At 45.0% G+C, this 72,089-nt stretch overlaps 2 protein-coding genes across 2 annotated transcripts; both read right to left on the bottom strand.

Annotated features, from left to right (window-relative positions):
* Positions 1 to 34,236: 34,236 nt before the first annotated feature.
* Positions 34,237 to 38,821, bottom strand: LOC120543185 (serine protease inhibitor Kazal-type 12-like). Its single transcript, XM_039776117.1, has 4 exons — positions 38,736 to 38,821; positions 35,255 to 35,283; positions 35,069 to 35,175; positions 34,237 to 34,394 (listed from the first exon to the last, which is right to left on the bottom strand). The coding sequence occupies exons 1-4, from the start codon at positions 38,785 to 38,787 to the stop codon at positions 34,349 to 34,351; spliced, it is 234 nt and encodes a 77-aa protein (XP_039632051.1). The 5' UTR covers positions 38,788 to 38,821; the 3' UTR covers positions 34,237 to 34,348.
* Positions 38,822 to 56,616: 17,795 nt separating this feature from the next.
* On the bottom strand, positions 56,617 to 70,406 carry LOC120543188 (serine protease inhibitor Kazal-type 1-like). The gene is made up of 4 exons (XM_039776120.1): positions 70,300 to 70,406; positions 63,561 to 63,589; positions 63,369 to 63,481; positions 56,617 to 56,762 (listed from the first exon to the last, which is right to left on the bottom strand). The coding sequence occupies exons 1-4, from the start codon at positions 70,349 to 70,351 to the stop codon at positions 56,717 to 56,719; spliced, it is 240 nt and encodes a 79-aa protein (XP_039632054.1). The 5' UTR covers positions 70,352 to 70,406; the 3' UTR covers positions 56,617 to 56,716.
* Positions 70,407 to 72,089: the final 1,683 nt, after the last annotated feature.

The following is a 72,089-nucleotide window of genomic DNA, read 5'->3' as shown; positions in this document are numbered from 1 at the left end:
TAGAGAAGTCCAGAAACATAATTCTTACAGCACCACTGCCTCTGTCCAGGTGGGAGAGGGATCGGTGTAGCATGTAGATGATGGCATCCTCCGCTCTCACCTTCTAATGGTATGCGAACAGCAGAGGGTCGAGGGTGTGGCGGACCTTTGGCCTCAGGTGGTGAAGCAGCAGCCGCTCCATGGTCTTCATCACATGTGACATCAGAGCAACAGGCTGGAAGTCATTCAGTTCACTAGGACGTGATACCTTTGGGACAGGGGTGATACAAGATGTTTTCCAAAGCGTCTGGACTCTCCTCTGTTCCAGGGTCAGGTTGAAGATGCGCTGTAGAGGACTCCCCAGCTCCAGCGCACAGGCCTTCAGCAGTCGTGGTGATACTCCATGTGGACCCGCTGCTTTGCTGGCACGAAGTCTTCTCAGCTCTCTGCTCACCTGTGCTGCTGTAATTGTGGGTGGAGATGTCTCTCCTATGCTGGTATCAGCAGAAAGATGGTTGGAGGATGCAGTACTCCGAGATAAGAGTGGGTTAGGGTGTTCAAACCTTTTAAAGAAGTTGTTCATTTGGTTTGCTCTCTCCAAGTCTCTCTCGATGGTGGCACCCCTCTTCTAGCTGCAGCCGTGATGATCTTCATCCCATCCCACACCTCCTCCATGCTGTTATTCTTCAACTTCTGCTCCAGCTTTCTCCTGTACTGCTCTTTCGCCGCCCTGAGCTGGACTCGGAGTTCCTTCTGCACGCGCTTGAGCTCATGCTGATCATCGCCTTTAAAAGCCCTTTTCTTCTGGTTCAAAAGGCCTTTGATGTCACTTGTAATCCATGGCTTGTTGTTAGCATAGCAGCGTACTGTTCTTACTGGGACTACAATCTCCATCCAGAAGTTGATGTAGTCAGTAGTGCAGTCAACAACCTCCTCAATGTTCTCACTATGTGACCCCTGCAGGATATCCCAGTCCGTAGTCCCCGTCTCTCAGAGTCTGCTCTGCCTCATGGGACCACTTCCTGAACGATCGTGTGGTTGTAGGTAGCGCCCTCACTCTTGGTTTATAGTGAGGCTGAAGCAGAACCAGGTTATGATCAGCGGAGTGGCGCTGTATGCGTCTTTAACGTTTGCATACAGTAGGTCGATAGTCCTGTTTCTCCAGGTGTTACAGTCCACAAACTGGGAGAAGGCAGGTAATGTTTTGTCACCGTCACTTGGTTAAAGTCTCCAGTGATTAGCACAAGTGCCTCGGGGTGCTGCGTTTGTATCAGGGGGCTGTGTTTGTAAGTAAAGCACTTGAGCACTTTTTCCAGCATTCTCTGGCCTCATCAGTGAATTGTCTTCATATGTCAGCTCATCTTGGTCATAATTATTGACGGTGTGGGTTCAGTAGACTCCCATGTGGGAAGAGGGAGTCTGTAGGGGACGGGCATTGTCACAGTCAAGAAAACGAGATCCACTGACACCATTTCATACCGGATGGACGATTTCACCTTGTGGTAGGAGTATAAAGACGTGGGCACCAATACGACACAGCGATACTCTAACATGGAGCAGGCAGGTGGTCCAGCAGGACCAGGAAGACCCCGTGGTCACTGGCAGGGAGCAAACACCACATCTGAGAGGAGGGCTTGGGCCTCACCGGGGGGGGGAGGGGGAGGTGGTGGAATGTGGTCGAGACCCCCTTACCTGGGAGGGATGTCTGTCCTGCTTGTCAAGACTGTGGCAGAAAGTCAGACCAAGACAGACCAAGAGAGCGGCAGCAACAGCAAATGGCATCCCATGAGATCAGAGTGATGGTTTGTCACAAAATTTGACAAAAAGCCATAGAAAGGTTTGGGGGAGCCACCTATCTATTATTTCCTGGCTGCAAATGGAGTAAAAAATAGCAATGGAAGTGTACAGATCCGAGTCCAGGACAGAACTGACGTCATCTCTGGGGCTGTAACTGGAAGTGTTGTCATCTCTTGGCCCAAATGCAAAAGTGATGTCACCAGGGCCAGGCGGAATTTTCCGTAACTGGTCTGCAAAGGAGTGAGAGAGTTAATGCACTTCGCCACCCCCTGGTCTGGCATGGAATTACTCTCATTCAGGCCCTTTAACTGCCTCCCATGTGCACGCGTGTGACAGGTTGTTAGCCAGTGTCATAAATCATGGCATGACAATGACCGAGGCACCTAGAGTGGTTCAACCAAATCTTAGAAGATCAGCTGTGGCCTCAATCATCAGAACCTTCCGGAATGAGAACTGGCCCCAGCATGGTCTACAGTGAACTTTCCTGTACCATGGGTGGGCTACTCTTAGGCAGTAATTAGTCATGTGACAACTGTAGCATAGCACAGAGTAGGCGATGTGACAGACCGCTGTATGCAAATGTGACCTACAGTATGAAGTCCTGTTTCTCCTGCATGTTGTTTGATGTTTCCTACAGAACTGAGACTAAACCAGATAGTGGAGGCCAAGACAGACCCCTAACTGATTCACAACAGCGGGCTGCGCTCAGCTTGGTCCAGGTCAGAAATGACATTCACCTTACTGACGGAAACCATCAAAACTTCATTGCTGTGGAAGAGGCAAGGAGGAGAGGTCGGAATCTTGTCAGCCAGCAGGCAACCATCGATGTACTCGAACAGTGTGGGGCCAACATCACCATGTGTGCAGGAATAGCAGCAGATGGTGTGGAGGGACGCAGAATTTGTATTGGCTCATACAATGCAGTGCGAGCTTGGTGAGATAACTCTGGTCTGGAGAGCAACAAAGTGGGACCATCTTATTATACCAGCTCATCAGTGTCTTCTCTGTCAGTTTGGCTCACTACCACAAACACCTGCCAAGTCGAGACACAACCTGATGGCCAACTGTCCTTAATGGACCACCTTACCATGGCCTGTTGGTTTTGCAGATCCACTCTGTACAGCATCCACAAGATCAGACCATACTGTATGTGACAGAGTATGCAGCACAAGTCCTGGTCCAGGCTTTCATCTTGTCACTTCTGGACTACTGTGACCTCTCTGCTGGCAGAAGTGCCATCATGTGTCACCAAGTCACTGCAGATGATTGAGTTGTTGACGATGAAATTTAATGTCAAAAAAATATAAAGTATTACACATAGAAAGTAAAAATGTGAGGTTTGAATGCACAATAGGAAGTCAGAAAATTGAGAATCCACCTTATGAGAAGGATTTAGGAGTCCTGGTGGACTTGACACGATCAGCTGGCAGACAGTTGGCAGAAGGCATTAAGAAGGCTAACGGAATGGCAGGTCATATAGCGCCCTGCTGTGTGACACATAGGAAACAAAGCTACGAAGTTTTGTTTTCTTTGGTCTGTTTTCAAGATGTCTGCCACGTGCTTCCTGTTTCTGCCCGTCACCTGCATTTGCCTATTAGGCGAGTGATGGGCTTGCACAGTTCACGTCATCCTTGTAGTAGCTGGGTTAGTGACAAATAAAGATGACTGGTTAAGAAGCAGCAGGCTAAGACTTACTGGGCTTAAGGCTTAGAATTAACAGCAAAAGGCTTCCTCTGGTCTGATATAATGAAAAGGAGATGAGTAAGTGATATCCCAGAAGTTACGTTCCAGACCCATCAGCGATAGGTGAAAAGCCACGATATAGAAAGAGCATATAAATAAATATTTTTTTTTATAGTTTAAGCCTTAAAATACCCCTCCCACACGCCTTAAACACATGTAAACTTATTAAAACACACTTTGTAAACACATATGATATGCAGATGTCGGGCTAAGGATATGAGTAACATAATAATAATAATATAATAATAATAACTAGCCGACACCGGCGGTGTAAGAATAGGAACGGAAAACGGTGAGAAAGGAATTCAGAAATCAAGAAGAAAGAAATACTTCTTGAAAGACGCAGCTGTGAATCGGTGTTTTACTGGAGATGACAGATAACGAGTCGAAAGATCTAACCAGAGAAAAAGCCGTGTACAACTGACTGTGGCTGAAGACTGGTTGTTGTAGATTAACACAAATCTTTGCAAACGATTGTCCCTGGGACTTGTTGATAGTCATGGAGAAGGCGAGTCTGAGTGGGAATTGTGTGTGTTTAAATTTTAAAGGGAGATTGCTGTCGGAAGGAAGGAGAGAGATTCTGGGATTGAAGATTGTTTCAGAATTTTGGACTGCGATCAGTTTGCACTCAGTTATCTCTTATATATATTTCTCTTCAGACCCGGTTCCCAACACACACAGCCCACACCGAATTTCTCGATTCCTATTCGTCCTCTTCCAAACCCTTCCCCGCGCTGCCTGCGGCCTCCCATAAACCCCCACGCCGCTTTTCTCGATTTCAATTCCTCCTTTGGACTACCGCGTTCCCGCTCCTCTCTCATGACCCCATTGGTGTCACGTCACCGCCAAAGTGAAAGGTCACACAGTCAGGCTAGATATATTGCGGTGATGTGACGTGACCTGGTTTGAAGAGGAAGCAGGACGAACCAGAAGAGAAATATATATAAGAGATAATTGAGTGCAAACTGATCGCTGTCCAAAATTCTGAAACAATCTTCATTCCCAGAATCTCTCTCCTTCCTTCCGATACCAATCTCCCTTTTAAATTTATTTTATTTTATTCATTCAAGCCATAATTTCGTGCGACGAGCGTCCACATAACACTTTCTTTTGCTTCTTAGAAGATGCAAGATGCTTGGGAGCCATCGTAGGGATTAAAACAAAATAGTTCACAAAAAGTTTGCTCACAACAATCGGACCACAAGCGAGGGTACGCGATACGCAGAGAACTGAGACGCATTGGGGACCTACGCTCGCTGTTCTTGCGAGATTACGCCACGTTAGCAGCAGCCAATTAGAGCCCAAGAGAATGAAAATCCCACTCTGATTGGTTGAGTCTCCTCTTTCAGCCAATAACGGGCCTTGTAAGAAATCATCTGTGTACTGTAACGTGAAACTCTTTGTCTACCGTAGTGACTGCTGAAAACCGTATGCTTTGTTATGAATTGGCTGCAAAGTTAACTACAGGTAGGATGTACTTATTGAATCTTTTCGTGATATTATGGGGCGCGATAGCTGAACCGCGATGCAGCGGGGGATCACTGTACGTTGTGAATATCAAATGGTGCTGTGGTGAATTTGTCCCGCTGATAACACCGACTTTGTCACCCTGTGAACAGTAGCCGATCAGGTCCTTCAGGTTTGTCTCCAGATGAGCACCGGCAGCGAACCCAATCTGATCTCAAAATCAGTCCAGTAATGGCGCCATAAACCTAGAAGTGCGGCTGTGCTTTCTTGTGGGTCAGGAGCCTTGGCAGGTACACTCCTAACAATCAAGGTGCCACTTCAGGGCGATGCCATAGGGGAACCCTTTTTAATTACCAAGAGACCCATCCACATGAAGTTTCCAGAAAGTTCCTTATTAATTTGGATCCGTAAGAGACTTCATACAGTAAATAACCATGAACAGATGATAACAGGTTGGTGAAATGGCATTGGCCCATGGTTACTAAAGGCTCTCGCGGCATACAATGGCACCGGCTAAGTTCCATCCATCCATCCATTTTCCAACCCGCTGAATCTGAATACAGGGTCACGGGGGTCTGCTGGAGCCAATCCCAGCCAACACAGGGCAGGAACCAATCCAGAGCAGGGTGCCAACCCACCACAGGACACACACAAACACACCCACACACCAAGCACACACTATAGGGCCAATTTAGAATCGCCAATCCACCTAACCTGCATGTCTTTGGATTGTGGGAGGAAACCCACGCAGACACGGGGAGAACATGCAAACTCCACGCAGGGAGGACCCGGGAGGCGAACCCGGGTCTCGTAACTGCGAGGCAGCAGCGCTACCACTGCGCCACAGTGCCGCCCCCGGCTAAGTTCAGGTTTTCATAATCTGTTCATATCCTGCTAGGTATCTTACCACACATTAAAGATTTCAGTTTTTTTCCACACATTAAGAACTGTTTCAAAGCAAAAAGAACCAACTTCAAATGAGAGGAACCCTTCCCAGAATGCAATTGTGCTTTGTCAAGCAACGGTTCTGCAAGGAACCCCACAACCCAGTAAAGAACCATGAAATGCCATTAAAGAACAAGCATTTTTTGAGTGTATAATGGGAACGACCCATTACGTTTGTATGTCGCCTTTGTCCAAGTCGATTCACAATATTAGGAGGTGCTACGCTGGAGTGGACACTGCATTTATATTGTATTGTGGACAGGTTAAGGGGCCGTCCAGTCAGTCATAACCTGGACATGGAGCTCCAGCTTTCTGCTGTTGAAGTGAACGTTTTATTTAAAGGACTGGCTGGTGTGTGTCGCAGCAGTCAGCTAACCAGAAATGCAGGAAGAATTGGTGTTCACATAAGAAAGGCACTATATAAAGTCACAAAGTGTCATATTCAGTCTTGAAAAGAGAAACTCTTCATGAGATGAGGAAGTTGTAACAGATAGCCATATTGAAATATGGTAAGAGCTGCTGTTCATGATGGAAGGCGCTATATAAAATCATCATCAGCCTTCACCTTTGATTCTCTTTGCCATCCAGGGAGCCGCCATGCCTGTTAGACCACCTAGTGGACAACATGAGGTTCACAATAGAAAGACACCGTGCAGAAAAGTCACTTATGAAAAACTCCAGTGGCAGGTACAGCGTACAGCAGTGTCACTAGAAAGAGCCGTCACACCTGCCAGGCCTTACAGTGTGGAAATCAGGAAAGAACTGTGGTATGCAGTCCTGATTTGGAGGTCACTTTGGATATTATATGAGGTAAACACAATAAAAATGAGTCTGGGATCAGATTTCATGCCAGAAGTAAATGTTTATTTCAGCAGTGGGGCAAAAAGGGGGCTTGTGAAATGCAAAGGAGAGAGAAGATCAGCAGACCTCCAGGTGTCCCGCTATGGATTCAGCATTCTCCATATTTTACAACTTTGTTCCCAGCATTAACAAATCTGTAAAGGAAAGACGTGTGAAGAATTAAAACAGTTGAGCTGAGATGTCCACTCTGTGACGCTTCCTTCATTTCACTCACAGGAGACTTTAAGAGCCGCGCTCAGCACCACCTGCACACCTGAGGCAGGTATGGGACGGCAACACCTGTGGTGGTCCTGGATCAGGTGACCACTGCCCACTCAGCACAACAGCATAGTTAAGAAAAGGAACACACTGTATACAGGGAGTCAATATGTATAATATTATGGGATATCTGAACTGTTTCTATCTCATTATGTTAAAGACTGGCTGACGCTGCACACTCATGATGAACGAGGACAGAAGTGACTAATAATTATTAAAAAGTTCACATGACCCCAAACACACCTGGCATGCTGGACCACCATGCCAATTACATGACCTGCCTGTGATTTGAGTGTAAAATAAGGATGGTGAAGAGAAACCGCTTCACAACAGCCCACCAAGTGAACAACATTTTCCAGGGCTTGGTCGGCGTATTGATATCCAAGTCTACCATAGAGAAGACTGCATGAAAGGAAATCCAGAGGGTGACCTGCAAGGTGCCAGCCACTCATAAGCCTCAAGAATAGAAAGGCGAGATTGCACTTTGCTAAAGAACATCTAAAAAAGCCAACACAGTTCTGGAAAAACATTCTGTGGACAGATGAAACCAAGATGAACCTCTACCAGAATGATAAAGGCAAGAACAAAGTATGGAGAAGGCGTGGAACAGCTCATCATCCAAAGCATAGCACATCATCTGTAAAACACGGTGGAGGCAGGCAGTGTGATGGCTGCCAGTGGCACAGGGACACTCGTGTTTATTGATGAGGTGACACAGGACAGAAGCAGCTGAATGAATTCTGAGGTGTTCAGAGACTTACTGTCTGCTCAAATCAGCTAAATGACGTCAGACTGATTGGGTGGCGGGCGTTTCATGATACAGATGGACAATGAGCCAAAACATACAGCCAAAGCAACCCAGGAGTTTATTAAAGTAAAGAAGTGGAGAATTCTTGAACGGCCAAGTCAGTCACCTGATCGTAACTCAACTGAGCGTGCATTTCACTTGTTGAAGACTAAACTTGGGACAGAAAGGCCGACAAACAAACAGCAACTGAAAGTAAAGGCCTGGCAGAGCATTAAAAAGGAGGAAACCCAGCATCTGGTGATGCCCATGAGTTCAAGACTTCAGGCTGGCATTGCAGGCAAAGGGTTTTCAATCAAGTATTAGAAATGAACATTTTATTTCCAGTTATTTAATTTGTCCAATTACTTTTGAGACCCTGAAATGAAGGGATTGTGTTCAAAAAATACTTTAGTTGCCTAACATTTTTATGCAATCGTTTTGTTCAACCCACTGAATTAAAGCTGAAAGTCTGCACTTCAACGCCATCTGAGTTGTTTCATTTCAAATTCATTGAGGTAAAGTACAGAACCAAAATCAGAAAAAGGTTGTCTCTGTCCAAATATTTATGGACCTAACTGTATATATAAGATACCATCAGCAAAGGAGAGCAAATTAGGATTACGCTTCTGTCCATTTCCGAACATTCAGAATTAAACTCTCAACTAAGGCTGAGGGTAGGAGGTTATTGTGTGTATCGGGGTCCTCACATTGTAACTCAAGGCACTCACTACAGTTGATTTCTTAAACATTCAAGTTAACTTTCTAAACTCAGGCGGGTTGAAAACACTTGCCACTTACTGTTTTTCCATACAGAATGCGCACGCGTTGCCGTAGACCATGCCATTGCTGCCACACACAAGGCCGGTGGGTTTTGTGATTTCAGCACAGGCGTTGTCACAGTTAGGCTATGGAGATAGAGAGCAGAAGGTTAGGTGGATGAGAGCAGCCGGGCGCTGAAGGAAGAGAACCTGAGGAGACCCTTACCTGGACTACGTCGGCTTGGCATGTCAAGACTGTGAAAGAAAAGATGGTAAAACACGTCATTGAATACTCCCTGAAACATCGGAAAAAAACTTCAAATCTTCATTCATTCTCATAAATAAGCATTTAGGAGGACTTATTATGAATCTATCATCATATCACATATTAAATTATACAAGAAACACCTGTCATCATATACAGCATGTGGTGCTCGGTGCTGACGGCTACACTGATGGACTATGGAACCACAAACTCCTCGGTGGGCTCCTCTCCAGCAACCCTTGTGTGATCCCGAGGGGCTGACATTCCCACCTGGACATCTCGTTGAAGGCACACAGAAGCATTTGTACAACTGGACAAGATTTCCACATACGTGCATATGTTACTATGTTATAGCGCCTTTCATGTCTGTCTATCTGATAGACAGGAGGACTACATTTACTCTTTAAACACTTGTTTAGAAAGAAATATGAAATAAAAATGAATTTGTGTAGGGTGGGGGGTGTTGAAAGTACGGATGTCTCGCAAGGTGTGAGGAGGGGGAGTTTTGTCTTAAAAATAGTAGAATTTCATGAAAATACATTTTGGTGATGTACATCTTATTACACAAAACGTGATCTTTTATTGCTATTTGGAGTTAATAAAGATATTTTGAAAAAAAAATAAAAAGTGCCTTTCACATTTATGTGTCAAAACAACTTAGCAATATTTTTATATTCTTGGTTAATTTATGTTTAACTGATTTAGTGATTTAATCTATAATTGTAAGGTTTGGGTTTTTACATGGGTGGCACGGTGGCGCAGTGTCTGCGTGGGTTTCCTCCCACAGTCCAAAGACATGCAGGTTACGTGCATTGGTGATCCTAAATTGCCCCTAGTGTGTGCTTGGTGTGTGTGTGCCCTGCGGTGGGCTGGCGCCCTGCCCTGGGGTTTGTTTCCTGCCTTGCGCCCTGTGTTGGCTGGGATTGGCTCCAGCAGACCTCCATGACCCTGTAGTTAGGATATAGCAGGTTGGATAATGGATGGATGGATGGAGTTTTTACATCTTTTCACTTTTTTTTAATTATACTTTATTTCTCCCCCACTTGTGGCAATCAACTTTTGTCACCCACCCAATTACACTTGCTGAACAAGCAGACCCTCGCCTAAAGTTACTCAATTGTTTACCTCTTTTGTAAGTTGCTTTGGATAAAAGTGTCTGCTGAGCTATCCATCCATCTATTATCCAACCCGCTATATCCTAACTGCAGGGTCACAGGGGGTCTGCTGGAGCCAATCCCAGCCAACACAGGGCACAAGGCAGGAAACAAACCCCAGGCAGGGTGCCAGTCCACCGCAGCTGCTAAGCTATCTCTGTATCATATAGTGCCTTTCAATTGCTATCTATACTATAAAGCTTTTCATGTCTATCTATATACAGGTGAAATTCTGTTAGAACGAATATCTTTACAACAAAATTTTCATTACAACGAAGTATTTTTATGGTCTCGCCAGTGTCCTCATATGACGCTAGTCTATAGAAATCTCGTTACATTCAGCAGATACTTTCATTACAATCAAGTGCCCTTGAAATGCCTGAACGAATCCTCCACAGAGCAGTTAGTTCTGTGGCTGTAGCTCCGTTATGGCACCCAATGATCCCCAAACAGAAACATTGTCATTTATTTTTCTTTCTTCGAACTTTCCTCGTACTGTTATTTTTATTTATTTTTTTTTTTGCTGTTTTTGTTTTCGGTGGTTTTTGCTTATCGCTCGTCAACATCCATTGGAATTGAACTCATTGTCACCCTCCTATAGAAACGGCAGACACGAATAAACGATAACAGTTCATATTAGAAAAAAAAAAACTTTACATTTTTGAAGCTCTTGATTGCGGTAAAAAGCAAAAGAGACGTTGCCAGTGAATTCAGGATTTCGCCATCGACACTATCGAGTTTCTTGAAAGACCGAGAAAAAAAAAAAAGAAGAAAAATCTCGGGTTGCAAACGTATGTGAACAGCTGCATTTGAAGACGTTGAAAAAGCAGTTTTTATGTGGAGAAGTGATGCATTCCTATTAATGATAGATAGATAGATAGATAGATAGATAGATACTTGAAAGGCACTATATGAAACATAGATAGATAGATAGATAGTTAGATAGATAGATAGATAGATAGATAGATAGATAGATAGATAGATAGATAGATAGATAGATAGATAGATAGATAGATAGATAGATAGATAGATAGATAGATAGATAGATAGATAGATAGATACTTTATTAATCCCAAGGGGAAATTCACATAAATAAATGCGGCACTTGTTCAAGAAAATGTGAGGTTTCTAAACTCTCTTGGGATCTCCGTCAATGGGACGACACCCCGATGAGCATCCCGAAGTGCGATCAACGCATCTGTGGAAGACTGTTTATATGTTGCCGGGGTAACAGTAGGCTCACAGCTCTGATGCGTCTCTCCGCCAAAGCAAACTCAATGGGTAATGCAGGGAACAGAATTACTTGGCCACTAACCTGGTGCCACGACCCTGCCCAGCGGCCGTGTCTGTGTATAGGAGAGTGGCAGATCACGCTACAATAAATAACTGATTCAAGCTGAATAAAGATGGTTTTGCTGAAGTACTGAGACTCAGCTTCGAGTTTTGGGGTGTCAGACAGGGACTTATAGTGCGCCCACGATCTGTTAGGATTCATGTCTGTGGCACCTCACTGAACCGCTGTGAGCCTGTGGTTGCCCTGCCCAGGCAATGAACAAACAGTCTTACAGAGACACGGCAATCGCACTTTGGGACACTCTTCAACGTGACGTTCCTGCTGAGTGTGGTGGGGGGATTGATTGGGGGGGAATCCCAAAAGAGTTCAGAAACCTCACAATATGAAGAAGAAAAGGATGATTCGGCTCCTGATTGATAACTGTGCTGCCCACAACATTTAGATAATATTCGTGTTGAATTCATCCCACCCAGTTGCACAGCAGTGCTTTAGCCATTGGATTTGGCCATCACTGGCACCCTGAAAGTGTATTATAGCAAGGAAAAGCTGAGAAAATTTCTTATCAGCATAACTTGCAGACTGGAGATGATTAAAATAATGCAAAAGAAGCTATTGAAATGATTGCCAGCGCCTGGACGCAAGCAACATAGTAACAAATACAGAATCTCATTACAATGAAATTTTTATTACAACAAAATATTTTTTAGGTCCCTGGATGTTCGTTGTAACGGAATTTTACCTGTACTCTATTATAGAGAGCCTTTTAATACCTTATGATATAAAAACCAGGTGGCACAGTCGCCATTAGGAGATCAGAGTTTCCATCCCGTGCCCTCCCTGCGTGCCATTTGCGTGTTTTCCCTGGCGTTACAAAGCTTTACCTGACCTCTCCTCCTAATACAAGACGGTGGCTTTGTCTGACCACTCGTATTTTCCAAAACTGGCTAACATTTTACAGATTCTGCCAGGGGGTGTAAACTTATGAGTTTAGCGTATATAACACGTGCGTGTGAGTGGAAAAAAACAGCTTATTTATAACAAAACTCATAAAAAGAGCATACAATTAAATTTGAACTTGAAATATTTAGCATGTGCATGTGAGAGAAAAAACGGATTATCAGCAACAAAACTCAAACAAGTACAAACTGGAGTTGAAGTTGAAATTTTATTGAATTCCTTCCCCTTAAACCTTCTTAAAGCCAATTTTTCCTAATCACTTTTATTTTCTTTTGTCGCAAACCTGGCGACTGTGGGAAAGACGCAAACTGACTAAGCAGGAATCTCACCTGAGAGGCAAATGAAGGCGACGCACAGCAGCAGGAGGCGCATGGCAGACATCTCGACTCGTCTCGTGGCGCGAGTGTGTGTGTCAGACTCAGACTGGCTGTCCAATTTATAAGGCGGCACATCTGCGTAACAAATAAAAAAAAAAAACAGCCTTGCAGGCATTGATCCTCCCGATTACTTAAAACTATTTTAAATTTTGAACAACCTTAGAAATACACACGTCAGTTAGTTAGATATAAAAGGTGCTATAAAATAAATGGATGGATAGATAGAAGGTGTGTTGTGTGCTCCCTGATGTGACTCTTCATTCCTCCATCCCAGTTTTTCAGTGGACTCCCATCAGTTGTGCCCCCTACTAAGCGTATAAGGGCTAATCATTCAGCCCCCTGTATAAGTGACTTGGCCGATGGCCACAAGTTGAAACGCAGTCTCACCCCTTCGGCCCTTCAAGAACTCGCAGCTGATGCTCATGCAATCCAGGACTGTAACTTTACAGAATCGTCGGACCCTCGATACGCTCTTGGCAGTCCGGCGAGGAACCTGCAAGATGACAGGACAGACATGCTGCTCTGTCACACTAAATCCTTCTCATGCCATACAATATCTGACCTGTGGCCTATAAAATACCCAAAGCAGCTCATCCTGGTTGAACCGCAAATTGGACATCAGGAATGGATACTGACTGCTTTACTGATCTTCTCTCTTTTTGCCCGGCTTTGCTAAAAGCAGTTTTTGATGTCTTAATAACGGTTATTATTCTCATCTTATAGTGTTATTGTATTTTTAAATATACAGTACTTTGCTAGATTTTCTTTCACCTGTCACTAAAATCATGGAAAATATATTGCTGAAAATAAAATGAAAGGAACATGCTTGAATCCGAGTACAGCATCAAGTCAGTGACACTTCTGGGCGGTTGATCTGCTCAGTGAAGTAGCGGAGGGGCTTGTTCTTCAGTTTCAGCTGCTTTGGTGCACTACAGGGGCAGCAATGAGACGACCCCCAAAACAGGAATGAATGGGTTAACAGGTGGAGGGAGGCCACTGACATTTTTCCCTCCTCATCTGTTTTGTCACTCGTTTAGCATTTGGCTACACTCAGTGTCACTACTGGTAGCATGAGACCATACATGGACCCTACAGAGCTGGCACAGGTAGCCCAACTTTTCCAGGATGGCAGACACATCAATACATGCCTCCCATTACCAGAAGGTTTGCTGCATCTCCCAGCACAGTCTCAAGGGCATGGAGGAGATTCCAGGAGACAGACAGGCAGTTACTCCAGGAGAGCTGGACAGGGCCCCTCGTAGAAGGTCCTTAACCCACCAGCAGGACCCACCGTCATCTGCTCCTTTGGGCAACGAGGAACAGGATGAGCACTGCCAGATCCTACAAAATGACTTCCAGCAGACAGGCAGACCACTGGTGTGAATGTCTCTGACCAAACAATCAGAAACAGACTTCATGAGGGTGGCCTGAGGGCCCGACATCCTCTAGTGGGCACCGTGGAGCTCGATTGGCATTTGCCATAGAATACCAGAATTGGCAGGTCCACCACTGGCGCCCTGTGTTTTTCACAGATGAGAGCAGGTTCACCCTGAACACATGTGACAGATGTGAAAGGGTCTGGAGAAACCGTGGAGAACGTTATGCTGCCTGTGACATCGTTCAGCATGACCTGTTTGGTGGTGGGTCAGTGATGGTCAGTCTGGGGAGGCATTTCCATGGAGGAGCGCACAGACCTCTACAGGCTAGACATCGATACTTTGACTGCCTGCCATTAGGAATCAGGATGAAATTCTTGTCCCCATCGTCAGACTCTGTGCTTGTTCCTCCTGCTGTACAACAATGCCCGGCCTCATATGGCGAGAGGATGAAGGAACTGATCCCATTGACTGGCCTCCCCCCCACGCTCACTCGCCTGACCTCAATCCAATAGAACACCTCTGGGTGGGACATTATGGTTCAGTTCATCCAACGCCTCAGACTGTCCAGGAGTTCAGTGATGCTCTGGTCTAGATCTAGGAGGAGGTACCAGAGGACACCAACAGTTGTCTTATCAGGATGTCGTCAGGCATGCATACAAGCCAGTGGGGGGTGTGGAGGGTGGTGGACATACAAATTACTCAGTACGATTTGGAGTTGCTGCGGTGGGCTGGTGCCCTGTCTGGAGTTTGTTTCTTGCCTTGCGCCCCATGTTGGCTGGGATTGGCTCTAGCAGACCCCTGTGACCCTGTAGTTAGGATATAGCGGGTTGGATGATGGATGGATGGATTTGGAGTTGCTGCAATGATATTTCGGCCAAATGGACTCACCTGCCTGCCTGCCACTGCATCATTTTGTTCCTTTTGATTTTCGGGGTGTCCCTCTGTCGATTGATCATTTTATTTCCATCCTTTCATTCCTCACACATCACCATATCAGTCCATAGCAGTAGGGAGAGCCAGCAGGATGTGTTTCCCCATTGAGATCTGATGTGTTTTGAGTGTTGCATTTCATTTTTTTGAGCAGTTTACTTCTGCCTCCCCTTCTAATTTCAGTTATGTCGCCTTATCCTCAGACAGCCTTGCCCTGGTGTTGACTTACCCGAATGTTTTCCGTAGCATAAAGTTTTCTTCTAATTGTTGTTGTTGAGAACATTGTTTGCATTGCATTGTTCAAACAGGCCCCAATAACTCCTCTCCTCAACGCATCTCAAGTCGCTCATCACAGGCGAGTGTCTCTCCTCTCCGTCCTCACCTGCTGTCTCTAACTAAATCTGCTTGGCTCTAATCAGTCAGGCTTCATGGAGTGCCATTCCACAGACACAACTCCGCTTACTGTTGTTGGCACGTTAATGCAGGCCGGAGTTGCCAACATGCCATCTGTGCGCTCATCCTGCTAGATCTCTTCACTACCTTTGACTGAGTAAACCACCAGGTCCACCTTGCCATGACTAGGACTGCCCTCCGCTTGCTTGAGTCCTACCTCTTGGGGAGATGCTGTTTTACATCCTTTGAGGCATTCATTTTAAATATTAAAACAGATTCCAACACAATTGCAGTGCTAGACTACAGACCACCAGGGCCATACTCATTGTTCATGACTGAATTTAGCGACCTTTTATCTGATTTGGCTATAAATTATGATCAAGTAGTACTAAAGGGGGATTTTAATGTACACATTGATGTGGAAACTGACGCTTTTAGCAAATGTTTTACTTATTTGTTAAATTCAGTAGGATTTTGTCAGATTGTCAAAGGTCCAACTCATAATCATAACCACACATTAGATTATATTATAACTTACATAGTTGAAATTTGAAAATTTAAATAGTATTCCATTAAATGAAGTTATTTCTGATCATTACTTGATTACATTTCATTTAGTCCTGCCCTTGCCAACACACTCACAGATTAAATGAGGCCACCACCTGAGGCCACAGGTCCGCCATGCCCTCGACCCTCTGCAGTTCACATACCAGGAGAAGGTGGGAGCGGAGGATGCCATCATCTATATGCTTCACCGATCCCTCTCCCACCTGGACAGAGGCAGTGGTGCTGTAAGAATTATGTTTCTGGACTTCTCTAGTGCCTTCAACACCATCCAACCTCTGCTCCTTAGGGACAAGCTGACTGAGATGGGAGTAGATTCATACCTGGCGCCATGGATCGTGGACTATCTTACAGACAGACCTCAGTATGTGTGTCTCAGGAACTGCAGGTCCGACATTGTGGTCAGCAACACAGGAGCACCGCAGTGGACGGTACTTTCTCCGGTCCTGTTCGGGCCAACATACATCAGACTTCCAATACGACTCGGAGTCCTGCCACGTGCAAAAGTTCACTGACGACACTGCTATGGTGGGCTGCATCATGAATGGGCAGGAGGAGGAGTACAGGAAGATAATCAAAGACTTTGTTAAATGGTGCGACTCAAACCACCTACAACTGAACACCAGCAAGACCAAGGAGCTGGTGGTGGATTTTAGGAGGATCAGGCCCCTCATGGACCCCGTGATCATCAGAGGTGACTGTGCAGAGGGTGCAGAGCTAGAAATACCTGGGAGTGCAGCTGGATGATGGATTAGACTGCCAATACTGATGCTCTGTGTAAGAGAGGACAGAGCCGACTATACTTCCTTAGAAGGCTGGCGTCCATCAACGTCTGCAATAAGATGCTGCAGATGTCCTACCAGATGGTTGTGGCGAGAGCCCTCTTCTACGCGGTGGTGTGCTGGGGATGGGCACTAAAAAAACTCCTGTCAATCATGGAGAATCCACTGCATCCACTAAACAGTGTTATCTCCTGGCAGAGGAGTAGCTTCAGTGACAGACTGCTGTCACCATCCTGCTCCACTGACAAATTGAGGAGGACTTTCCTCCCCCATACTATGCGACTCCACCAGGGGGAGTAAATGCTAACATTATTCAAAGCTATTGTCGGTTTTTACATGCATTTTTTTTACTCTTTAATTTAATATTGTTTTTTTTATCAGTATGCTGCTGCTGGATTATGTGAATTTCCCCTCAGGATTAATAAAGTATCTATCTATCTATCTATCTATCTATCTATCTATCTATCTATCTATCTATCTATCTATCTATCTATCTATCTATCTATCTATCTCTCTATCTATCTATCTATCTATCTATCTATCTATCTATCTATCTATCTATCTATCTATCTATCTATCTAAATCAAAGACGTGCTAGAAGTTTTTTGTTGTCTTCTTAGAGGGTCAAGGCTGGGGACCTGTCAAGAGGCAGGGACTGTTAAAGCCCTGTGCCAGACGGCTGGGGACCCAACCCAGCCAGGATGCCTGGACAGTCCACGAGAGGGATGATATCTCCCTTGGGCCACGAGAGGGCATCCACCCGGGTCTGCTTGGCGGCCACTGGAATGGAGCTGGGAAGCTCATCCCTATGAGAGGACGTGGCAATCGCCAGGGGGCGCCCGGACGGTTATGGAACCCTCGATGGCTGCACTTTCGCCACACCAGGAAGTATTGGAGCACCCGGAGCCCATCCGGGTCATTATAAAAGGGGCCGCCTCCCTCCAGTAGAGGAGCCGGATTTGGGAGGAAGGAGACGGAGCTTGTGAGGAAGGGAGTGGAGATCAAAGAAAAAGAAAGAAAGAAAGAAAGAAAGAAAGAAAGAAAGAAAGAAAGAAAGAAAGAAAGAATCGTGTTGGTGACAAGACATTGTGGTGCTGTGAAAGTAATAAAGGAGTGTGCTTGTTGACATTCTGGTGTCTGTCTGTCTGTGTCCGGGGGCTGGCTTTCCACAGCCAATTGTGGCACTTGTGTGATTTTGGGCTCTACAAAAATAAATTGTATTGTATTGTGTGTCTTGGCATAGAGAGCTGTCAAACATGCATCAGGTAAACATAGTGGTACCCCAAGGACTGGTGCTGGGTCCTCTCCTTTTGTTAATAATCACCTCCTCACGTTTCCCATATGTATTTTTTTTTTTGGTCTTGCAGATTTACTCAGCATAACTCCTAGTCCAGACTTTCATCTTGTCATGTCCAGACTACTGTGACCTCTCTGCTGTCAGGAGTACCGGCATGTGTCACCAAGTCACTTATTCACTAATTGAAAATGCAGCAGCGTGTCACATGTTCAATCAGCTGAGGTCACTCCTCCCGTCACATCACTACACTGGCTTCACGTAGAGGTACGTATTAAGTTCATATTCTTGGTGCTTGCTTACAGAGTAGTCAATGGCTCAGCACCTACGTGTATGAAGACACTTGTGAGGTCCCCTTGTCCTTCTCAGCCTTTGTGGACTACTGTTAATCTGCATCTGGTGATGCCACCTCTGTTTGGCATCAAATTTCAGTCCAGACTCTTTTCTTCTGTAGCAGACTGGCTGGTGGAACAACCTGCCCACCTCCATCCAAACTGTTGAAGAAGCATTTGAAGACTTTTGTTTGGTAAGTTTCTGCCTTGGGAGTTGATTTGTTAGGCTTTCTCTGCTAGGTTATAACTAGTTATAACTCCCGATGATTCATTTTGTACTCTTGTCCTGTCACATTTGTTCCCAAACAGACTGATGCCTATTCAATTATGTTGACTTCTTTTGTAAGTTGCTTTGAATAAAAGTGCCTGCCAAGCAAATGAATATAAATGTGAACGTCGCTTACAGCATTAGCAAGCATTTTATGAAGTGTAATCGACATCTGCAAGTCACTCGCTGCCTTCACTTAACTTCAGCACTCCACACACGTTAATCCTGAGAACGGCTCTGTGTCTCTCTTTGACAATATCTTTCTAAATTCTTACATTCTGGTTACTTGTGAGTGAAGTGGATGATGGTTTCATATAGCGCCTTTCAAGGTCGAGTGGAACCCTTATTTGCTGTTCCAATACAACTGACTGACTGAAGCTTTTTGATATTTTCTACCAGGCTGGCACTGGCAGGTGACTCCCTGATGTCCATAGTGAAGACCACCACAAGGTAGTTTACAAATGCAGTATGGACATGTGGCACTTGGCAGGACTCACAAAGGGTGACACAAGGAGTCAGTGAGGTGGACATGTGACTAGTAAATCTGTGATTTTTATATAGCGCCTATCATAGTGATAATAATGTCACACTTTAGACATCTCACTCTCTAACCCACTTTTTCCTGAAGTGGGTCATCAGGGGTCTGATAGAGTCTATTCCAGCTAGCATAGGGCACAAGGCAGGGAACAATCCCTGGACAGGGCGCCAGTCCATCACACACACCTCACCCATACATTAGCACTAATTTAGAATCACCAATTCACCTAACTTGTGTGTCTTTGGACTGTAGGAGAAAACTGGAGGACCTAGAAGGATGGGGAGAACATTGAAACTCCATGCAGAAAGGAACCTGGACTCAAACCTGGGTCTCCTTACTGCATAGTAGCAGTGCTATAACACTGTGGCACCGTGCCACCCACTGTAGACATGAGTGACTTTGGTCACTCATTCAAAGTCACAGAGTGAGTCAGCGGTGGGATTTGCATTTGAAACCCATAAACCGCACCCTGATAGCTCAAATTTTAGACTTGTTACATTTACATTTAGTTATTCAAATTGAAAGTCAGTTCTACAGTACTCTTTGCATAATGCTACAACGTGAGCCCTGGCAGGTAAAGTGACACATTCACCATGCTGTGAAAAAGTATTTGCCCCTTTTCTAGTATCTACTTGAGCTTTAGCCCTTCTCAGCTGAGAAAGAGATGTGAACTTGAAAGACATCATAGGGTGAACAAACTGCATCTGAAAGGTGCCACACATCTGTGAAGGTAAGAGATTTGGAAATGTGTTAAGTAGGATATGTTAAATACTAGCAGAATACCCGCGCTTCGCAGCGGAGAAGTAGTGTGTAAAAGAAGTTATGAAAAAGAAAAGGAAAAATTTTAAAAATAATGTAACATTATTGTTAATGTAATTGTTTTGTCATTGATATGAGTGTTGCTGGCATATATATATATATATATATATATATTGTCAGGGATGCCAGGGGCCATGACCCGGCCGGGACGCCATGAGGGACCGGATGTGGGTCTGTGCCCACCCTGGATCACGTGGGGGTCGCCTTCCCGGTTGTTTTAGGGGGGTACAGGGCATGGAAGCTCCACCCTGTAGGGGCCCGTGGTCACCGCCAGGAGGCGCCCCAATGCCTTGGGGACCTGTTACCCCAGCACTTCCGCCACACCAGGAAGTGCCAGGGGGAAGAATTAGGACGGCGCCCAGAGAGCTGCCGGGAGGACAGCCGGCACTTCCGCCATGCTGGGGCGTGGCCAGAAGAGGAATGGCGGGAACACCTGGGGCTAATCCGGGGACTCTATAAATCGGAGCTGGAGTTGGGAGGTGGAAGGACGAAGCTCAGGAGAGCTGTGGAGGCGGCGAGAAGAAAAGGCATTGTGGCCAGGACTGTGTGTGATTGGGGTTATTGTGCACGTGACTGGGGTCTGAGTGAGCAATGGACTGGGGTCTTTGTGACAAAGTATAGTGTAAATAAACGTGTGGTGGTGTTTTAACAACATGTCCGCCTGTATGTGTCCGGGCCGGGTTCACAATATATATATATATATATATATATATATACATACATGTGTACATATATACACAAACACATATACTATGGGGTGCGAAACAGGCAAATACATTGATTTTCTGAATATATAAAGTCGGCGTCAGAATATATAAAGTCAAAACTTGAATACATAAAGTCAGCGTCGGTATATATAAAGTCAAAACTTTTTTCTGAATATATAAAGTCAAAAGTTGAATATATAAAGTCATCGCTGGAATATATAATAATAATGGAAACTGAGCTAAAAACACCAGGGATGAGTAGAACATAGAGAGGCATATATCTAATAGGAAGGACAGACAGAACAGAACAGAAGAGGAGCTGGAGACGCTGTTGATGTCAAACACAAGCACAAAGCACAAGTCCTCTTCAGCTGAACCATGAGCCCCATCTTAGTGAGGGCATCTGGCTTCATCTGAGAAGAATTAAGGAAAGAAGCGTTATTTTACGAGTGTGTTACAGACGGCCCAATGCAGACAGTAACTTCAATGCACAATTTTAGTGATTTTTAAAAAGAAAGGAGGATATTATAGTCATGGGGGGCTTTAACTACCTGAATATTAACCTTGTGTGTTATGGTGGTATTTCCCACTGTACTTATCCTTTACCTATCTTCTTTAAGGGTAAGTGTAATTTTCAAGTTTGTTACCGGGTTGGTCTGCTGTCGCACTTTAAGATTAACACGCACATATATAGCGTATATACTCACTCTCCAATAGCCTCCCAGTAAAAGGGGGTCTCTCATAGACAGAAAGTTCTTGATGGCGGTGCAGACTGAAGAAGAGAGGCCTGACAGACACAAACACAGGGAGAAGAATCAGAAAAGGGAAGAATTAAAGGATTAATAGCAGAAGAGCACTGCGGACCACCGGCTAACCCGTTCCCCCCAAACACACAGCAGCCTGACCCTTCACTACACCGGAGTCTGATGATTTGTAAGACTCGACTAAAGAAAGAGCATTACCAGAAGTTTACAGGGAGAGAGTTTGGAGACTTTAAGTGAGAGGCTGACATTACTGTGTTTAACATTGGAGTTCACTTTGAAAAGGCGCTATATAAACTGTGAGCCATTGTGACGTGTCCTGTGTGTTCCTCAGTGAGTACGTTTATCAGCAGTGACACATTGTTGAAATATGGAAATTAAAGAGCTGTAACTGGAGACTATCTCAGGTTGGAAGTCACCTTTGAAAGGTGCTATATAAAGTTAAAACAATGTCTGCACTGTCACCGTCACTGTGGGGTCCTGAGTGACTCAATTCACCTGCCAGAGTTCACAGGACACAAATGAACTGTTTTACCTACATAGTGGCTTAGGATGAGTGTCACTTCAGAAAGGTCACCTCATGTCATTTCCAGGCCTGGAGAGCATCCTAGTAGCACTAAGGCAGGACACCAGTCCATCACTGGACCCACTCACACTTATACTGGGGGAAGTTGTGAATTGCCAATCAACCTAACCTAACCCATGCAGACACAATGAACTTAGGATCTGAGCCCTATGTTCAGGATCCATGAAGCAGCAGCGGTAATCACTGAGCCGCCATACCATCAAACTGTAAAAAGGCGCTATATAAAACAATAAGCTTCAATCCAAGTCACCGAGTCCCTCTGTGATCCTTTGTGAGTCACTTCATCTCCAAGGAAACATTGCTGCTCTATGAAAATCCCACTGAAAATGGAATTCACTATGAAAAGGCGCTATATAAGTCATCAGCTTGACCTTCCACTCCCATCACCCATGGACTGTCTGTGTAGATCTGAATGAGCCATTAAACTGTGGGGCCTGCAATTAAGAATTCAAACTGTTGTGTTTTATCTGCATTAAGATGGAGTGAACTTCCGAAAGGCGCTATATTAATCATAGGTGTGTTTATGAACATCTTGTCATGGCCTGCTTTGTGTGAACTTATGCAGGTCCCTTCCCTGCTGTGGCCCATAATGTATTTAAAGTGCTGCGTTTTAACTTCAGTTGTGCCTTTAGATGGACTTCATCATGCAAGGGCGCTATATAAAAATCACAGAATGGTCTTCTTCAGTTCCCCAGCATCGATTCCCTATACATTGAATTTAGCACTCCAAACGTGAACATCTGAATGTTCAGGCAGGTTTCAAAGCACTTGGCCACTTACCGTTTCACAAAACAGAATCCACATATGTTGCTGTAGGTCTGGCCATTGCTGAAACACACAGGTTGGAAGGTCATCCATCCATCCATCCATTGTCCAACCCGAAGGTCAGTGAGTATCTAACCGACTTCATTTTCTCACATTCAGGCTGCAGAAATGGAGAGCAGAAGGTCAGGAGGACATTGGCACCGAGTGCTGAAGGAGACAACCTGAGGAGACCCTTACCTGAAGTACGTCTGCCCTGCTTGTCAAGACTGTGGAAGAAAGCAAATGAAACCCATCATTGAATACTCCATGAAACATCTAAAAAATACCTTAAATCTTAATTTAGTTTCATAAATAAGAATTTAGGAGGACTTCTTAGTAAGAATCTATCATCATATGAGACATCACGTCACACAAAAAACATCCATCGGTGCCATCGTCACATACAGCATGTGCTGCTCTGATGGGCTATGAAGGCACAAACTCCTCAGTGGGCTCCTCTCCAGCAACCCTTCTGTGATCAAGAGGGGCTGACATTCCCTTCTGGAGATCACAGTGAGCAGGTGGACAAGGCGGCCAACAAAATGAAAAGGCAAGGAAGGGCAACAACATCAGTGGCACGGTGGGGCAGTGCCCATCACTGCTGCCTCAAAGATGCCATGTCCAGAGCTTGAACCCTACTCTGGGTTGTCGTCAGAGTGGGTTTGTCATCAGGGTTTCCTCTCACATCTCAAAGATGAGTTTATATTGTTAGTGGACATCTCTAAAATGGACCTGTGTGTGTGAAAATGTAGTCTGCAATGGAGTACCATGGAGTCCACACCTTGTCCCCAATCTGCAGTGACCCTGACCTGAGTAAGTCATTTGGAAAATGGACATGTAGATTGACCCTCCTGATTGATTCTATCTATCTATCTATCTATCTATCTATCTATCTATCTATCTATCTATCTATCTATCTATCTATCTATCTATCTATCTATCTATCTATCTATCTATCTATCTATCTATTATAGTGCCTTTGATCCATATATATAGAGAGAAAAACAGATTATCAGAAACAAAACTCACACAAGTACAAATTGGAGTTGAAGTTGAAGAAAATCATCGTAAACCTTCTTAAAGCCAATTGGTCCTAATAACTTTTATCAGTTTGTGACAAACCTGGCAACTTTAGGAAAGACGCACACTGACTAAGCAGGAATCTCACCTGATAGGCAAATGAAGGCGACACACAGCAGCAGAAGGTGCATGGCAGACATCTCGACTCGTCTCGTTGGCGTGTGTGTGTGTCAGACTCGGACTGGCTACCCAACACACTGGTGCCCTCAATTTATAAGGAGCACATCTGGGTAACAAATGTAAAAAAAAGCCTTGCAGGTATTGATCCTCCCAATTACTTAATATTCAAAACTATATTAAATTAAGAAAGGCCTTGGAGATACACACGTCACATAGATAGTTGGATTGATAGAGAGATAGCTGGTGTGCCATGTGCTATGTGGCCTGTGTGCCCTCTGATGTGACTCTTCATTCTCAGTTTCTCAGGTGTCTCCCCTTACCTGTGCCCCCCTAATCTTTCAGCCCCCTGTATTAATGACTTGGCTGATGTTCTACAACTTGTCGCCATTCTCCCCCCTTTGACCCCTCATGAACTCCCAGCTGAGGGTCTTGTCTCCAGGACTGTCACTTTCCTGCATCGTCTGACCCTCAATACGCTCTTGAGAGTCCACTGGTGACCCTGCCAGGTGACAGACAGACATGTTGCTCCGTCACACTAAATCCTTCTCATGTCTGGTGGTTTCTCACTTGGCCTGTAGAAGACCCCCTGTAGCTGATCCTGGTTTAGCCCCAGACTGGACATCAGGAATGGATGCTGACTGCTTTGCTGAACTTCTCTCTGTCTGCCCAGCTTTTTTCTGATCAGTATTTGATGTCTTAATAACTCTTATTATCATCATTGTATTATGTTGTTGTATTTTTAAATGTACTTTGGTGGCTTTTATGTCACCTATCACTCATGTCAGGGTCAACACTTCTGCTTGTCCTTCTGATTCAAGTTATGTTGCCTTATCATCGTCAGCCGTATGCTGGTGTTGACTTACTTGAATCTTTTCCTTAACGTAAAGTTTTCTTCTAATTGTTGTTTTTGAGAACAAACAGGGTGTTTGTTGTTCAAATGTGTTGTTCAAACAGACCCCAATAACTCCTGTCCTCAAGATGGCCCCTCTCAGCTCCTCTCAAGTCGCTCATCACAGGCCTGTGTCTCTTCTCTCCTGTTTCTAACCAAGTATGCTTGACTTCAGTTGGCATTCATGGACAGCCATTCCAATTGAGACGGCTCTGCTTACTATTGTTGACGTGTTACTGTGGGCTGGAGCTACCAACATGTTATCTGTGCTCATCCTGCTTGATCTCAACCACCTGATCCTCCTGGCCACCCTCTCTGAGCTGGCATCATTGGTGATTTGACTCCTGCCTCCTGAGCAGATTCTGTGGTGTGTCCTGCCAAGGATGACTGCTGGGTCGTCTCCTCCCGTCACAAATCACCTCCTCACAAGGCCCTGTCATCCAGTTCTGTGGTTTTTTTCCTATCAGTGCTGTGTCTGTCATTCCCACCAGAGGACCACACGGTGTCAGCTGGAATTTCTTCATGTCTCTGTGATGTTGCAACATGATGGATTGTCTTGTTATACCAGTTCACCAGTCTATTCTCTGTCAGCTTGGCTCACAACCACAAAGGCCTGCTAAGTGGGTACACAACCTTGGAGTCGTGATTGATGATCAGCTGTCCTTCACTGACCACCTTACTATGGTCTGTCCATCTTGCAGATTTTCTCTGTTCAACATCCACAAGATCAGACCATATGTGACAGACTATGCAGCACAAGTCCTGGTCCAGGCTTTGGCCTTGTCACGTCTGGACTGCTGTGACCTCTCAGATGGCAGAAGTGACAGCAGACGATTCAAAAATGCAGCAGCATATCTGGTGTTCAACCAGAAGAGCCATTAAGGTATGTCATGGAAATACAGGTAAAATTCTGTTACAACGAATATCTTTACAACAAAATTTTCATTGCAACGAAGTATTTTTATGGTCCCGACAGTTTCCTCATATGACGCGAGTCTATAGAAATCTCGTTACATTCAGCAGATACTCTCATTACAATGAAGTGCCCTTGAAATGCCTGAACGAATCCTCCACAGAGCATTTAGTTCTGTGGCCGCAGCTCCGTTAGTCCATAGAAATCTCTTTACTACGAAGTACATTAAGCAGATAGGGCGGCACAGTGGCGCAGTGGTAGCACTGCTGCCTCACAGATAGGAGACCAGGGTTCGCTTCCCGCGTCCTCCCTGCGTGGAGTCTGCATGTTCTCCTCGTCTCTGTTTGGGTTTCCTCCCACAGTCCAAAGACATGCAGGTGAGGTGCATTGGCAATTCTAAATTGTGCTTGGCGTGTGTACCCTGCGGTGGGCTGGTGTCCTGCCCGGGGTTTATTTCCTGCCTTGTGCCCTGTTTTGGCCTGGATTGGCTCCAACAGACCCCTGTGACCCTGTAGTTAGGATATAGCGGGTTGGATAATGGATGGATGGACAATCAGCAGATACTTTCATTACAACAAAGTGCCCAAAAGACTTTGAAATGCCTGAGTGAATACTCCGCAGAGCAGTTAGTTCAGTGGCCGCAGCTCAGTTGTGCACAACGATCCCCCAAACAGTAATTGTCATTTGTTTTTCTTTCCTTGTAATGTGAGGTTTGTAAACTCTGCTCGGACCTCCCACAACAAGACAGCATGCCGAAGAGCATCCCGAAGTGCGATCTCCGCGTCTGTACCGGGCAGGCTCAAAGCTATGCTGCGTCTCTCCGCCAAAATAAACAGAAAAGATCTCGATGGGTGATGCCAGGTTAGGTTAGGAGCACGTACATTGTAAATGCAGGGCACAGGATTACTTGGTCACTGACCTGGCCATGATGCTGGCTGACTGCTGTGTCTGTGTATAGCAGAGTGGCAGATCACGCTACACAAAATCAGTGCGCCGTTCATGTTTCAAGCTGAGTAAAGCTGGTTTTGCTAAAGCACTGAGACTAAGCCTTGTGTTTTGCGGTGCAAGACAGGGACTTATAGCGTGACCCCGATCTTTTATGATTTGCTTCTGTGGCGCCTATGAGCCTGCTATTGCCCTGCCCCAGCAACGGACAAACAATCTTCCACAGACACTGCAATCGCGCTTCGGGACGCACTTCAGCGTGTCGTTCCCGTTGGGTGGGGAGTGGGGGGGGGGCGTCTCAAAAGAGATTAGAAACGTCACAATATGAAGAAGAAGAAAAGGATGATTCGGCTCCTAATTGATAACTGTGCTGCACACAACATTTAGGTAATGTTTGCATTGAATTCCTCTTACCCAATTGCATGGCAGTGCTTCAGCCATTGAATTTGGGCATCATTGGCACACTGAAAGTGTATTATTGCAAGGAAATGCTGAGAAAAATTCTCGTCAGCATAACTTGTAGGCAGGAGGAGATTAAAATGAACGTAAAAGAAGCAGTTGAAATGATTGCAAACGCCTGGACACAAGTTAAAGAAAGCACTATAGTAACAAATGCAGAATCTCGTTACAACTAAATATTTTTTAGGTCCCTGGGAGTTCGTTGCAAAGGAATTTTACCTGTATATTATTATTATTATTATTATTATTATTATTATTATTATTATCAGGCATTGTTTAGGCACCTGTGTCATAAGGAAAGCACCAGAGAAAGGGACCTCGATTGTTTTGTTTTTTTTTAAAGTTAATAAAGAGCACAGATGCCGTGGATGTAAGAGCTGTGATAAATAAAGATCCCCTGCATATTTAAAAAGAATGTCTCGCCATCATTTAATTTTGCACAATTTGTGAAAACAAGACAATCTGGAAAACAAATTAAAAACACCTTGCATGCATTGGCTCTCCCGATTACTGAAAATTCAAAACTATTTTACCAGTTTTTTTACTCGTTTCAGAACTTTGATGTTATTGTTCCAAACCCACGAGCCAAAACTCAGACCCGACGATCAAAATGCTTATTTTTCAAAACTCTAACACCTTTTCCAGTTGCTTGGACCACAATACACCTGAACCAAAGATCATTTGCTTATTGACCTGAGATGACGAGTTCAGTGTGACTCAGTGTCACATCAAGGGTTACCTTTTTTCAAAGTGCAGGTCGCACACGGCGTCTGAGACGCCTCGTCTGGTCATTTCATTGCAACTCTCAATTGACTCACTTGCTCTCAATGCTAAGTAACTGCTGCGTTCCTCTTAAAGGGAAACAGGAACAATATCCCATGTTCACATCGTGGAAGTGTAAATATGGTGTAGCGGGTCCGCGGCTTCAAAGAAAAAAAAAGGCCAGTTTCAAATCCATAAAGGTGTGTCACTCTCCGGGGACCGTGGGGAGTTAATGAGGTAGTTGGAGCGAGTCGCACCTGTATGTTTGGGTGCGATTGTTCTCAATTGCTTCATTGGCTTCCTGCGGCGTGTGATTAAGGTCCACAAAGACGGGAGTGTATATATACAGGGCGGCACAAGGAAACGGGGGGAAGGAGGAAATCAAAGATGGGAGAATCAAAGACGAGAATAAAAAAAAGGATCGAAAGTGAAGGAGGTTAAAGGACATGAAAGGCAGGCTTAGCAAGTATGATATGGCCATCTGGAAGGAGCTGGGACCCCGTGAAGGAGTGTTAGCTGTAGCACTATAGGGGCTTGTTCGCCCCATTGAACATTCGGGTAGAGTGTGGCCAACAAAGCAGGTTCCCTTCCTAGGCTTCCGAGGTGCAACCACTTGAGCACAAAGAAAGAAGGGAGGAGAGCCGACCTCGGACAGTCTGGCTGTGATGCCTGGAGGTAGCCAAGACGGAGGTCGGCCGAAAGGAGCTCGTGGCTGCTGAGTCTCCACAAGCTACAAAAGCAATGAGCCGGGGAGCATGAGAATGAGAAGGAGATGGGCTGAGATCAGAAGGAGTTAGTCTGTACTTTAACGGATTTATTTTTTTATCCCCAATTTTCATTGGATTTTATGGATTTATGTACTTCTTGTAGAACACTACAAAATTGATACTTTTGTTGGTTTTACTTGGTTTTGACTTTTCTTTTAATAGATAGATAGATAGATACTTTATTAATCCCAAGGGGAAATTCGCATACTCCAGCAGCAGCATACTGATAAAGAACAATATTACATTAAATAGTGATAACAATGAAGGTATAACAGACAATATCTTTGTATAATGTTAACGTTTACCCCCCCGAGTCACATAGTGTGGGGTCTCCTCAGTCTGTCAGTGGAGCAGGACGGTGACAGCAGTCTGTCGCTGAAGCTGCTCCTCTGTCTGGAGATGATCCTGTTCAGTGGATGCAGTGGATTCTCCATGATTGACAGGAGTCTGCTCAGCGCCCGTCGCTATGCCACGGATGTCAAACTGTCCAGCTCCATGCCTACAATAGAGCCTGCCTTCCTCACCAGTTTACCCAGGTGTGAGGCGTCCTTCTTCTTTATGCCACCTCCCCAGCACATCACCGCGTAGAAGAGGTCGCTCGCCACAACCGTCTGATAGAACATCTGCAGCATCTTATTGCAGATGTTGAAGGACACCAGCCTTCTAAGGAAGTATAGTCGGCTCTGTCCTCTCTTGCACAGAGCATCAGTATTGGCAGTCCAGTCCAATTTATCATCCAGCTGCACTCCCAGGTATTTATAGGTCTGCACCCTCTGCACAGTCACCTCTGATGATCACGGGGTCCATGAGGGGCCTGGGCCTCCTAAAATCCACCACCAGCTCCTTGGTTTTGCTGGTGTTCAGGTGTAAGTGGTTTGAGTCGCACCATTTAACAAAGTCCTTGACTAGGTTCCTATACTTCTCCTCCTGCCCCCTCCTGATGCATCCCACAATAGCAGTGTTGTCAGTGAAGTTTTGCACGTGGCAGGATCTGAGTTGTATTGGAAGTCTGATGTATGTTGGCTGAACAGGACCGGAGAAAGTACAGTCCCCTGCGGCGCTCCTGTGCTGCTGACCACAATGTCAGACCTGCAGTTCCCAAGACGCACATACTGAGGTCTGTCTGTAAGATAGTCCACGATCCATGCCACCAGGTGTGAATCTACTCCCATCTCAGTCAGCTTGTCCCTAAGGAGCAGAGGTTGGATGGTGTTGAAGTGCTAGAGAAGTCTAGAAACATAATTCTTACAGCACCACTGCCTCTGTCCAGGTGGGAGATGGATCTGTGTAGCATGTAGATGATGGCATCCTCCGCTCCCAACTTCTCCTTGTATGCAAACTGCAGAGGGTTGAGGGCGTGGTGGACCTGTGGCCTCAGGTGGTGAAGCAGCAGCCGCTCCATGGTCATCATCACATATGACATCAGAGCAACAGGCCAGAAGTCATTCAGTTCACTAGGACGTGATACCTTTGGGACTGGGGTGATACAAGATGTTTTCCAAAGCCTCTGGACTCTCCCTTGTTCCAGGCTCAGGTTGAAGATGCGCTGTAGAGGACTCCCCAGCTCCAGCGCACAGGCCTTCAGTAGTTGTGTTGATACTCCATCTGGACCTGCTGCTTTGCTGGCACGAAGTCTCCTCAGCTCTCTGCTCACCTGTGCTGCTGTAATTGTGGGTGGAGATGTCTCACCTATGCTGGCATCAGCTGAAGGATGGTTGGAGGATGCAGTACTCCGAGGTGAGCATGGGTTAGGTTGTTCAAACCTGTTAAAGAAGTTGTTCATCAGGTTTGCTCTCTCCACGTCTCTCTCGATGGTGGCACCCCTCTTCTAGCTGCAGCCAGTGATGATCTTCATCCCATCCCACACTTCCTTCATGCTGTTATTCTTCAACTTCTGCTCCAGCTTTCTCCTGTACTGCTCTTTCGCCGCCCTGAGCTGGACTCAGAGTTCCTTCTGCACACGCTTGAGCTCATGCTGATCACCACCTTTAAAAGCCCTTTTCTTCTGGTTCAAAAGGCCTTTGATGTCACTTGTAATCCATGGCTTGTTGTTAGCATAGCAGCGTACTGTTCTTACTGGAACTACAATCTCCATCCAGAAGTTGATGTAATCAGTAGTGCAGTCAACAGCCTCTTCAATATTCTCACTATGTGACCCCTGCAGGATATCCCAGTACGTAGTTCCAGTCTCTCAGAGCCTGCTCTGCCTCAGAGGACCACTTCCTGAATGATCGTGTAGTTGTAGGTAGCGCCCTCACTCTTGGTTTATAGTGAGGCTGAAGCAGAACCAGGTTATGATCAGCGGGGTGGCGCTGTATGCGTCTTTAACGTTTGCATACAGTAGGTCGATAGTCCTGTTTCTCCGGGTGTTACAGTCCACATACTGGGAGAAGGCAGGTAATGTTTTGTTCAGCGTCTCATGGTTAAAGTCTCCAGTGATTAGCACAAGTGCCTCGTGGTGCTGCGTTTGTAAGTAAAGCACTTGAGCACTTTTTCCAGCATCCTCTGGCCTCATCAGTGAATTGCCCTTATATGTCAGCTCATCTTGGTCATAATTATTGACGGTGTGGGTTCAGTAGACACCCATGTGGGAAGAGGGAGTCTGTAGGGGACCGGCATTGTCACAGTCAAGAAAACGAGATCCACTGACACCATTTCATACCAGATGGACGATTTCACCTTGTGGTAGGAGTATAAAGACGTGGGCTCCACCACAACACAGCGATACTCTAACATGGAGCAGGCAGGTGGTCCAGCAGGACCAGGAAGACCCCGTGGTCACAGGCAATAGCAGGGAGCAAACACTACAAAAATAAATATTTTTTTTTATAGTTTAAGCCTTAAAATACCCCTCCCACACGCCTTAAACACATGTAAACTTATTAAAACACACTTTGTAAACACGTATGATATGCAGATGTCGGGCTAAAGATGTGAGTAACATAAGAATAATAATATAATAATAATAACTAGCCGACACCGGCGGTGTAAGAATAGGAACAGAAAACGGTGAGAAAGGAATTCAGAAATCAAGAAGAAAGAAATACTTCTTGAAAGACGCAGCTGTGAATCGGTGTTTTACTGGAGACGACAGATAACAAGTCGAAAGATCTAACCAGAGAAAAAGCCGCGTACAACTGACTGTGGCTGAAGACTGGTTGCTGTAGATTAACACAAATCTTTGCAAACGATTGTCCCTGGGACTTGTTGATAGTCATGGAGAAGGCGAGTCTGAGTGGGAATTGTGTGTGTTTAAATTTAAAAGGGAGATTGGTGTCGCAAGGAAGGAGAGAGATTCTGGGATTGAAGATTGTTTCAGAATTTTGGACTGCGATCAGTTTGCACTCAGTTATCTCTTATATATATTTCTCTTCAGACCTGACCCTCCCCACACAGCCCACACTGCATTTCTCGATTCCTATTCGTCCTCTTCCAAACCCTTCCCCGCGCTGCCTGCGGCCTCCCATACACCCCCACGCTGCTTTTCTCGATTTCAATTCCTCCTTTGGACTACCGCGTTCCCCGCTCCTCTCTCATGACCCCATTGGTGTCACGTCACCGCCAAATTGAAAGGTTACGCAGTCAGGCTAGATATAGGGCGGTGATGTGACGTGATGTGACCGGGCTTGAAGAGGAAGCAGGACGAACCAGAAGAGAAATATATATAAGAGATAATGTAGCGTCCTGTTGATTCATTCAAGCCGTAATTTCGAGCGACGAGCGTCCACCTAACGCTTTCTTTTGCTTCTTAGAAGATGCAGGATGCTTGGGAGCCATCGTAGGGCTTAAAACAAAATAGTTCACAAAAAGTTTGCTCACAACAATCGGACCACAAGCGAGGTACGCGATACACAGAGAACTGAGATGCATCGGGGACCTACGCTCGCTGTTCTTGCGAGATTACACCACGTTAGCAGCAGCCAATTAGAGCCCAAAAGAATGAAAATCCCACTCTGATTGGTTGAGTCTCTCAATCATCTGTGTACTGTAATGCGAAACTCTTTGTCTACCGTAGTGACTGCTGAAAACCGTATGCTTTGTTATGAATTGGCTGCAAAGTTAACTACAGGTAGGATGTACTTATTGAATCTTTTCGTGATATTATGGGGCGCGATAGCTGAACCGCGATGCAGCGGGGGATCACTGTATGTTGTGAATACCAAATGGTGCAGCGTTGAATTTGTCCCGCTGATAACACCGACTTTGTCACCCTGTGAACAGTCGCCGGTCCGGTCCTTCAGGTTTGTCTCCAGATGAGCACCGGCAGCGAACCCAATCTGATCTCAAAATCAGTCCAGTAATGGCGCCATAAACCTAGAAGTGCGGCTGTGCTTTCTTGTGGGTCAGGAGCCTTGGCAGGTACACTCCTAACAATCAAGGTGCCACTTCAGGGCGATGCCATAGGGGAACCCTTTTTAATTACCAAGAGACCCATCCACATGAAGTTTCCAGAAAGTTCCTTATTAATTTGGATCCATAAGAGACTCCATACAGTAAATAACCATGAACAGATGATAACAGGTTGGTGAAATGGCATTGGCCCATGGTTACTAAAGGCTCTCGCGGCATACAATGGCACAGGCTAAGTTCAGGTTTTCATAATCTGTTCATATCTTGCTAGGTATCTTACCACACATTAGAGATTTCGGATTTTTTCCACACATTAAGGACTTTTTCAAAGCAAAAAGAACCAACTTCAAATGAGAAGAACCCTTCCCAGAATGCAATTGTGCTTTGTCAAGCAACGGTTCTGCAAGGAACCCCACAACCCAGTAAAGAACCATGAAATGCCATTAAAGAACAAGCACAACAATGTATAATGGGAACGACCCATTACATTTGTATGTCGCCTTTGTCCAAGTCGATTCACAATATTAGGAGGTGCTACACTGGAGTGGACACTGCATTTATATTGTATTGTGGACAGGTTAAGGGGCCGTCCAGTCAGTCATAGCCTGGACATGGAGCTCCAGCTTTCTGCTGTTGAAGTGAACGTTTTATTTAAAGGACTGGCTGGTGTGTGTCGCAGCAGTCAGCTAACCAGAAATGCAGGAAGAATTGGTGTTCACAAAAGAAAGGCACTATATAAAGTCACAAAGTGTCATATTCAGTCTTGAAAAGAGAAACTCTTCATGAGATGAGGAAGTTGTAACAGATAGCCATATTGAAATATGGTAAGAACTGCTGTTCATGATGGAAGGCGCTATATAAAATCATCATCAGCCTTCACCTTTGATTCTCTTTGCCATCCAGGGAGCTGCCATGCCTGTTAGACCACCTAGTGGACAACATGAAGTTCACAATAGAAAGACACCGTGCAGAAAAGTCACTTATGAAAAACTCCAGTGGCAGGTACAGCGTACAGCAGTGTCACTAGAAAGAGCCGTCACACCTGCCAGGCCTTACAGTGTGGAAATCAGGAAAGAACTGTGGTATGCAGCCCTGATTTGGAGGTCACTTTGGATATTATATGAGGTAAACACAATAAAAATGAGTCTGGGATCAGATTTCATGCCAGAAGTAAATGTTTATTTCAGCAGTGGGGCAAAAAGGGGGCTTGTGAAATGCAAAGGAGAGAGAAGATCAGCAGACCTCCAGGTGTCCCGCTCTGGATTCAGCAGTCTTCATATTTTACAACGTTGTTCCCAGAATTATAAAAACTGTAATGGAAAGACGTGTGAAGAATTAAAACAGTGAGCCGAGATGTCCACTCTGTGACGCTTCCTTCATTTCACTCACAGGAGACTTTAAGAGCCGCACTCAGCACCACCTGCACACCTGAGGCAGGTATGGGATGGCAACACCTGTGGTGGTCCTGGATCAGGTGACCACTGCCCACTCAGCACAACAGCATAGTTAAGAAAAGGAACACATTGCATACAGGCAGTCCATATGTATAATATTATGGGATATCTGAACTGCTTCAATCTCATCATGTTAAATAATGAGCCCCTGAAATGAAGGGATTGTGTTAACAAATGCTTTAGTTGCCTCACATTTTTATGGAATCTTTTTGTTCACCCCACTGAATTAAAGCTGAACTGCATCTGAGTTGTTTCATTTAAAATTCATTGTGGTGATGTACAGAGCAAAATGAGAAAAATGTGGCCTTGTCCAAATATTTATGGACCTAACTGTATATATAGGATACCATCAGCAAAGGAGAGCAAATTAGGATTACGCTTCTGTCCATTTCCGAACATTCAGAATTAAACTCTTAACTAAGGCTGAGGGTAGGAGGTTTTATAACTCAAGGCACTCACTACAGTTGATTTCTTAAACATTCAAGTTAACTTTCTAAAACTCAGGCGGGTTGAAAACACTTGCCACTTACTGTTTGTCTATACAGAATGCGCACTGGCTCTCGTAGGTCCGGCCATTGCTGCCACACACATGGCCGATGGGTTTTGAGCCTTTAACACAGGCGTTGCGACAGTTAGGCTATGGAGATAGAGAGCAGAAGGTTAGGTGGATGATCACAGCCGGGCGCTGAAGGAAGAGAACCTGAGGAGATCCTTACCTGGACTACGTCGGCTTGGCATGTCAAGACTGTGAAAGAAAAGATGGTAAAACACGTCATTGAATACTCCCTGAAACATCGGAAAAAAACTTCAAATCTTCATTCATTCTCATAAATAAGCATTTAAGCATTATGAATCTATCATCATATCACATATTAAATTATACAAGAAACACCTGTCATCATATACAGCATGTGGTGCTCGGTGCTGACGGCTACACTGATGGACTATGGAACCACAAACTCCTCGGTGGGCTCCTCTCCAGCAACCCTTGTGTGATCCCGAGGGGCTGACATTCCCACCTGGAAATCTCGTTGAAGGCACACAGAAGCATTTGTACAACTGGACAAGATTTCCACATACGTGCATATGTTACTATGTTATAGCGCCTTTCATGTCTGTCTATCTGATAGACAGGAGGACTACATTTACTCTTTAAACACTTGTTTAGAAAGAAATATGAAATAAAAATGAATTTGTGTAGGGTGGGGGGTGTTGAAAGTACGGATGTCTCGCAAGGAGTGAGGAGGGGGAGTTTTGTCTTAAAAATTGTATGAAAATACATTTTGGTGATGTACATCTTATTACACAAAACGTGATCTTTTATTGCTATTTGGAGTTAGTAAAGATATTTTGAAAAAAAAAAAGTGCCTTTCACATTTATGTGTCAAAAACAACTTTGCAATATTTTTATATTCTTGGTTAATTTATGTTTAATTGATTTATTGATTTAATCTATAATTGTAAGGTTAGGGTTTTTACGTGGATGGCACGGTGGCGCAGTGTCTGGGTGAGTTTCCTCCCACAGTCCAAAGACATGCAGGTTAGGTGCATTGGTGATCCTAAATTGCCCCTAGTGCGTGCTTGGTGTGTGTGTGCCCTGCGGTGGGCTGGCGCCCTGCCCGGGGTTTGTTTCCTGCCTTGCGCCCTGTGTTGGCTGGGATTGGCTCCAGCAGACCCCCATGACCCTGTAGTTAGGATATAGCGGGTCGGATAATGGATGGATGGATGGAGTTTTTACATCTTTTCACTTTTTTTTTTAATTATACTTTATTAATCCCCCACTTGTGTCACCCTCCCAATTACACTTGCTGAACAAGCAGACCCTCGCCTAAAGTTACTCAATTGTTTACCTCTTTTGTAAGTTGCTTTGGATAAAAGTGTCTGCTGAGCTATCCATCCATCTATTATCCAACCCGCTATATCCTAACTGCAGGGTCACAGGGGGTCTGCTGGAGTCAATCCCAGCCAACACAGGTCGCCAGGCAGGAAACAAACCCCAGGCAGGGTGCCAGCCCACCGCAGCTGCTAAGCTATCTCTGTATCATATAGTGCCTTTCAATTGCTATCTATACTATAAAGCTTTTCATGTCTATCTATATACAGGTCAAATTCTGTTAGAACGAATATCTTTACAACGAAATTTTCATTACAACGAAGTATTTTAATGGTCCCGCCAGTGTCCTCATATGACGCGAGTCTATAGAAATCTCGTTACATTCAGCAGATACTTTCATTACAATGAAGTGCCCTTGAAATGCCTGAACGAATCCTCCACAGAGCAGTTAGTTCTGTGGCCGCAGCTCATTGTGGCTCCCAACGATCCCCCAACAGAAACATTGTCATTTATTTTTCTTTCTTCGAACTTTCCTCGTACTGTTATTTTTATTTTTATTTTTTTTTTGCTGTGTTTGTTTTCGGTGGTTTTTGCTTATCGCTCGTCAACATCCATTGGAATTGAACTCATTGTCACCCTCCTATAGAAACGGCAGACACGAATAAACGATAACAGTTCATATTAGAAAAAAAACAAACTTTACATTTTTGCAGCTCTCGATTGCGGTAAAAAGCAAAAAGAGACGTTGCCAGTGAATTCAGGATTTCGCCACCGACACTATCGAGTTTCTTGAAAGACCGAGCTAAAAAAAGAAGAAAAATCTCGGGTTGCAAACTTATGCGAACAGCTGCATTTGAAGATGTCGAAAAAGCAATTTTTATGTGGAGAAGTGATGCATTCCTATTAATGCGGCACTCATTCAAGAAAATGTGAGGTTTCTAAACTCTCTTGGGACCTCCGTCAATGGGACGACATGCCGAAGAGCGTCCCGAAGTGCGATCAACGCGTCTGTGGAAGACTGTTTATATGTTGCCGTGGTAACAGTAGGCTCACAGCTCTAATGCGTCTCTCCGCCAAAGCAAACTCAATGGGTAATGCAGGGAACAGAATTACTTGGCCACTAACCTGGTGCCACGACCTTGCCCGGCTGCCGTGTCTGTGTATAGGAGAGTGGCAGATCACGCTACAATAAATAACTGTGCCGTTCCTGATTCAAGCTGAATAAAGAAGGTTTTGCTGAAGTACTGAGACTCAGCTTCATGTTTTCAGGTGTAAGACAGGGACTTATAGTGCGCCCACGATCTGTTAGGATTCATGTCTGTGGCACCTCACTGCACCGCTGTGAGCCTGCGGTGGCCCTGCCCCAGCAACGGACAAACAGTCTTACAGAGACGCGGCAATCGCACTTTGGGACACTCTTCAGCGTGACGTTCCTGTTTATCCCAAAAGAGTTCAGAAACCTCACAATATGAAGAAGAAAAGGATGATTCGGCTCCTGATTGATAACTGTGCTGCCCACAACATTTAGATAATATTTGTGTTGAATTCCTCCCACCCAGTTGCACAGCAGTGCTTCAGCCATTGGATTTGGGCATCACTGGCACCCTGAAAGTGTATTATAGCAAAGAAAAGCTGAGAAAAATTCTTGTCAGCATAACTTGCAGACAGGAGAAGATTAAAATAACGCAAAAGAAGCTATTGAAATGATTGCCAACGCCTGGACGCAAGTTAAAGAAAGCAACATAGTAACAAATACAGAATCTCATCACAATGAAATTTTCATTACAACAAAATATTTTTTAGGTCCCTGGACGTTCGTTGTAACAGAATTTTATCTGTACTCTATTATAGAGAGCCTTTTTACACCTTATGATATAAAAACCAGGTGGCACAGTCGCCATTAGGAGATCAGAGTTTCCATCCCGTGCCCTCCCTGCGTGCCATTTGCATGTTTTCCCTGGCGTTACAAACCTTTATAAGATGGGGGCTTTGTCTGACCACTCGTATTTTCCAAAAACGGCTAACATTTTACAGATTCTGCCAGAGTGTGTAAACTTATGAGTTTAGCATATATAACACGTGCGTGTGAGTGGAAATAAAAACAGCTTATTTATAACAAAACTCATAAAAAGAACATACAATTAAATTTGAACTTGAAATATTTAGCATGTGCATGTGAGAGAAAAAACGGATTATCAGCAACAAAACTCAAACAAGTACAAACTGGAGTTGAAGTTGAAATTTTATTGAATTCCTTCCCCTTAAACCTTCTTAAAGCCAATTTTTCCTAATCACTTTTATTTTCTTTGTCGCAAACCTGGCGACTGTGGGAAAGACGCAAACTGACTAAGCAGGAATCTCACCTGAGAGGCAAATGAAGGCGACGCACAGCAGCAGGAGGCGCATGGCAGACATCTCGACTCGTCTCGTTGGCGTGTGTGTGTGTCAGACTGGCTGTCCAATTTATAAGGCGGCACATCTGCTTAACAAATAAAACAAATAAAAATAGCCTTGCAGGCATTGATCCTCCCAATTACTTAAAACTATTTTAAATTTTGAACGACCTTAGAAATACACACGTCAGTTAAATATAAAAGGTGCTATAAAATAAATGGATGGATAGATAGAAGGTGTGTTGTGTGCTCCCTGATGTGGCTCTTCATTTCTGTCGCTAAAATCATGGAAAATATACAGCTGAAAAAAAAATGAAAGGAACACGCTTGAATCCAAGTACAGTATCAAGTCAGTGACACTTGTGGGTTGTTGATCTGCTCAGTGAAGTAGCGGAGGGGCTTGTTCAGTTTCAGCTGCTTTGGTGCACTAGAGGGGGGCAACGATCCCCAAAACAGGAATGAATGGGTTAACAGGTGGAGGGAGGCCACTGACATTTTTCCCTCCTCATCTGTTTTGTCACTCGTTTTGCATTTGGCTACACTCAGTGTCACTACTGGTAGCATGAGGCCAAACATGGACCCTACAGAGCTGGCACAGGTAGTCCAACTTCTCCAGGATGGCAGACACATCAATACATGCCTCCCATTACCAGAAGGTTTGCTGCGTCTCCCAGCACAGTCTTAAGGGCATGGAGGAGATTCCAGGAGACAGACAGGAAGTTACTCCAGGAGAGCTGGACAGGGCCCCTCGTAGAAGATCCTTAACCCACCAGCAGGACCCACCGTCATCTGCTCCTTTGGGCAACGAGGAACAGGATGAGCACTGCCAGAGCCTACAAAATGACTTCCAGCACGCAGGCAGACCACTGCTGTGAATGTCTCTGACCAAACAATCACAAACAGACTTCATGAGGGTGGCCTGAGGGCCCGACATCCTCTAGTGGGCACTGTGGAGCTCGATTGGCAATTGCCATAGAATACCAGAATTGGCAGGTCCACCACTGGCGCCCTGTGTTTTTCACAGATGAGAGCAGGTTCACACTGAACACATGTGACAGACGTGACATCGTTCAGCATGACCTGTTTGGTGGTGGGTCAGTGATGGTCAGTCTGGGGAGGCATATCCATGGAGGAGCACACAGACCTCTACAGGCTAGACAACGGCACTTCGACTGCCATTAGGTATCGGGATGAAATCCTTGTCCCCATTGTCAGACCCTATACTGATTCCTCCTGCTGTACAACAATGCCCGGCCTCATGTGGCAAGAGGATGAAGGAATTGATCCCATTGACTGGTCTCCCCCCCACGCTCACTCGCCTGACCTCAATCCAATAAAACACCTTTGGGTGGGACATTATGGTTCGGTTCATCCAACGCCTCAGACTGTCCAGGAGTTCAGTGATGCTCTGGTCCAGATCTAGGAGGAGATACCAGAGGACACCATCAGTTGTCTCATTTCGATGTCGTCAGGCATGCATACAAGCAGGGGGTGGGGAGGGTGGCGTAAATACAAATTACTGAGTACGATTTGGAGTTGCTGCGGTGGGCTGGTGCCCTGCCTGGAGTTTGTTTCTTGCCTTGCGCCCCGTGTTGGCTGAGATTGGCTCCAGCAGACCCCCGTGACCCTGTAGTTAGGATATAGTGTGTTGGATGATGGATGGATGGCTGGATGGATGGATGGATAGATGGATGGATTTGGAGTTGCTGCAATGGTATTTCGGCCAAATGGACTCTGCCTGCCTGCCACTGCATCATTTTGTTCCCTTTGATTTTCGGGGTGTCCCTCTGTCGATTGATCATTTCATTTCCATCCTTTCATTCCTCACACATCACCATATCAGTCCATAGCAGTAGGGAGAGCCAGCAGGATGTGTTTCCCCATTGAGATCTGATGTGTTTTCAAAATGTTCCTTTCATTTTTTTGAGCAATTTCTAATTTCAGTTATGTCGCCTTATCCTCGGACAGCCTTGCCCTGGTGTTGACTTACCCGAATCATTTCCGTAGCATAAAGTTTTCTTCTAATTGTTGTTGTTGAGAACATTGTTTGCATTGCATTGTTCAAACAGGCCCCAATAACTCCTCTCCTCAACGCATCTCAAGTCGCTCATCACAGGCGAGTGTCTCTCCTCTCCGTCCTCACCTGCTGTCTCTAACTAAATCTGTTTGGCTCTAATCAGTCAGGCTTCATGGAGTGCCATTCCACAGACACAACTCCGCTTGCTGTTGTTGGCACATTAATGCAGGCCGGAGTTGCCAACATGCCATCTGTGCGCTCATCCTGCTAGATCTCTTCACTACCTTTGACTGAGTAAACCACCTGGTCCACCTTGCCATGACTGGGACTGCCCTCCGCTTGCTTGAGTCCTACCTCTTGACTCTTCTTAGAGAGTCAAGGCTGGGGAGCTGTCAAGAGGCAGGGACTGTTAAAGCCCTGTGCCAGACGGCTGGGGACTCAACCCAGCCAGGATGTCTGGACAGTCCACGAGAGGGACGATACCTCCCCTGGGCCACGAGAGGGCATCCACCCGGGTCTGCTTGGGGGCCACTGGAACAGAGCTGGGAAGCTCATCCCTATGGGAGGACATGGCCATCTCCAGGGGGCGCCCGGACGGTTATGGAACCCTCAATGTCAGCACTTCCGCCACACCAGGAAGTATCGGAGCACCCGGAGCCCATCCGGGTCATTATAAAAGGGCCCGCCTCCCTCCAGTAGAGGAGCCGGAGTTGGGAGGAAGGAGATGGAGCTTGTGAGGAGGGGAGTGGAGATCAAAGAGAAACAGACAACAGTGTTGGTGACAAGGCATTGTGGTGCTGTGAAAGTAATAAAGGAGTGTGCTTTTGGAAATTCTGGTGTCTGTCTGTCTGTGTCCAGGGGCTGGCTTTCTGGTGTGATTTTGGGCTCTACAAAAATAAATTGTATTGTATTGTGTGTCCTGGCATAGAGAGCTGTCAAGCATGCATCAGTTAAACATAGCGGTACCCCAAGGACTGGTGCTGGGTCCTCTCCTTTTGTTAATAATCACCTCCTCACGTTTCCCATATGCATTTTTTTTTTGGTCTTGCAGATTCACTCAGCACAACTCCTAGTCCAGGCTTTCATCTTGTCATGTCCAGACTACTGTGACCTCTCTGCTGTCAGGAGTACCGGCATGTGTCACCAAGTCACTTATTCACTAATTGAAAATGCAGCAGCGTGTCCCATGTTCAATCAGCTGAGGTCACTCCTCTCGTCACATCACTACACTGGCTTCACGTAGAGGTACGTATTAAGTTCATATTCTTGGTGCTTGCTTACAGAGTAGTCAATGGCTCAGCACCTACGTGTATGAAGGCACTTGTGAGGTCCCCTTGTCCTTCTCAGCCTTTGTGGACTGCTGTTAATCTGCATCTGGTGATGCCACCTCTGTTTGGCATCAAATTTCAGTCCAGACTCTTTTCTTCTGTAGCAGACTGGCTGGTGGAACAAACTGCCCACCTCCATCCAAACAGTTGAAGAAGCATTTGAAGACTTTTGTTTGGTGAGTTTCTGCCTCAGGAGTTGATTTGTTAGGCTTTCTCTGCTAGGAGTTATAACTCCCGATGATTCATTTTGTACTCTTGTCCTGTCACATTTGTTCCCAAACAGACTGATTCCTATTCAATTATGTTGACATCTTTTGTAAGTTGCTTTGAATAAAAGTGCCTGCCAAGCAAATGAATATAAATGTGAACGTCGCTTACAGCATTAGCAAGCATTTTATGAAGTGTAATCGACATCTGCAAGTCACTCGCTGCCTTCACTTAACTTCAGCACTCCACACACGTTAATCCTGAGAACGGCTCTGTGTCTCTCTTTGACAATATCTTTCTAAATTCTTACATTCTGGTTACTTGTGAGTGAAGTAGATGATGGTTTCATATAGCGCCTTTCAAGGTTGAGTGGAACCCTTATTTGCTGTTCCAATACAACTGACTGACTGAAGCTTTTTGATATTTTCTACCAGGCTGGCACTGGCAGGTGACTCCCTGATGTCCATAGTGAAGACCACCACAAGGTAGTTTACAAATGCAGTATGGACATGTGGCACTTGGCAGGACTCACAAAGGGTGACACAAGGAGTCAGTGAGGTGGACATGTGACTAGTAAATCTGTGATTTTTATATAGCGCCTATCATAGTGATAATAATGTCACACTTTAGACATCTCACTCTCTAACCCACTTTTTCCTGAAGTCGGTCATCGGGGGTCTGATAGAGTCTATTCCAGCTAGCATAGGGCACAAGGCAGGGAACAATCCCTGGACAGGGCACCAGTCCATCACACACACCTCACCCATACATTAGCACTAATTTAGAATCACCAATTCACCTAACTTGTGTGTCTTTGGACTGTAGGAGAAAACTGGAGGACCTAGAAGGATGGGGAGAACATTGAAACTCCATGCAGAAAGGAACCTGGACTCAAACCTGGGTCTCCTTACTGCATAGTAGCAGTGCTATAACACTGTGGCACCGTGCCACCCACTGTAGACATGAGTGACTTTGGTCACTCATTCAAAGTCACAGAGTGAGTCAGCGGTGGGATTTGCATTTGAAACCCATAAACCGCACCCTGATAGCTCAAATTTTAGACTTGTTACATTTACATTTAGTTATTCAAATTGAAAGTCAGTTCTACAGTACTCTTTGCATAATGCTACAACGTGAGCCCTGGCAGGTAAAGTGACACATTCACCATGCTGTGAAAAAGTATTTGCCCCTTTTCTAGTATCTACTTGAGCTTTAGCCCTTCTCAGCTGAGAAAGAGATGTGAACTTGAAAGTCATCATAGGGTGAACAAACCGCATCTGAAAGGTGCCACACATCTGTGAAGGTAAGAGATTTGGAAATGTGTTAAGTGGGATATGTTAAATATTCTTATACCAATGTGGTAGCACTGCAATCACTACTACTGACAAGGGAGCTCGCTATCTCACACCTTTTTTGGAGCAACATCTCATCCAAGGTTGACAAATTTGGAGATCTGAAGTGAAGATAAAAGTAAATTGGAAGAGATTTAAACATTGATCCACCTCCATATTTCTTGGAAAGTTCAATCACTTTTTAAGTTGAAAGAACTGTGACATCTAATAGTGAATTACGGTGACTTCAGGTATGTGGCATTTTTATTACTGCGGCAAACTGACTTAAACCTCCTATAGCAGATGACATTAACAAAATGAAGGACTGGTGACATTTGATATGACCAGACGGAGTGCAAAAAAGCAGGAGGGGATTTGGAGATTTGTGTGAATGAGAACAGAATGAGCAGCTTTAGAAACCCAAAGTAAATTTTTTATAATGGGACCAGTGCAATGCAAGTGTTATTGGATGTCTAGAGCAGGGGCTGGCAACTTACCAAGCGTGGCACGCCGAGCGATTTTCTATGGCACTCTGATTGAATGGAAATATAGTAAAAAATATATATATGTGTGTCTTTTAATTACAATGCATGCATTTGCGCCCTCGCCTACGTTTTGTGCACGCGACTCACGTGTAAAGGGAACGCATGTGTTCAGTGCCAACTGTGGTACGTTAAAAGAAACTTTGTTATTATTAAGTAATATATTACACTAAAATGACTCATTAAAGACAAAAACTTGATGTTCGCTCTTTTTAAGACTCTTGGACGAATGAATATAGATTTGGATCGTGCTGTGTGTGCGTTATGCTGTGAAAGTGTCGTTATGCCCAGAGGGGACTGGGTGGTCCCGTGGCCTGGAACCCCTGCAGATTTTATATTTTTTGTTCTCCAGCCGTCTGGAGTTCTTTTTCTGTTTATTCTGTCCACCCTGGCCATCGGACCTTACTCCTTTTCTATGTTAACTAATGTCTTATTTTAATTTCTTATTTTGTCTTTTATTCTTCTTTTCTTCGTTATGTAAAGCACTTTGAGCTACTTTTTGTATGAAAATGTGCTATAGAAATAAATGTTGTTGTTGTTGTATGTCAAGTGTACAAAGACCTTATCAAACTAAACATCAGTCCACGTTTAAAAACTCTGAGAAACGTGAAGCTATAAAAAGGACCGTTTCTGGCTTTAAGGAACAAACTACTTATTTTAGTCAAATAATTGGAACCAAAAATAAAGCCACCGAATGTAGTTATAAAAAATATTGACAAATTCTTTTCTACGGAAATATTGAATGAGCAATAATATAAGATCTGGTTATAATGGGCTTCAAAAGTAAATACTTTTGAAGCCCATTATAACTGGATTAATTTTGATACTATATATAATAAAACTGGTAGGATTATGTCAGCACGAGGAATAACATTGTAAAACAGTTTCTGGACAACACCACTGATAGGTTGCCGACTCCTGTTCTAGAGGATGGTTTGGAGGAGTCTGTAGTCTTCTATGAGGGTTTCATCTACAGGAGATGCCACCTGATCTCACACTTCGAAATCAGGGTTGCTGAACTTGAGGAGGAGTTGGATGGCCTGCGTTGTAGTAGAGAATTGGCGGACCTGGCCAGGGTGTCCTTTAGAGAGAGAGAGAGAGAGAGAGAGAGAGAGAGAGAGAGGGGGGAGAGAGAGAGAGAGAGAGAGGAGAGAGAGAGAGAGAGAGAGAGAGAGAGAGAGAGAGAGAGGGAGAGGAGAGAGAGAGAGAGAGAGAGCGAGAGGAGAGGAGGGGGGAGAGAGAGAGGAGAGAGAGAGAGAGAGAGAGAGAGAGAGAGAGAGAGGGGGGGGGGAGAGAGAGAGGAGAGAGAGAGAGAGAGATAGAGAGTGCCCCAATGGTAGCATGGGAAGACATTCCAAACTAGACAGGTAGAGATTGGTGGGTCACTAGGCACAAGGTAAAGGGTGCGCACTGTATGGTGGCATCAGCCCCAGGGTTGGAAGTGTCAAACATTTTTCAGGTCCTCATGGAGCTGGACGGCATCTGTGAAGAATCTGAGGTGGTGGGTAGGTATGAGGAGCCCTCATGGGCCACCTCAAAACCAGTTCCCAAAAAGAGAGAAGTAGTGATAGTTGGGGACTCAGCCATTAGGGTGATTGAAGTGCAGGTTTGCTCCAGAGATGGAGTGTCTCGCATGGTATGTTACCTTCCAGGTACATAGGTGAGTGATATCCGTGGAAGGGTGGATAGGCTCTTGGCCATTATTGGAACAATGACATACATAATGGTAGTCTATCAGTTCTGCGATCCAAATTTAAAGAGTTAGGTGCCAGGCTGAGGAGCAGAACTGACAAGGTAGTCTTTCCTGAAGCTCTGTTTGTTCCTCACGCCATTCCAGGTAAGAAAGAGGATTTCAGAAGGCTTAACTTGTGGCTCAAATCTTGGTGTAGGGTAGAAGGGTAAGGTTCATGAGGACTATGAAAACTAGAGAATGGGGTGTGTGGAACTGTACATGAAGGAACAAACAGGGGTGTAAAAATAAAAATGCATGCTGATGTAAATCCTTACCCAACATTTAAATGTTAAAGTTAAAACGGGTTAACCCATTAAAAATAGCTCGCCTTTATGCTAGATGTAACAAAAATAAAACAAGTGAGTTGGAATTGTATGTAGCAGAGCATAATTATGATATTATAGCAATAATGGAAACTGAGCTAAAAAAGCCAGGGATGAGTAGAACATAGAGAGGCACATATCTAATAGGAAGGACAGACAGAACAGAACAGAAGAGGAGCTGGAGACGCTGTTGATGTCAAACAGAATTGAAGCACAAGTCCTCTTCAGCTGAACCATGAGCCCCATCTTAGTGAGGGCATCTGGCTTCACCTGAGAAGAATTAAGGAAAGAAGCGTTATTTTACGAGTGTGTTACAGACGGCCCAATGCAGACAGTAACTTCAATGCACATTTTTAGTGATTTTTAAAAAGAAAGGAGGATATTATAGTCATGGGGGGCTTTAACTACCTGAATATTAACCTTGTGTGTTGTTGTGGTATTTCCCACTGTACTTATCCTTTACCTATCTTCTTTAAGGGTAAGTGTAATTTTCAAGTTTGTTACCGGGTTGGTCTGCTGTTGCAGTTTAAGATTAACACGCACATATATAGCGTATATACTCGCGGATAAGTCAGGGCTTGATTTTATTGTATAATTTCCAGTATTTTATAATGTCGGTCTTATAAGTCGAATGCAGAAAACTGATGCTATTGGTCCAAGAGATAATGATATGTTAACACCCACCTGAGAGAGTAACCACGGAGCACACGGCCTTTTGTTTCTCTCTCTATTGTGCCTACGTGACCACACGGTAATACCCAAACGATTTTGAAGCGACATTAGCACTGTTCAGTGTTTTTTGTATCTCACACCCTCATACACCTTTATCATAAGAGCATCCCTTATCTACGATGGAGCGTTCGATCAGAAGAAAATATAAAGTTGGTTTTAAATTAAAAGACATTGAGGTGGAAAAGAAATTGGTAACAGCTGCTGCAACAAAATTTGATGTGTCTGAGAAACTGGAACGAGATTGGAGGAGGCAAGAAGAAAAAAAATAATAATAATGATAATTAAGTGTTGTATTTTTGAATAGGCATATAAGTCAGCTGGTTTGTTTCCTGCCTTGCACCCTGTGTTGGCTGTGATTGGCTCCAGTAGACCCCCGTGACCCTGTAGTTAGGATATAGCAGGTTGGATAATGGATGGATGGATGAAGCTTGTTATATAATATACTGATAAGCAGGTATAAAACACACTACATATAACATAGGTGGATATGGAAGGTGATATATAATATATAAAGTATGCATATGTAAAAGTTGTTAAATAATATTCAAATAAACATGAAAGGCTTGGGTCAGCTCTCTCTGGATCGGTTCGCAGCTGAGTGTGAAGCGGCTGGGATGGGAATCAGATAGATAGATAGATAGATAGATAGATAGATAGATAGATAGATAGATAGATAGATAGATAGATAATATGGGCACTATATAATAATAGATAGATAGATAGATAGATAGATAGATAGATAGATAGATAGATAGATATGAAAGGCACTATATAATAATAGATAGATAGATAGATATGAAAGGCACTATATAATAATAGATAGATAGATAGATAGATAGATATGAAAGGCATTGTATAATAATAATAAAAGATAGATAGATTTGAAAGGCACTATATAATAATAATAATAATAATCATAGATAGATAGATAGACAGATAGATATGAAAGTGGATTCTCCATGATTGACAGGAGTCTGCTCAGCGCCCGTCGCTCTGCCATGGATGTCAAACTGTCCAGCTCCTTGTCTACAGTAGAGCCTGCCTTCCTCACCAGTTTGTCCAGGCGTGAGGCGTCCATCTTCTTTATGCTGCCTCCCCAGCACACCACTGCGTAGAAGAGGGCGCTCGCCACAACCGTCTGATAGAACATCTGCAGCATCTTATTGCAGATGTTGAAGGACGCCAGTCTTGTAAGGAAGTATAGTCGGCTCTGCCCTCTCTTGCACAGAGCATCAGTATTGGCAGTCCAGTCCAATTTATCATCCAGCTGCACTCCCAGGTATTTATAGGTCTGTACCCTCTGCACAGTCACCTCTGATGATCACGGGGTCCATCAGCACCTTCAAATGCAAGACCAGGGTGGAGTGCCCTCTCAGGGTTGGGAGCGAGATTCTGCCCCAAGTGGAGGAGTTCAAGTATCTTGGGGTCTTGTTCACGAGTGAGGGAATAATGGAGCGTGACATTGCCAAGCAGATTGGTGCGGCGTCCACAGTGATGCAGGCTCTGCATCAGTCTGTCGTGGTGAAAAAGGAGCTGAGCCATAAGGCAAATCTCTCAGTTTACCAGTCGATCTACGCTCCTACCCTCACCTATGGTCATGAGATATGGGTAGTGACCGAAAGAACGAGATAGCGAATACAAGCGGCTGAAATGAGTTTCCTCAAGATAGGGTGAGAAGCTCAGTCATCCAGGAGGGGCTCTGAGTAGAGCCACTGCTCCTCCGCATCGAGATGAGTCAGATGAAGTTGCTCGGGCATCTGATCAGCATGCCTCCTGGATGCCTCCCTGGTGAGGTGTTCCTGGCACGTCCAACAGGGAGGAGGCCCCAGGGAAGACCCAGGACACGCTGGAGGGACACAGTTAGGTCCATAAATATTTGGACAGAGACAACTTTTTTCTAGTTTTGGGTCTGTACATTACCACAATGAATTTTAAATGAAACAACTCAGATGCAGTTGAAATGCAGACTTTCAGCTTTAATTCAGTGGGTTAAACAATATGATTGCATAAAAATGTGAGGTAGCTAAAGCATTTTTTTAACACAATCCCTCCATTTGTATGTCTCCCGGCTGGCCTGGGAACGCCTCGGGATTCCCCCGGAAGAGCTAGAAGAAGTGGCCAGGGAGAGGGAAGCCTGGGCCCCCGCGACTCGACCTCGGGTATGCGGAAGAGGATGGATGGGTAAACATAAAAGGCAGAATATAAAAGATATTCAGATCATTTTTAAAACCGAGAAGAAATACAGTTAAAAGCACTTTCACAACTGACAAAGTACGAACGTTTGAAATGCTATTTAGAAGCAGATTGAAAATTGAATCTGTGTATTATAAACTCATCAATGATGAGTACATTAAAAAGTGGTTTGGGGTTGCAGAGGTTTTGTGTTTGCATGTTGATGGAGAATTGTGAATGGACTGCTGACTCGGGATTAACCTGGCAACTTCTGTTAAGAATAAATGTACGTATATTAGAGTTTTATGTTTAAATTGGTATCATCAATATTACAAAAAATTTGAAAACGACATATGTTGATGTGTAGTGAAAACTCACTACCAGATACACAGATAGGTAGATATAAAAGGCATTATATAAAATGCAAAGATAGATAGTGTGGCAGACGACTGGCACCGGGACGCCTGGACAAGGGAAGGACCGAGAGAGGGCAATATATTCCCCGGGGCAGAAGAGGGCAGCCTTCCTGGATTACATCAGGGCCAACGGAGCCCTGGATGGCAGCACTTCCATAGACATAGAATTACTAGATGCCGTATGACCAGCAGCGTCGTACGTCAACGTCGCCGCCATATTGTGAGTGGCACTGCTGTGGAGTGAAGTCATGGATAATCTGCTGCTTGGGATTGTACAAACCGCTGTACGCTCCAAACCAGATCCTGGGGGTAAGACTGAACAATTGTTTTGGTTATATTTGGCCATTAGAAAATCCCGTTTTATTAGTAAATTGAAACAAGAGAATGATAATTCAGAGGAATGTAAGTCTGTAGGAGATCAATGAGGTGGTGGAGAGCTTTAAATGTTCAGAGAGGTATTGTGTATCGTATTCTGTAGTTAATTAGTTAATTTGTAAGAGTGCAGATGTAAAGACTAAAATTGTGAAGCTGGACTTTGGTAGAGCTAATTTTGAGCAGATGTGGCAAAGTCTAAGTAGGATAGACTGGGATAAGCTTCTAAATGTGGAGACAGTCGAGGAGCAGTGGAACAGGTTTAAAAATGTAATGCAGGACAGATACATACAGTACCTAAGTGTGGAATTAATAGGAAACTAAAAAAAACTCCACGATGGATTAATAAAGATTGTCCATAACGAACACCATGTTCAAGCATAAGGGTGTTCATATGTGCACTTGGCACCAGGACACCCTAGGCCTCAGGTCGATGATTGACTTTGTGGTCGTGTCGTCGGACTTGCGGGCATATGTCTTGGACACTCGGGTGAAGAGAGGGGCGGAGCTGTCAACTGATCACCACCTGGTGGTGAGTTGGCTTCGATGGTGGGGGAAGATGCCGGTCAGACCTGGTAGGCCCAAACGTGTTGTCAGAAGTAACTTCAACTCCCACCTCCGGCAGAACTTCAACCACGTCCCGAGGGAGGTGGGGGACATTGAGTCCGAATGGGCCATGTTCCGTGCCTCTATTGTTGAGGCGGCTGACCGGAGCTGTGGCCGCAAGGTGGTCGGTGCCTGTCGTGGCGGCAATCCCCGAACCCGTTGGTGGACACCGACAGTGAGGGATGCCGTCAAGCTGAAGAAGGAGTCCTATAGGACTTTTTTGTCCTGTCCGTCTCTGGAGGCAGCTGATAGGTACCGGCAGGCCAAGCGGAACGCTGCTTCGGTTGTTGCTGAGGCAAAACTCGGGCATGGGAGGAGTTTGGAGAGGCCATGGAGAACGACTTTCGGACGGCTTCGAGGAGATTCTGGTCCACCGTCCGGCGCCTCAGGAGGGGAAGCAGTGCAGTGTCAACACCGTATATGGTGGGGATGGTGCGCTGCTGACCTCACTTCGGGGCGTTGTGGGTCGGTGGGAGGAGTACTTCGAAGACCTCCTCAATCCCACTAACATGCCTTCCAATGAGGAAGCAGAGCCTGGGGACTCTGAGGTGGGCTCTCCCATCTCTGGGACTGAAGTCACCGAGGTGGTCAAAAAACTCCTTGGTGGCAGGGCCCCGGGGTGGATGAGATATGCCCTGGAGTTCCTTAAGGCTCTGGATGTTGTAGGACTGTCTTGGTTGACACGTCTCTGCAACATCGCATGGACATCGGGACAGTGCCTCTGGATTGGCAGACCGGGGTGGTGGTCCCCCTCTTTAAAAAGGGGGACCGGAGGGTGTGTTCCAACTATAGAGGGATCACACTCCTCAGCCTCCCTGGAAAAGTCTATTCGGGGTTCTGGAGAGGAGGGTCCGTCGGATAGTGAACCTCGGATTCAGGAGGAACAGTGTGGTTTTCGTCCCTGGTCGGAACAGTGGACCAGCTCTTCACCCTTAGCAGAGTCCTGGAGGGTGCATGGGAGTTTGCCCGACCGGTCTACATGTGTTTTGTGGACTTGGAAAAGGCATTCGACCGTGTCCCTCGGGAATCCTGTGGGGGTGCTCCGGGAGTATGGGGTACCGGACCCCCTGATAAGAGCTGTTCGGTCCCTGTACAACCGGTGTCAGAGCTTGGTCCGCATTGCCGGCAGTAAGTCGAGCCCGTTTCCAGTGAGAGTTGGACTCCGCCAGGGCTGCCCTTTGTCACCGATTCTGTTCATAACTTTATGGACAGAATTTCTAGGCGCAGCCAGGGTGTTGAAGGGGTCCGGTTTGGTGGACTCAGGATTGGGTCACTGCTTTTTGCAGATGATGTTGTCCTGTTTGCTTCATCAGGCCGTGATCTTCAGCTCTCTGGATGTTTCGCAGCTGAGTGTGAAGTGGCTGGGATGAGAATCAGCACCTCCAAATCCGAGAGCATGGTCCTCAGCCGGAAAAGGGTGGAGTGCCCTCTCAGGGTTGGGGGAGAGATCCTGCCCCAAGTGGAGGAGTTCAAGTATCTCGGGGTCTTGTTCACGAGTGAGGGAAGAATGGAGCGTGAGATCGACAGGCGGATCGGTGCGGCATCCGCAGTGATGTGGGCTCTGCATCGGTCTGTCGTGGTGAAAAAGGAGCTGAGCCGTAAGGCAAGGCTCTCAATTTACCAGTCGATCTACCTTCCTACCCTCACCTATGGTCATGAGCTATGGGTAGTGACCGAAAGAACGAGATCGCTAATACAAGCGGCTGAAATGAGTTTCCTCCTCAGGGTGTCTGGGCTTTCCCTTAAAGATAGGGTGAGGAGCTCAGACTAGAGAGAGGAGTCAGATGAGGTGGCTCGGGCATCTGATCAGGATGCCTCCTGGACGCCTCCCTGGTGAGGTGTTCCGGGCACGTCCAACCGGGAGGAGGCCCCGGGGAAGACCCAGGACACGCTGGAGGGACTATGTCTCCTGGCTGGCCTGGGAACGCCTTGGGATTCTCCCGGAAGAGCTGGAAGAAGTGGCTGGGGAGAGGGAAATCTGGGCCTCCCTGCTTAAGCTGCTGCCCCCGCGACCCGACCTCGGATAAGCGGAAGAGGATGGATGGATGGATGGATAGATTAATAAAGATTTAAAAAAGAAGTTGCAAAGGAAAAAACTGCTTTATAAGGCATATAAGACTAATGACTGCAAAGTGAATCGTAGAGCGTATGAGAACATGAGGGCAACCATTAAGAAGGATATCAGGGAGGCTACAGTAAAAGACAGTTGGAGAGGAATGGAGCAGATAAGGCGACAGATGAGCCTAAGAGATTCTTTAAATAGTAAGAGAACAGTCAAAGAGGAGCTCAAGTGCATCAGGAATAGTAAAGGGGTTTAAAAGACACAGACATTGAAACAGCAGATGCCCTAAACTTACATTTTTCTGAGGTGTTTACAAGTGGATAACCTCAGAGCAGTAACAGGGACTACTAAGGAGGTACTGAAGGATTTGGAAATTAAAGAGGGAGAAGTGCTGCTGAGATTAAATAAGATGAAATCAAACAAATCACCAGGACCAGATAATATTTATTCTCGTGTTCTTAAGGAGGCCAGTGAGTTCAGATATAAACCCTTGACATATATTTATAGGAAGTCACTGCGCACTGAAGAGATTCCAAAGGACTGGAAAATGTCAAATATCATCCCATTATATAAAAAGGGTGACACGGCAGATCAGAGCAACTATAGGCCAGTAAGCTTAACGTGTATCACAGGAGAATTAATGGAATTATTAAGGGTAAGATTGAGCAACACATGGCAAGGACAGGAGTTTAACTGAACAGTCAGCATGGGGTCAGAAGAGGGAGGTCGTGTTTTACTAACATGCTGGAATTCTATGAGGAGGCAACAAAAGGAAACAAGCAGAGTGGAGCAGATGAGATTATTGATGTGGACTTTCAGAAAGCATTTGATGAGGTGCCACATGAGAGGTTGGGCATCAAGTTAAAAGAAGTGGCAGTTCAGGGTGATGTTTTTAGATGGGTGCAGAATTGGCTCAGACACAGGAAGCAGAGGGTGATGGCGCGAGGAACCTCATCAGAACTGGCCGATGTTAAGAGTGGTGACCAGCAGGGAGCAGTGCTAGGGCCGCTGCTATTTTTAATATCTATAAATGATTTAGATAGGAATATAAGGAACAAGCTGGTTAAGTTTGCAGATGATGCCAAGTTAGGTGGATTAGCACATATTTTAGAATCTGTTATGTCATTACAGAAGGACTTGGAGAACAGACAGGCTTGGGCAGATTTGTGACAGATGAAATTTAATGTCAGTAAATGTAAAGAATTACCTATAGGAAGTAAAAATGTTAGGGTTGAATACATAATGGGCGGTCAGAAAATCGAGAGTCCACCTTATGAGAAGGATTTAGGAGTCACAGTGGACTCCAAGCTATCGATTTCCAGACAGTGTTCAGAAGCCATTAAGAAGGCTAACAGAATGTCAGGTTATATAGCGCCTTGATCTGTGGAGTACAAGTCACAGGAGGTTCTGCTCAGCTTTATAACACACTGGTGAGGCCTCATCTGGACTTCTGTGTGAAGTTTGGGTCTCCAGACTACAAAAAGGACAGAGCAAAATGTCCATAAAAAGTGCGACCCGGCTGATTAAGGGTTACAGGGGTTGAATTATGAGGAAAGATTAAAAGAGCTGAGCCTTTACAGTTTAAACAAAAAAAAAGTAAGAGGTGACATGAGTGAAGTGTTTAAAATTATGAAGTGAATCAGTCCAGTGGATCGAGACTGTTATTTTAAAATGAGTTCATCAAGAACACGGGGACACAGTTGGAAACTTGTTAAGGGTAAAATTCGCACAAACATTAGGAAGTTTTTCTTTACACAAAGAACGATAGACACTTGGAATAAGAGAACAAGTAGTGTGGTGGACAGTAAGACGTTAGGGACTTTCAAAACTCGACTTGATGTTTTCTTGGAAGAAATAAGTGGACAGGACTGGTGAGCTTTGTTGGGCTGAATGGCCTGATCTCGTCTAGAATGTTCTAATGTTTTAATGTTAACAGGGAGCCAGTGAAGTTGACAGAGAATCGGTGTGATGTGTTCAGTAGATTTAGATCAGCAGGTTATTATCCTGGCAGCAGAATTTTGAAGAAGTTGTAAGCGATGAAAACGTTTTTGTGGGATGCCAGATAGAATAGCATTACAGTAATCTATACATGAGGTGACTCGGGTATTAACCAATACTACTTGTTGTAAGAACAGGACGAAGTCTAGAAATGTTTCAGAGATGGAAGAAGGCAGTCCGAGAAATGTTACTTATATGGGAGGAATTATTTAATAATAATAATAATTATTGTTATTTAATAATTGCCATTATTAGTGTATAAATGGATATAAATAATTGCATTTAAATGATTCGCCAAAATCTGTTGTATGTAAACGATACTGTTTGAAATGTTACTTTTTTTCCATCAGAAAACCCGGTTTCCGCGTCTACCTGTATCAGTTTAAATGGCACTTTTGCCACTCGCAATATGGTGGACGCGCTGACGTATCGTGTCGACTGGGCAACACAGTGACTGCGGCGTCTATCTATGTATGTCTATGAGCACGTCTGCCACACCAGGAAGTGCTGCAGGAAGTTCATCAGGGCGTACCTGGAGCACATCCAGGTGCAGCATGAAAGGGGCCGCCTCACTCCATTTGGGGAGACGGAGTCGAGAGGTAGAGGACGGAGCTTGCATGGAGAGGAGTGGAGTCGGCAGAAGAAAAGGAACAGATAAGGACTGAGTGATTGGTGATTGGTGCGCTGTGTTGTGTTTAAAAGAACTGTAATTAAACGTGGGTGCTTTTGGACTTGGGTGTCCTGTGTCTGCATGTGTCCGGGCATCATTCACAATAGATAGATAGATATGAAAGGCACTATATAATATACTACCATCCCCCATGGCTCCACCTGCATAGAATTGAAACAAGAAAGTGAGAGGGGGCCCTGCCAGGCTCCCCACTTCTGACGTCACGCTTCACTCTCCCCTTGGCCCGCAGCCTCTGTCTCGGCTTCTGCAGGCGAACTCTGATTCTTAGTGCGATGAGGGAAGCTGCAGAATCAACCAGAATGTTCAAGCAAACTATTGAAAAAAAAACGATCTAAATCCGTGAAGTATCAATCTTGTTTGCTAGCTAAGCAGAGGTAAGGAACACCCAAGGCTGCCGTGTGAGTGAGGGGGGTTAGCCTCTGTCTTAGATTTGCACAAAATTAATCGGTACCGCAAGCGAATTATAGAAAAAAAAACAATCTAAATCCGTTAAGTAGTTCTCTCATTAAAACTGGACAGACATACAGTACAGAAATACAGAGAAACAGACATTGGATTTTATATATATATATATATATATATATATATATATATATATATAGAGAGAGAGAGAGAGAGAGAGAGAAATCCAGACTTCCATATCTATCTATCTATCTATCTATCTATCTATCTATCTATTATATTGTGCCTTTCTATCTATCTATCTATCTATCTATCTATCTATCTATCTATCTATCTATCTATCTATCTATCTATCTATTATATAGTGTCTATCTATCTATCTATCTATCTATCTATCTATCTATCTATCTATCTATCTATCTATCTATTATATAGTGCCTTTCACTCTATCTATCTATCTATCTATCTATTATAAACACCAATAACAAGTCACTGTATAACCAAAGACACTAAATAAGGTGATAAGGTGGCACATTCAGTCACCAAGAGTGACACTCAAGTCACTGAACATGGCTCACAGTAGAGAAAAATAATCATGTGTTCATGATGAAAGGCATCATATAAAATGATAACGTAGTAAATCTAGTCTTCACCAATGACATCCTTTGTCATCCAAGGAGCCACCGTGCCTGTCAGGCCACCTAGAAAAGAAAGGCCCTGTGCAGAAATGGCACTTATGAAATACTCCTCCAGTGGCAGTCACAGAGTCCAGCAGTGTCACTCAAAAGATCTGTCACACCTGCCAGGCCTTACAGTGTGGAAGTCAGGAAAGAAGTGCAGTATGCAGCCATGATTTGGAAGTCACTTTGCATGTGATATGAGATAAACACAAACACAATAAAAATGAGCCTGGGATCAGATTTCATGCCAGAAGTAAATGTTTATTTCAGATTTGAAAGGCTGTAGGGGTCAGCAGTGGAGCAAAGGGGGCTTGTGATGTCCAATGTAGACAGAAGAAATTCAACAAACTCCATATTTTACAACTTTGATTGGAAGTTCCGCTAATCTGTAAAGGAAAGACATGTGAAGAATTAAAACAGTTGAGCTGAGATGTCAACTCCGTGACGCTTCCTTCATTTCACTCACAGGAGACTTTAAGAGCCGCGCTCAGCTCCACCTGCACACCTGAGGCAGGAATGGGACGGCAACACCTGTGGTGGTCCTGGATCAGGTGACCACTGCCCACTCAGCACGACAGCTTAGTTAATGAAAGGAGCACATTGCATAGAGGGAGTCAATATGTAGAATATTATGGGCTATCTGAACTGTTTCTGTCTCATTATGTTAAATGCTGGCTGACGTTGATGAAAGAGGACAGATGTGACTAATAATTATTAAAAAGTTCAGATGACCCCAAACACACCTGGCACTCCAGACCACCGTGCCAATTACATGACCTGCCTGTGATCTGAGTGTAAAAAAAAAGGAAGGCCATGTGTTCTCCCTGCAAGCTCCTTCACTACACTCCCTGAAAAGGCGCTATATAAAAGTCCTAAACCTGCCTGTTCACTCCCAATCACAGATCTTCTGACCATTGTCTGTGACACTTTGTGGAAATATGGAAGCAACTGAAAGGGACCTCAAGATGGTCTGACGAATATAAAAGTTGGGTAGGGAACATCTGTGAAATAGAAGATTAGGATGAAGGAGAGCAGGGGTTCAAAAATAGGGAAAAAGAATAAATGATTAAAATATCACAGTCATCCTCAGCAATGTGAAGGCCAGCTGTGTGTTGTGATGAGTACAGAGTTCAGTGACAATGTGACACGTGTGTGCCAATCAACAGGCACTCTGAGGTGCCATCATCACTGAGTAGAATTACCTGAACTCTGAAGTTTTATCTTCTTCACCTCAATCACCTGCCTGACCTCGAGACCCCCGCACTGCTCACCTGAAGACCATCGTGGCCCACTGAGCGAGATATGCTGGCCTCAACTTAACACACAGACCTGCAGGTGACGGAGTTTACACTTTTGTCCACAGATGTCAGTCGCTGATGTTGAACAAAGTCACACACCGATGATGTCAGCCACACTGAAGGTGACAGTCTTAAACCGACGTCACATTACTGCTCTTCAGAGGGGATGTCACACTTGACAAGTGCAGCTGGCTGATCTCATCACCTGTGGATGTCCATTTACTGTTTAGGACAGGGCATGTGACATTACATGACTTCTACTCAGAGAGGATGTTAACCCTGAGGTTGCTAAACTCATCAACTGAGCATACGCGTTTATCACACTGGGAATTGTAGGACATGTCATATGAAGTCAACATCACATTTTACCGCATTCCAGTCAGAAGAGACATCCAGCTTTCCTACTACAGTTGCTGTTCTTATTGGCTGAGTATGTCCACTTGCTTTATGTGACTGGCACTCACAGGGCATGTGACATCACACGACTTCTACTCAGAGAGGACATCACACTTGATAGCTGGGGTTGCTGATCTTATCGGCTGAGTTCACCAGTTTATATGACTAGAAAAGGCAAGGCATGTCATTTTAAGCCAATGTCACATCATGCGCCTTCTAGTTAGAGGGGAAGTCAAAACTGCTAACTGCTGTTGCTAATCTGGTGGCCGATCTCTTTGTCCGAGTATGTCAAATTATACAACTAGAAACCACTGGGGATGTCAAACTGGGGATGCCACTGGGTTGTACTTCCTGCTGATCACTCATTGGCCGTCACTGTTACTGCACACAGGCTCCGCCCCTACAATTCAAGGATATATAACCTTCTGGGGGCAAAGTGTCACAAATTGGTTGGAATGTCAGATGACATGACTGCTGATCACAGGACTGCATTGTGACGGTTCCTAACCTCAGTGACATTATGTAAATGATGCTTACAACTGAAAATAGTTGGAAATATCTTGTAATGTGACATGGCCTTACAATGGCATGCTTAGGTGATGAGATGACAAACAGCAGTGGCCAACTTTGACATACCCTCCGGTTTAAAGCCGTGTCATGTGACAACAACAAGCCCCCTCTGATGTCACCCTCCTCTAACTGCCCTGTAAAAGGGGGTCTCTCATAGACAGAAAGTTCTTGATGGCGGTGCAGACTGAAGAAGAGAGGCCTGACTTGTATAGTCAGCTTAAACACAGGTTAGGGTATTTCTGTCCTCTATCAGCACAAACCTTCTTTCCTTCTTGGGAGAATGAGAATCGACATGTAAGCACTATGATATTTCTGTATTTTGTGGGAGAGGAATTCAGCCCTTGTTTGGAAACGAGAAGACCAGCAAATGAAGCAAGAACCATATAAAAGGTCTGGACAGTGGCCAGACCCTTGAGGCTGTGCCAACATAGGTGTTGGAAACCCTCCCAGACACAATCGCGTCTGCTACCTACGGTATGAGAGTGAACTTTAAGGTTGGACTTTTAAGTTTAACGCATAAGTGGGACTAAAATTGGACAAAATAAATGGAATACAACAAGATTGAAACTGATGGCACGAGACTGGCTGTCCAGTAAAATGAAACGGCACTCACAGGGCAGCACAGATTAATTAATGGCCGTCTGAAGCCCAAAATCTACCTAGAAAAGTAAATGCCGTGTTGGGAAACACGTATTTACAATAAATTACATCGCTAGCCTTTAGAAAACAATATTGAAGGCTATAAAGAACGGCGCGTATTGTACACAGAGAGAATTGAATCAGAAAAGGGAAGAACGAACGAAAATTCCATGATCTGGAAAATAGCGCGTATGGATTAACAGCAGAAGAGCACTGACTAAGAATGTTAAACTGTAGAAATGGGAGACGTCCCATATAAGCGGATAACACAATCTGTGCCTGGTCTGTGTTTTGACCACCGTTAAAGAGAAGAATTTTCAAATCTGAATTTCATGCTAACCAATCATAAATTAATGCTCCCCAAACACACAGCAGCCTGGCCCTTCACTACACTGTAAGTGATTAATTTTAGGAAGAGTTGTTATTGCATCAATGTATTAGTTAGTCTGATGATTTGTAAGACTTGACTAAAGAAAGAGAGCTATCTAAGAAGTTTACAGGGAGAGTTTGGAGACTTTTAGTGAGAGGCTGACATTACTGGGTCTATAATTTGCTCTACCTTCCACCCTTCGCTAGTTTAGTAGCAAGTAGCTTAATTAAGTTTAGCCACTAAATTTAGTGGTTAAAGCCTCTCCATTCAGTGGTAAAGTTTCATGAATGAAGTAACAGGTGGTGTATATACAAACGAAGATTTACAGAGACTGTACTGCACTAATGACTTTTAATCTGTTGCACATACCTGAGAATAGCTGGTGAAGAAACACTTGCTTTCCAGAGGAACGGAGTAAAGAACTAAAGAAAGATTGCAAGTCCAGCTACTCAGATTTGATGCCATGAACTAAGACAAGTTTTATGGACTGTGGCAGGGACAGGCTGTAGCCACTGAGGTGATGTGACAGCTGTTGGTATATTTTGTTGTTTTCACAACACAGACTATGTAAGAAATAACAGGGCAAAAATCTCCACTAACACCATTGATGAGATATCACTACTTGATAACAGCATGTTAAATGTAACTGTTTGTCCATGTTTAGGACATTTCATTATTGAGGTGGATTAGATAGCCAAAGACAACTGGAGGCTGTATAGTCAGCTTAAACACAGGTTAGGGTATTTCTGTCCTCTATCAGCACAAACCTTCTTTCCTTCTTGGGAGAATGAGAATCTTCAGCCCTTGGTATTCCCTTTTAAATCAACATTCTGTTTATTTGTTCTGTTTATTTGATGTATGACATTCCAAAGGTAAATATGTACATAATTATGTTTGGATTTTTACAATATACTATGATTTGTAAGACTTGACTAAAGAAAGAGGATCCAGGGAGAGTTTGGAGACTTTTAGTGAGAGGCACATTACTGGTGTCGGTAATTTTGTTGTTTTCTGCTGAATAGAGGTGGTGCTTCAATGGAAATGACGGTGAGAAGGGAATTCATTCAGTATAACAAAGGCTTAGGAAACCACCGTCACAGTATAACGAAAATAGCAAGGAGCGAAACCAATGCCAATGGCCGAGAGAGTACCTTCCTGTAGCAGGCTATGGAGAACATAGACATATATAGATAGACACCCAGTCGACACGATAAGTCAACGTGTCCGCCATATTGCGAGTGGTAAAAGTGCCATTTAAACTAATACAGGTAGATGTGGAAACCGCGTTTTCTGATGAAAAATAATAACATTTTAAACAGTATCGTTTACATACAACAGATTTTGGCAAATCATTTACATGCAATTATTTATATCCATTTATACACTAAATGCGTGCGTATCCCATGGTCTTAGAGTTGGTGGGCGGGGCTCTGTGAGTTGGTGGGCGTTGCTCTCTGTCTTGCTTGCCCTTAGTTAGAGTTGGCGGGCGGGGCTCTGTGAGTTGGTGGGCGTGGCTCTTTGTCTTGCTTGCCCTTAGAGTTGGCTGGTGGGGCTCTGTGAGTTGGCGATCATGGCTCTCTGTCTTGCATGCGGTGTAAAGTCAACGTGGCTCAGAGGTGCATGTGGACTTTTGCACAGACGAAAGAGACTGAGGCTGTGTTTGGTGAGTTGTTGCATGCCTCGAGAGCGACGCTGGACTCGGGAGGACAGTTACAGTTGGTGTGCGTGGCTCTGTCGTGCGTATCCCATGACACGGTAGGAGGGTTAGAGTTGGCAGGCGGGGCTCTGTCTTGCGTACCGTCAGTGTCTTGCTTAAGCTCAGTGTCTTGCGTGCCCTTAGTGAATTATATATATATATATATATATATATACTACTCAAAAGAATTAAAGGAACACTTTTTAATCAGAGTATAGCATAAGGTCAATGAAACTTATGGGATATTAATCTGGTCAGTTAAGTAGCAGAGGGGGTTGTTAATCAGTTTCAGCTGCTGTGGTGTTCATGAAATTAACAACAGATGCACTAGAGGGGCAACAATGAGATGACCCCCAAAACAGGAATGGTTTAACAGGTGGAGGCCACTGACATTTTTCCCTCCTCATCTTTTCTGACTGTTTCTTCACTAGTTTTGCATTTGGCTACAGTCAGTGTCACTACTGGTAGCATGAGGCCATACCTGGACCCTACAGAGGTTGCACAGGTAGTCCAACTTCTCCAGGATGGCACATCAATACGTGTCATTGCCAGAAGGTTTGCTGTGTCTCCCTGCACAGTCTCAAGGGCATGGAGGAGATTCTAGGAGACAAGCAGTTACTCTAGGAGAGCTGGAGAGGGCCATAGAAGGTCCATAACCCATCAGCAGGACCAGTATCTGCTCCTTTGGGCAAGGAGGAACAGGATGAGCACTGCCAGAGCCCTACAAAATGACCTCCAGCAGGCCACTGGTGTGAATGTCTCTGACCAAACAACCAGAAAGACTTCATGAGGGTGACCCAAGGGCCCCATGTCCTCTAATGGGCCCTGAGCTCACTGCCCAGCAGCATGCAGCTCGATTGGCATTCGCCATAGAATACCAGAATTGGCAGATGCACCACTGGTGCCCTGTGCTTTTTACAGATGAGAGCAGGTTCACCCTGAGCACGTGACAGAAGTGAAAGGGTCTGGAGAAGCCATGGAGAACATTCTGCTGCCTGTAACATCATTCAGCATGAGCAGTTTGGTGGTGGGTTAATGATTGTCTGGGGAGGCATATCCATGGAGGGTCACACAGACCGCTACAGGCTTGACAAAGGCACCTTGGCTGCCATTAGGTATCAGGATGAAATCCTTGGACCCATTGTCAGACCCTATGCTGGTACAGTGGCTCCTGGTGCACGACAATTCCTGGCCTCATGTGGTGAGAGTATGCAGGCAGTTCCTGGAGGATGAAGGAATTGATACCATTGACTGGCCACCACACTTTCCTGACCTAAATCCAGTAGAACACCTCAGGGACATTATGTTTTGGTCCATCCAATGCCACCAGGTTGCACCTCAGACTGTCCAGGAGCTCAGTGATGCCCTGGTCCAGATCTGGGAGGAGATCCCCCACAACACCATCTGTCATCTCATTAGAAGCAGGCACCGATGTTGTCAGGCATGTATACAAGAACACAGGGGCCATACAAAGTGCTGCGTACAACTTGGAGTTGCTGCAATTAAATTTGGGCAAAATGGACTAGCCTGCCACATCATTTTTTCACTCGTGTCTTTGAATTCAGTGCTCTGTAGGTTGATCATTTTCATTTCCATCAAACGATGTGGCATCCTTTCGTTCCTAACACATTACCCAGTCTATATCAGTATAGATATCCAGGAGGATTTCTGTTTCCCTTTGAGATCTGATGTGTTTTCAAAGTGTTCCTTTAATTTTTTTGAGCAGTTTATATACAGTAGATTCACTGTTTGTTCAATTGGGTTTATTTGGTCTGGATTTATATTTTTTCTGTTTATAAAGGATACCATCAGCAAAGGGTATCAAATTAGGACTCTGGTTCTGTCCATTTCCAAACGTATTAGAATTGAACTTAACTAAGGGTAGGAGGTTCTTGTGTGTATTGGGGTCCTCACATTGTAATTAGAGGAACTTGCTACAGTTGATTCCTTATACATTCAAGTTCAATTTTTAAAACAGTAATGTCAGACCACTCAGGTGGGTTGAAAAGCACTTGCCACTTACCTTTGGTTTGTACAGAATGAGCACATGTTGGGGTAGGTCTGGCCATTGCTGGCACATATATAGTTGTCACGCTTTAAGCATGTATAATAACTATAGGCTCTGTAACAGTTAGGCTATGGAGATAGAGAACAGAAGGTTAGGTGGATGAGCACAACCAGGCATTGGAGGAAGAGAACCTGAGGAGACCCTTACCTGGGCTACATCTTCTTGGCATGTCAAGACTGGGGGGAAAAAAAGAAAGTAAAACGCGTCATTGAATAATCCCTGAAACATCTAATAAAAACTGAAATCTTTGATCATTTTCATAAATAAGCATCTGGGAGGACTTATTAGTAAGAATCTATCAACATATCACGCATTACATTATGCAGAAAACATCTGTCAGTGCCGTCATCATAGACAGCATGTGGTGCTGTGAGCTAATAGCTACACTAATGAACTATGAAAGCACAAACCTCTTGCTGAGCTCCTCTCCACCAACCCTTGTGTGATTCCAAGGGGCTGACATTCCCTCCCAGAGATCTGGCTGACGAAACGCAGAAGCAGTTGTGCAAATGGACAAGGCAGCCAGCAAAATAAAAAGGCAAGGATGGGCAATTCCATCAGCGGCATGGCGGGGTGGTGGCCGTCATGGCTGCCATCTAGAAGCCATGTCCAGAGGAACCCCACATTGAACCCCCCCAATGTCTGTGTGGGTTTGTTTGTCAGGCTTTCCTCCCACATCTCCAAGATGAGTTTATATCGTTAAGACATCTCGAAAAGCTGACTGGTGTGTGCGTAAATGTATTCTGCTGTGAACCTGCACCATGGGATCAACACACGTCTCCAAGAATGTTGCTGCTCTGTGTGGCCGTGAGTCAGTCAGAAAAGAGACGGGTGGATGGACCCTCTTAATAACTTCTTGATATCTTATTATTTAATTTTTTTCAAGGATAAAATAAGGTTATATCGATCTTTCTATTTATTGTACAATTCACTTCTATCTCTTATCTCCATCTCTATCTAACATTGCCTTTCATATCTGTCTATTTTATATAGTGCCTTTCACATCTATCTGTCTCTATCTCTGTCTCCATCTCTATCTTGTAGTGCCCTTTATCTAGCTATGTGATCTATGTTTAAAGAATAAACACTTGTTTAGAAAGAAATATGGAATAAAAATGCCTTTGTTTAGGGTGGGGGATGTGGAAAGCACTGATGTCTCAAAAGGTGTGAGCTGGGGGGAGTTTTGCTTTAAAAATCGTATAACTTGGTGAAAATACAGTTTGGTGGTGTACAGCTTTTCTTATGCAAAACATGTCAAAACATGATTTTATTACTATTATTTTTGAGTTAACAATATTTTAAAAACTGCGGTGGGCTGGCGCTAGGGAATCCATTCCCGGGAATTCGGGAATCCCGCATGTCATTCCTGGGAATCCCGGGCTCCAGGGAATGACACAGTGTACGGGCATCTCACATATGAATGGTTTTAGAACAACCGACACTTATTTTTAATAAAACTACTGCACAATGTTGACACCAATAAAAGACTAACCTTATCTACAAGCAGTTCATGCTGTCATATAAGTACATGTATCTAGTTCAGGGGTGCCCAATGCGTTGATCACGATCGACCGGTAGATCGCAAAGGTAGTGCAGGTAGATAGCGTTGCATTCAAAAAAAATAAAAATAAAAAAATGTAATGTTAGTCTATCATATATCCTCCCTATGGCATCTGTCACTTGATTGACATACACGGCGGCCAGTCAGAGATCTCTTCTCTTCTAACACACTAGTCATCCCACACACACAATCAAACGCGCGAGCTACTGCAACACTCCGGCTGTGATCGAGTTAGCCTTCCAATTTATATCGACTAAAGAAGGGATTTTAAAAAAAAATGTTGTTTATGGGCTGGATGTGGAATTGGAAGAGGATTTTTTTTTCTCACAGTGTCACAATCGAAGTACGTTTGTCTGATCTGTCAATCTGTCATTGCTATGAAAATGTGGAAAGGCACTTTCAAACTGTTCATAAAAACTACGAAACTGACTTCCTTCCGAAAAGCGATCTGAGAAAGAGAAAGGAGAGGGAACTAAAATTGCAGTTAATCGGACAGCCGTCATTTTTTACTCGGCTGAATTCAAAAGCTCCTTGACTGCATTATTCGTCTCTACTTTATTTATGCCAGTCAGCCTTTCCCCACATGACGATTATTAAATGCAAATACTGTAGTGACCATAAATGTATTGAACTGTTATTGTGCCATAAAGGTTATTCAGTTATGCAAGGTATGACAACATATATTTTATGTATAAGTATACTATATATATATATATATATACACTTTGTATATATTGTGGAGGATTGCCGGCTTTCCATGCCAGTCCGCACCCCCAGGCCACCATGAGGAGCTCTCCCGACAGCAGGATCGTGCCCCGAGGTCCAGCAGGGCCTTATGGACCTTGTAGTGTTTATACACAGCCCTGCTGGATACCTTGGGGGCCACCAGGAGTCGCTGGGGGCTTATGGGCTCTTTGTACCCTATGACCGGGAGTACGTCATGGTCACGTGATAGGAAGGACCGACCTGCTCCCGGGTTGAAGAAAAGGACTGTTTGCCCTGACCCGGAAGGAATGAGGAACTATGGACTGTCGGGACAGGAATACCTCCGGGTCAGGGGCTATAAAAGGACGGTGCCTCAGTCCAGACACTGAGCTGAGCTGGGAGGTAGGAGGGCGAAGTGTCTGGGTGAGGAGGAGAGGTTATTGTGTTTATAGTGTTGGTTAAAGTATATGAGTAGTGTGGAAGGTGCTTGGTGCACTGTGAGTCACAATAAAAAGTATTGGACTTTTACCCGTTGTTTGGAGTCATCCCTGAGGGTTCAAGGGTGCACGACTGCCCTACTGCCACACTGGCGTAGCCGGCAGGATTCTCTGGCCGTCTGTTGGCAGAGGACTTGCATACAAAACAAATTTTGCGTGGGCAGACAACCCTCAGTGGATTCCACATCTGTATACGGAGGCAACAAACACCCCGCTACTGAAAACGCGACGGCGGTGAGCGTCTTCCTACTTCGGAACGTGATGGGCATGAAGACTGGAAAAAAGAAGGTCAGTCCCAGCGGATTGCAGGGCCTGACGGACGCCTGACCTGGACCTACCTGACCGGGAGCGAGGAAGACAGAGCGCTAATTCAGGCCCAACAAGCACGGGCAGCGAAAGACTCGAGACACGGGCAACTGTCGAGCGCATCGTACTCCCTAGACGGTCCGGGGGTGCCGCCATCCGCTACGGAGGCGGCGGCAGGTAAAACGCCCGACGTTCCGACTTTATTTTTGTCCTGTTTTTCAGACGTCTGCCGAGAGAATCGCAGCGGCGTCTTGGATGACAGCCTCATGCCTAAGCAAAATGGCCACGGTTCCCAGAAGGCAAGCCGTGACGCAAGATGGCTAGCGACAGCAGCGGTCGACGACAACAGACTGGTCACCCACGGTGGATGTCGGGACTGTGGAGGTAACCCGGAGTCCTCCGACGAGGCCGGTCGTCCCCTAACAGGTCCGAGCCTCCTGGAAAGGGAGGGGAAGGCGAGCAAAGCGCCGCCGAAACAAGACACAACCGATAAAGAGGGACGTGTTTTGGCTGAAGAGTCTGCCAGTGAAAAGGAAAGGGCAGATCTCAGCCGGCCTGTAGTAGCCACCCGTCCCTCTGAGGACTCCAAGTCCCAGGAGCCTTTGCGCGACCCACCGAAACACGTGCCAGGAGGGGACATGATCATTGGTTCCCGGCCGGAGGGTAAGCACATCGCGGAAGCGAAAATACAGCCGGCCGTAATAACTAACTGTTTGGACTTATGGGGGCTCGAGGAGTACCTCGCGCCCCTACGCCGTTTCTTACAGGACTTACAACAGCTGAAGGAACGTGTGGAGGACTTGGGAGCGACGGCTGCAGCCCCATTAAAGGCTCAGCAGGACTACGTGCAGCGGCTGGGCTGGGAAGCTCCGGAGATGATCGATGCGGGAGTACAGGTGAGTCCGTCCCGCGTCGTAGAGTGTAAGGGGACACAGTGCGATCGGGCACCGCAGATGATGAGTAGCGGTTGTCAAAGCTACCGTGTGCCCGACAAGAGACGGGAGCACGATGACCGAATGGTTGGGGAACACAGAAAACAGCCCGGGGCATGCGCGCGGCTTTCCGGGGCTGTGCAACTCTCCAGGACCCGACCGGTCTGGCGTGCGGGGTAGCGACGGTGATAGGAGCGCCGGGGGAAGCGCCGCTCGCGCCGGTGCAGCTGAATGGTGCTGTACATCGGGGCGAGTCGGTACTAATGACGCCAGCACCTAATAAGCGTAGGACAATGGGTGTGCAGACAGCAAAGAGGCTCTCTTCTTTCTATAGAGAGCCTCAAGCTGAGCACAAGCCCCAGATGAAACAGGAGGTCCCCAAACCAAAGCGTGGGTCTCCTGACATATCTGAGAGAGGGCTAAAGGGCAGCAAAGTGGCCATAAACCCTTCCTTGGCGGAGAATGGGGCGGAGGTGACGCTGACGGAATTCCCGAGGTGTTTCTGGTCTTCCAGAGGGAGACACCCAGGAGGGCATCGTCTGTGTTACAACTGCCGTCGGCTGGGCCACGAGTGGCGAGACTGTTCCTGGAGGACAGGGGAGCGGGCGCATAAAGGATACACCGTTCCCCCAAGGTTCGCCGGGAGACATGGACACCGCAGCCAGGGTCCGCTGATGCGTCCTCTTGAGGTGGGCGTCCTCAGGGCGACGCTCCGCCCCAGTTGTCGTCGCTGAAGGGGGGGGGGAAGTGTGGAGGATTGCCGGCTTTCCATGCCGGTACGCACCCCCAGGCCGCGAGGAGGAGCTCTCCCGACAGCAGGATCGTGCCCCGAGGTCCAGCAGGGCCTTATGGACCTTGTAGTGTTTATACACAGCCCTGCTGGATACCTTGGGGGCCACCAGGAGTCGCTGTGGGGGGGGGGCTTATGGGCTCTTTTGTACCCTATGACCAGGGAGTACGTCATGGTCACGTGATAGGAAGGACCGACGTGCTCCCGGGTTGAAGAAAAGGACTGTTTGCCCTGACCCGGAAGGAATGAGGAACTATGGACTGTCGGGACAGGAATACCTCCGGTAGGAGGGCGAAGTGTCTGGGTGAGGAGGAGAGGTTATTGTGTTTATAGTGTTGGTTAAAGTATATGAGTAGTGTGGAAGGTGCTTGGTGCACTGTGAGTCACAATAAAAAGTATTGGACTTTTACCCGTTGTTTGGAGTCATCCCTGAGGGTTCAAGGGTGCACGACTGTCCTACTGCCACAATATATATATATATATATATATATATATATATATATATATATATATATATAATTTTTTTTTTTTAAATGTAGGTAGATCATTTCGACCTGGTCATTTTAAAAGTAGCTTGCAAGCCGAAAAACTGTGGGTACCCCTGATCTAGTTAGTTGCAGTAATAAGAGCGTAGAAAGCACAACGTGCCCAGCGTGTGGTCGTCCAGGCAAGAGAGGACTTTGTGCAGAGTACGTCAGCCGCTGAGAAAGCACGCTCTGCCTCCACTGAAGTAGGCGGCACAGTCATCAAACGCTGATAGACTTGTTCTAAACAATGTCCACGCTTGCCGTTGCTCTGGAACACCGCCCTTTCAGCTTTTACTGATGCATCCAGTTTCTTGTCATCATTCTGTTTCTTGGCACAGATAATGCGGATGCAACAGACTGACGCATTGCAATTTCAAGTTGCTGTTCAAAGCTGTTGTCTGACAGACAAGTCTTCAGTTTTCAACTATAACTCTCTTATTTTTTTATCAATTTTTACACTTTTACACGCTATATATGCAAGCTTGGCCGTTCCCGGTTTCCCGGGAATTACAGCAGTTTCATTCCTGGGAATGTGGGAATGAACAATGTGTGGGAATCCTGGGCTCCCGGTAATCGGGAATGGATTCCCTAGCTGGCACCCTGCCCGGGGTTTGCGCCCTGTGTTGGCTGAGATTGACTCCAGCAGACCCCCATAACCCTGTAGTTAGGATGTAACGGGTTGGATAATGGATGGATGAATAATTTAAAAATAAAAAAATATTCTCTAGTACCTTTCACATCTATCTATCAAAAAAAAAAAAACCTTTCCAATATTTTATATTCTTGGTTTATTTGTTTTAAGTTTAATTGATTTGGTAATTGTAATCTATAATTGTAAGTGCGTGACTTATTACATCTTTTCACTTGTGGCAATCAATTTTTGTTACCCATCCTCTTACACTTGCTGAACAAACAGACCCTCGTCTAATGTTACTCGATTGTTTACCTCTTTTGTAAGTTGCTTTGGATAAAAGCGTCCGCTAAGCTATATGACGGTCTATTTATTATATAGTGCCTTTCAAGTCTCTATCTATCTCTCTATCATATAGTGTCTTTCTGTAGCTATTTATCCTATAAAGCTTTTCATGTCTGTCTATATACTCTATGTATTATATAGTGCCTTTTTCTACCTATTTATATATTCTATAAAAAACGGTGGCACAATGGTAGTGGTGCTGCCTCGCCATTAAGAGATCAGAGTTTCCATCCCGTGTCCTCTCTGCATAAAATGGTACAAAATTTTACTTGACCTCTGCTTCTAATAAAAGAAATGGTGCTTTGTCTGATCACTCATATTTGAACATTTTACAGATTCTATGAAGGTTATGTAAACTTATGAGCAGCTCTAACCCTAAATTCAGCATATTTAGCATGTGCATGTGACAAAAAAACAGATTATTAATAACAAAACTCATGAAAAGAACATGCAGTTAGAATTAAGGTTTAAAATTGATTCAATTCAATGCACTTAAACTTTCTTAAAACCAATTTTTCTAATCAGTTTTGTCTATTGGTCACAAAGCTAGCTACTGTGGGAAACATGCAAACCGAATAAGCAGGAATCTCACCTGAGAGGCAAATGAAGAAGACGCACAGCAGCAGGAGGCGCATGGCAGACATCTCGACTCGTCTCGTTGGCGTGTGTGTGTGTCAGACTCAGACTGGCCGACCAGCGTGCTGCTGCCTTCAATTTATAAGGCGGGACAAAAATAACAAAAACCTTGCAGGCATTGATCCTCCCGATTACTGAAAATTCAAAACCATTTAATTAAGAAAGGCCTTGGAAATACACACATGTGATAGACAGATATAAAAGGTGCTATAAAATAAATGGATAGATAGATAGATAGATAGATAGATAGATAGATAGATAGATAGATAGATAGATAGATAGATAGATAGATAGATAGATAGATAGATGAAAGGCACTATATAATAGATAGATAGATAGATAGATAGATAGATAGATAGATAGATAGATAGATAGATAGATAGATAGATGAAAGGCACTATATAACAGATAGATAGATAGATAGACTGAGGATGGCTGGTAACCTGTCCGGGGTTTGTTTCCTGCCTGGTGCCCTGTGTTGGCCTGGATTGGCTCCAGCAGACCCCCATGACCCTGTAGTTAGGATATAGCAGGTTGGATAATGGATGGATGGATGGATGGACAGATATAAAAGGTGCTATAAAATAAATGGCTAGATAGACGGTGTGTTGTGTGCTACCTGGCCGGTGTGCTCCCTAATGTGACTCTTCATCCTCTCTGTCCAAGTTTTTCAGGGGACTCCCATCATTTGTGTCCCCAGCTATGGACACATCTCTCTGCCCCTTGTATAAATGACATGGCCGATGGCCACAAGTTGTAACTCAACCTCATCTCTTCGCCCCTTCAAGAACTCGCACCTGCGGCTCTTGCCCCCAAGACTGTAACTTTGTAGAATCATATGACCCCGGATACGCTCTTGGCAGTCCAGTGAGGAACCTGCACGATGACAGTACAGACATGTTGCTCCGTCACACTAAATCCTTCTCATGCCGTACAATATCTGACCTGTGGTTTATAAAATACCCAAAGCAGCTCATCCTGATTTAACTGCAAATTGGACTTCAGGAATGGATGCTGGCTGGTTTACTGATCTTCTCTCTTTTTGCCCGGCTTTGCTATAATCAGTATTTGATGTCTTAATAACTGTTGTTATTCTCATCTTATCATGTTATTATATTTTTAAATGTACTTTGCTAGCTTTTATATCACCCGTCATTCATTTTGAGGTCAACACTATTGCTCTCCCTTCTGATTTCGGTTATGTTGCCTTATCCTCGTCATCCTTATGCTGGTGTAAGCTTAACTGAATCTTTTCCTTAACGTAAGTTTACTTCTAATTGTTGTTATTGTGAACAAACAGGGTGAACTTGTGAATTGGACATTTTTCACTGGCACTTTTCCTGCATTGTTCAAACAGGCCCTAATAACTCCTCTCCTCAAGGTGTCCCTCTCAGTGCATCTCAAGTAGCTCATTCCAGGCCAGTGTCTCTCACGTGTCTGTCTCTAACCAAATCTACTTGATCCTAATCAGTCAGGCTTCATGGAGGGCCATTCCACAACACAGGTCTGCTTACTCTTGTTGATGTGTTACAGCAGGCTGGAGCTGCCATCATGTCATCTGTGCTCATCCTGCTAGATCTCTTCACTACCTTTGACTGAGTCAACCACCTGGCCACCCTCTCTGACTTTGCCCTCAGTTTGTTTACATCCCACCTCCTGGGCAGATTCTGTTGTGTGTTGTGGCATGGAGGGATGTCAAGTGTGCATCAGGCAAGCATAGAGCTACCCCAAGAACTGATGCTGGGT

This window comes from Polypterus senegalus, chromosome 13 (genome assembly GCF_016835505.1).
Source record: "Polypterus senegalus isolate Bchr_013 chromosome 13, ASM1683550v1, whole genome shotgun sequence".
NCBI lineage: Eukaryota > Metazoa > Chordata > Cladistia > Polypteriformes > Polypteridae > Polypterus > Polypterus senegalus.
The sequence above is the reverse complement of the archived record's forward strand: the minus strand, read 5'-3'. Positions and strand labels throughout refer to the sequence as shown.

What these genes read in the sequence shown, in the direction of transcription:
- LOC120543185 (XM_039776117.1), bottom strand. Translation starts at nt 38,787, where the DNA reads ATGTCTGCCATGCGCCTCCTGCTGCTGTGCGTCGCCTTCATTTGCCTC. An exon ending in GCCAAGCCGACGTAGTCCAG is followed by an intron (nt 35,176 to 35,254) that starts GTAAGGATCTCC and finishes CTATCTCCATAG; the next exon opens with CCTAACTGTCGCAACGCCTG. An exon ending in GCATTCTGTATAGACAAACA is followed by an intron (nt 34,395 to 35,068) that starts GTAAGTGGCAAG and finishes TTTCCATTACAG; the next exon opens with TTTTTATAATTCTGGGAACA.
- LOC120543188 (XM_039776120.1), bottom strand. Translation starts at nt 70,351, where the DNA reads ATGTCTGCCATGCGCCTCCTGCTGCTGTGCGTCTTCTTCATTTGCCTC. An exon ending in GCCAAGAAGATGTAGCCCAG is followed by an intron (nt 63,482 to 63,560) that starts GTAAGGGTCTCC and finishes CTATCTCCATAG; the next exon opens with CCTAACTGTTACAGAGCCTA. An exon ending in TCATTCTGTACAAACCAAAG is followed by an intron (nt 56,763 to 63,368) that starts GTAAGTGGCAAG and finishes TTTCCTTTACAG; the next exon opens with ATTAGCGGAACTTCCAATCA.